The 72,089-nt window shown below is 34.7% G+C and overlaps 4 protein-coding genes across 15 annotated transcripts in view; 2 read left to right on the top strand and 2 right to left on the bottom strand.

Annotated features, from left to right (window-relative positions):
- Positions 1-8,991, bottom strand: part of LOC133174753 (serine/threonine-protein kinase 26-like) — a 14,881-nt gene extending 5,890 nt beyond the window's left edge. For 2 of the 5 annotated variants that reach the window (XM_061309841.1, XM_061309842.1), the window contains exons 1-3: positions 8,654-8,991; positions 3,222-3,461; positions 115-280 (exon numbers count right to left, since the gene is read on the bottom strand). In XM_061309841.1, coding sequence (XP_061165825.1) covers positions 115-280; positions 3,222-3,461; positions 8,654-8,662 — 415 coding nt within the window. In that variant the 5' untranslated portion in view covers positions 8,663-8,991. Of the gene's footprint in view, positions 1-114; positions 281-2,059; positions 2,093-2,239; positions 2,270-2,596; positions 2,626-3,221; positions 3,462-8,653 lie in introns of those variants that run through there. The other 3 variants (XM_061309846.1, XM_061309845.1, XM_061309844.1) reach the window with 3 other exon arrangements.
- A 1,381-nt stretch (positions 8,992-10,372) lies between these two features.
- Positions 10,373-45,969, bottom strand: LOC133174810 (serine/threonine-protein kinase 25-like). Of its 8 annotated transcripts, none has more exons than XM_061309908.1 (15): positions 45,709-45,969; positions 35,332-35,568; positions 33,302-33,467; positions 28,565-28,722; positions 28,090-28,275; positions 27,465-27,607; positions 26,940-27,036; positions 24,963-25,064; positions 23,397-23,489; positions 22,847-22,984; positions 20,467-20,586; positions 19,632-19,742; positions 17,996-18,100; positions 14,407-14,618; positions 10,373-13,942 (listed from the first exon to the last, which is right to left on the bottom strand). In XM_061309908.1, the coding sequence occupies exons 1-15, from the start codon at positions 45,721-45,723 to the stop codon at positions 13,933-13,935; spliced, it is 1,893 nt and encodes a 630-aa protein (XP_061165892.1). In that variant the 5' UTR covers positions 45,724-45,969; the 3' UTR covers positions 10,373-13,932. The 8 variants fall into 8 exon arrangements, with proteins under 8 accessions (XP_061165892.1, XP_061165891.1, XP_061165893.1 ...); XM_061309907.1 differs by having other exon boundaries at positions 22,847-22,987; XM_061309909.1 differs by lacking the exon at positions 24,963-25,064 and having other exon boundaries at positions 22,847-22,987.
- A 3,203-nt stretch (positions 45,970-49,172) lies between these two features.
- LOC133174811 (thymidylate kinase-like) lies at positions 49,173-56,872 on the top strand. The gene is made up of 5 exons (XM_061309916.1): positions 49,173-49,457; positions 51,636-51,744; positions 52,162-52,252; positions 56,068-56,256; positions 56,458-56,872. Exons 1-5 carry the CDS (start codon positions 49,301-49,303, stop codon positions 56,569-56,571), a joined length of 660 nt encoding a protein of 219 aa, XP_061165900.1. The 5' UTR covers positions 49,173-49,300; the 3' UTR covers positions 56,572-56,872.
- An 8,701-nt stretch (positions 56,873-65,573) lies between these two features.
- The window catches only part of LOC133174759 (phosphatidylinositol 3,4,5-trisphosphate 3-phosphatase TPTE2-like), a 10,682-nt gene continuing 4,166 nt past the window's right edge, over positions 65,574-72,089 (top strand). Inside the window, exons 1-8 of the mRNA XM_061309855.1 lie at positions 65,574-65,889; positions 66,933-67,139; positions 67,615-67,707; positions 68,806-68,972; positions 69,259-69,323; positions 69,445-69,505; positions 69,832-69,913; positions 70,067-70,217. Coding sequence (XP_061165839.1) covers positions 65,591-65,889; positions 66,933-67,139; positions 67,615-67,707; positions 68,806-68,972; positions 69,259-69,323; positions 69,445-69,505; positions 69,832-69,913; positions 70,067-70,217 — 1,125 coding nt within the window. The 5' untranslated portion in view covers positions 65,574-65,590. The remainder of the gene's footprint in view (positions 65,890-66,932; positions 67,140-67,614; positions 67,708-68,805; positions 68,973-69,258; positions 69,324-69,444; positions 69,506-69,831; positions 69,914-70,066; positions 70,218-72,089) is intronic.

Consider the following 72,089-nt stretch of genomic DNA (forward strand, 5'->3'; position numbering starts at 1 on the left):
ATGTATATTCTCTCAGGTACACTATTTTCAATGTGTGTTAAAATTAATGAATTGTAACAGAAAGAAAACTCGTGGGTTTCGACGACGCTCTGTTCTCTATGTTCTGCGATTTACCTTTTATGTCTCGATGAACTTTTCGCTCGCTGTGAAGATAATCCATTCCCTTTAATATTTCTCTCAGTATTACTGCAATGTCCCGCTCAGAAAACGGTGCCATTTTAATAATATCCTGGGCAGAACCTCCCCCTAAATATTCCATGATGATCCACAACTTAAATCCCTGAAAAAAAAATTGGTACATGTACATGTTGTTACTTTGATGAGAAAAACTACACTTCAAGCCATATTTGCAATTCATAACTATAGAAGAAAAAGAAAAGAATTCACATTTATTCTAAACAATTAGGAAAAAAGCTCCATCGAACACACTTTTCTTGTTTATCGAAACAAAGTCCTCATAGTTCAAAAATAAACGTAAAGTTACTCTACACGCAGTATAGAAGATATCTTTGGATTGCGACAAAAATCTCATTCTTCTGTTAATAATAGGAACATAACCATAGGCCTCTAATTAAGAAACTTTAATGTTCTAAACTTAAAAAAGATAAACACATAATTATGCTTTCAAAAAAATACTAATATCCTGGATCTCATTTCTAATTTTAAAAAATTAACCATTTTAATTTTGAAACATTTTTTTTGTATAAAAGACTGTACAGTTGATGTTGTATTTCTAGAAAGTTTGTATGAAATCAAACAAGGCTGCTTCCTGAAAAACATACCAGCAAGACGGGTGTGACAAACATTTTACCAGTGGATACTTTGTCATAGGGTCCTTAACTTGGTACTTTAGTATAAGACACTTAACACTGAATTATTTATTATTGGTTACTTATACCAACTGGACACCTTACCATTAGTTACTCAACCATTGGATTCCATACCATATATTCACCATTTATACTTCACCATTGGTTACTTCATCATTGGCCTTTGGGCATTCTACTTTTGAAGGCTTTATCAATTGAAACATTACCGTTACACTGCATTAGACACATTAACATTGGATACTTAACTACATGTATTTGACTCTTTTCCTTGAGTACTTTACCATTGGATACTTAATTATTTGATGCTTTATCACTGAGTATTTTACCTCTGGATACTTCACCATTGGACTCTTTACCATCGGGTACTTTACCACCCAACTCTTTACCTTTGGATACTTTACCACCGGACTCTTTACCATTGGATACTTTACCACTGGACTCTTTACCATTGGATACTTCACCATTAGACTCTTTACCATTGGATACTTTACCACTGAACTCTTTACCATTGGATACTTTACCACCGGACTCTTTACCATTTGATACTTTACCACTGCACTCTTTACCATTTGATACTTTACCACCGGACTCTTTACCATTGGATACTTTACCACCGGACTCTTTACCATTGGATACTTTACCACTGCACTCTTTACCATTGGATACTTAACCATTGGACTCTTAACTTTTGGATACTTTGCCACTGAATAATTTACTATGGGACATTTGATCAATGGGCACTTTTCTACTGGACCTTTTAATATTCAAGTTTTACTTTTGAATACTTTGGTAATTTGCTTTATTCTCGGCGTAGTCGAGTTAAAAGGTAAAATTCAGTTTCAGGACAGTAAATTCTAATTAATAAACACACAAACCAGTCTTCAATTTAAGATTAACCTCAGATCTGACTTTTTACATTGTTTTCTTTGATTAAAATATCTCCACAGAATTGAATCGTATGCGACCTCAAATTCCTTTTTTCAGAAACAAAAAAAATCTTACAACTAAAATAGTGGTGCGTTGAACCAGAACAGTTAACCGTCCAAACCAGAAAAGAGGTCTGCTTTAACCAAATGAGATCCGTTTCCATCTAAAGAGATTTGTTTTTACTAGAACAAGTCTAGAGGTCAGTATTTACCTGTACGAATGACCCATAGTATTTTGTGACGAAGGGGGATAAGTCAAACTCTTCCAGGGTTACTAAAACATATCCAGTGGTCAGTTTTTACCTGTACAAATGACCCATAGTATTTGTTGACGTAGGGGGATAAGTCAAACTATTCCAGGATACTAAAACATATCTAGAGGTCAGTTTTTACCCGTACATATGACCCATATAGTATTTGGTGACGTAGGGGGAGTCACATTGCCCCCGGGATACTAAAACATATCCAGAGGTCAGTTTTTACCTGTACGAATGACCCATAGTATTTGGTGACGTAGGGGGATAAGTCGCACTATTCCAGGATACTAAAACATATCTAGAGGTCAGTTTTTACCTGTACGAATGTCCCATGATATTTGGTGACGTAGGGGAGTAACACTGCCCCCGGGATACTAGAACATACTTAGAGGTCAATTTTTACCTGTACAAATGACCCATAATATTTAGTGACGTAGGGGGGTAACACTGCCCACGGGATACTAGAACATACTTAGAGGTAAGTTTTTACCTTACAAATGACCCATAATATTTGGTGACGTAGGGGGAGTCACACTGCCCCCCCCCCCCCCGATACTAGAACATATCTAGAGGTCAGTTTTACCTGTACAAATGACCCATAATATTTGGTGACGTAGGGGGATAAGTCAAACTATTCCAGGATACTAAAACATATCAAGAGGTCAGTTTTTACCTGTACAAATGACCCATAGTATTTGTTGACGTAGGGGGATAAGTCAAACTATTCCAGGATACTAAAACATATCTAGAGGTCAGTTTTTACCCGTACATATGACCCATATAGTATTTGGTGACGTAGGGGGAGTCACATTGTCCCCGGGATACTAAAACATATCCAGAGGTCAGTTTTTACCTGTACGAATGACCCATAGTATTTGGTGACGTAGGGGGATAAGTCGCACTATTCCAGGATACTAAAACATATCTAGAGGTCAGTTTTTACCTGTACGAATGTCCCATAATATTTGGTGACGTAGGGGAGTAACACTGCCCCCAGGATACTAGAACATACTTAGAGGTCAATTTTTACCTGTACAAATGACCCATAATATTTAGTGACGTAGGGGGGTAACACTGCCCCCGGGATACTAGAACATACTTAGAGGTAAGTTTTTACCTTACAAATGACCCATAATATTTGGTGACGTAGGGGGAGTCACACTGCCCCCCCCCCCGGATACTAGAACATATCTAGAGGTCAGTTTTACCTGTACAAATGACCCATAATATTTGGTGACGTAGGGGGAGTCACACTGCCCCAGAATCCTCATCTCCTGCTGGATGTCGTCGATTTCGTCCTCCGCCTCCTCTAAGTCGATGATTTTTATTGCTACAATCTCCTGGGTGTCCAGATCCAAGCCTTTATAGACGCGCCCAAAAGATCCCTTCCCGATCTGGTCATCCATCTTCTGGAACCGCCGCTTAAGTTCCGAGTCGCCATTGCCGATCTGTAAAAATTAAACAAAGGTATCTACTTATACACATGTATATACTTATACCTCCCCGTGGAACAGGTGCGTGTGTGTCTAAGTTTCCACGGTTGAAATCTCGACAGGCGCGTAGCCAGAATAGAATTGATGTGTACGCAGAGAACGGCAGGGGGTTGGGGGTCTTGAGCCCCCCCCCCCCCCCCCCCAGTGTTTTAGGGCTCTGGTCAGACACGTAATATAGTTTTTGCCAGCCAGGAAAAAATTACAACTTTAACAATTTTGTCAAGCAAGGACGAAAAAGGAAGATTGTCAAAATTCGAAGTCCTATTTCTTGTGTGTGTTTGTTGGGGGGGGTGGGGGGGTGTCCATCTTTCATAAACCAAATTTTTATTAATACATTACCAAATTACCATGATTTAACAATGGTGCAACAAACAGTGGGGGTCCACCCTTTCAATGTACATTTTCAATAGTAAAAGGTTAGGTTTTGGGAATAAGTAGGGGGAGGCTCCCCTGACACTACGTGCCTGCTGGTGAGGGCCAAGAAGCTCCGGAGTTTTACCAAATATTTCATTCATTTTCTTTCAATATGAAAATTATGCCATTTAGTTTTTGTTTAGGAAATAAAAGACAGAGTAATATTTATTGTTTTAACGAAAATCAATATTCCATGGAAACTTATTGTACATATAATTGAGACTAAAAATTTAACCGATATATTAATTGGTATCATATAATCATTCTTAATGTATAAAAACACGTATACAAAATTTTAATTATGAACAAAAAAAATATCGTATTGTAAATCATACTAGTAGATCATAGCATTCAACGATGTGGCTGAAATTTAATTTTTCAAAGATCTTAAAAAAAAATATCAATGTATGATAGAACAATGACAAAATAATGAATGATTTATTTGGATTTGGCAGTTATTAAATAAAAGATTTCAAATTTTATCATACAGCCACGATAATTGAAAATTTAAATGGACACAGTATGACACAGAATAAATTGAAACACGAATATTTGTTGGATGGTACTGAAATTTTTTTCTCCGAATAATTCTCTCTTCTTTTTTTTTTTCCTTATCTTCCCCCCCCCCTTTTTTGGAAAATGATGTGTACGCACTTGCGTATTTGCGTATAGGCAGCTACGCGCCTGCTCGACAACTACTGATATCATGAAAAGGCAGTTCTCTAAGAACCAGGTATGGGAATGTATCCCCAATAATTTTGCCAATATGAAAAGTACAATAGAAAAATTTCAAATTTACGACCGTGTCCTCTCAGAAATATCTTTTTTTAAAGATTTGTTTGTCAAGAAATTTCTGTTTAGTAGTGACCCCCCCCCCCCCCTTACTCCCACACCAAAACTGCTTTCGCTTCCAAGGGACCTGGAAGAATATCAATGCATGCGGACGAATTTTCAGTCAATTATAAACATAGGTAATCAAAGATTACGAAGCTCACCTCGACGAATGTTATCTACATGTAAGGCAAATTTCACATCATATTTTTTTTCTAGTTAGGGTACATCCCAAGATCAATATCCATGCAAGTTTGATTTAATTATAGATCTGCTCAAAAAACTTTTGACCTGTTTAATAATCAAGAAAATTTTGGTCAGTTCCAACATCCAAAGCAAATCTGGAAGTTTTCATCCTAAGATGCACCATCTATGCAAGTTTAATCATAACAGGCCATAATATTATATAGCTACTCCAAAAAATTACCCTGGTCACTCATCTGGAAAATGTACGTCAGATTCAGAATCCAAGGCAAGTCTGGAAGTATCCATCCCTAGATACATCATCCATGCTAATTTGGTTAAAATATGGCTAAAATTCACTCATGTGGAAAATCTAGGTCAGATCCAGCATTCGAAGCAGGTTGGTTAGTGTACATCCCTAGATGCATCATCCATGAAAGTTTGGTCCAGGTAGGGCTTATAGTTACTTTGGAATGGACCTGCTCCTAAAACTTTAACCTGGTCACTCATCCGGAAAATCTAGGTCAGATCCAGCATCCGAAGCAAGTGTGATAGTGTCCATCCCTAGATGCATCATCCACGCAAGTTTGGTCCGGGTAGGGCTTATAGTTACTTGGGAATGGACCTGCTCCTAAAACCTTAACCTGGTACACATCTAAAAATCTACATCAGATCCAGCATCCGAAGTAAGTGTGGCCATGTCCATCCCTAGTTGCATCATCCATGCAAGTTTGGTCCAGGTAGGGCTTATAGTTACTTTGGAATGGACCTGCTCCTAAAACTTTAACCTGGTCACTCATCCGGAAAATCTAGGTCAGATCCAGCATCCGAAGCAAGTGTGGTAGTGTCCATCCCTAGATGCATCATCCACGCAAGTTTGGTCCGGGTAGGGCTTATAATTACTTGGGAATGGACCTGCTCCTAAAACCTTAACCTGGTACACATCTAAAAATCTACATCAGATCCAGCATCCGAAGTAAGTGTGGCCATGTCCATCCCTAGATGCATCATCCATGCAAGTTTGGTCAAGGTAGGGCTTATAGTTACTTGGGAATGGACCTGCTCCTAAAACTTTAACTTGGTCACTCATCCGGAAAATCTAGGTCAGATCCAGCATCCGAAGCAAGTGTGGTAGTGTCCATCCCTAGATGCATCATCCATGCAAGTTTGGTCCGGGTAGGGCTTATAGTTACTTGGGAATGGACCTGCTCCTAAAACTTTAACCTGGTACACATCTAAAAATCTACATCAGATCCAGCATCCGAAGTAAGTGTGGCCATGTCCATCCCTAGATGCATCATCCATGCAAGTTTGGTCCAGGTAGGACTTATAGTTACTTTGGAATGGACCTGCTCCTAAAACTTTAACCTGGTCACTCATCCGGAAAATCTAGGTCAGATCCAGCATCCGAAGCAAGTGTGGTAGTGTCCATCCCTAGATGCATCATCCACGCAAGTTTGGTCCGGGTAGGGCTTATAGTTACTTGGGAATGGACCTGCTCCTAAAACCTTAACCTGGTACACATCTAAAAATCTACATCAGATCCAGCATCCGAAGTAAGTGTGGCCATGTCCATCCCTAGATGCATCATCCATGAAAGTTTGGTCCAGGTAGGGCTTATAGTTACTTGGGAATGGACCTGCTTCTAAAAGTTTAACCTGATCACTCATCTGGAAAATCTACATCAGATCCAGTATCCGAAGCAAGTGTGGTAGTGTCCATCCCTAGATGCATCATCCATGCAAGTTTGGTCCAGGTAGGGCTTATAGTTACTTGGGAATGGACCTGCTCCTAAAACTTTATCCTGGTCACTCATCTGGAAAATCTAGGTCAGATCCAGCATCCGAAGCAAGTGTGGTAGTGTCCATCCCTAGATGCATCATCCATGAAAGTTTGGTCCAGGTAGGGCTTATAGTTTCTTGGGAATGGACCTGCTCCTAAAACTTTAACCTGGTCACTCATCTGGAAAATCTAGGTCAGATCCAGCATCCGAAGCAAGTGTGGTAGTGTCCATCCCTAGATGCATCATCCATGCAAGTTTGGTCCAGGTAGGGCTTATAGTTACTTGGGAATGGACCTGCTCCTAAAACTTTAACCTGGTCACTCATCTGGAAAATCTAGGTCAGATCCAGCATCCGAAGCAAGTGTGGTAGTGTCCATCCCTAGATGCATCATCCATGCAAGTTTGGTCCAGGTAGGGCTTATAGTTACTTGGGAATGGGACTTGCTCCTAAAACTTTAACCTGGGACGCCGACGCTAACGCCGACGCCGACACCGACGCCGACGCCGACACCGGGGGTATAGCATAAGCTCATCTCGACTTCGTCGAGGTGAGCTAAAAATGAAATAAATCGAGAAAATACGTGTTTGTTACAAGTGACAATTCTGTTTTTGTTTGTTTGTTTGTTTTTACTGATTTTATCTATTTACAAGAACGCAGAAAGGAGTGGGGGGAAGGGGGGTCGGACCTCAGGCAAAATTACAAGTTGATTATCAATTAAAATTTTAAATCACAAAAAAAAAAAAAATTTACAAAGTAAATGCTGTCTATTTGTAATTTCACACAAGGACATAAGACGCAGTCTATCACTGGATCCGCCACCGTATTTCACTCGCTCCGAAGATGTCTATCGTTGGATCCGCCCCCGGAATTCAAATAACAAAAGTGTTACAGTTCATTACGTAGAGAGGAAATCCTTTTTGTGGAAAGTAAAGTACAACTGCGGATATTTTATAAAGAGTGAATTATACACTCCGTGACTAACAACAAGACCGGATTTTCTGTAATTTGTCTTTCGTCTAAAAATTAAAACTACTGACGTTGGAAATCTATAATTAAACGAAGGAGTGCATTTACTCCAATCCTTCTGTCATTTCCACATTTCTAAGCGTCTCATTACTACCACACTGCCGTAAACAGGGTATTCCCGTGAAATAGATACACAGTGATACCTGAGGCAGCTTGTGAGTGCAGTCCTACAGAATTATCAAATTAAACAATCATATCCAGGTAATAAATACTTAATTAGTTGTCATTTAGTCTCTCATAGCTTATGATCGATATGATGAATATTTGAGTTATGTGTTGTGTTGTGTTGGAGGGGGGGGGGGGTCTAATTCATCCTCCTCTTCTGTTTTTATATTTTGTTTTAATGAAAAAAAAATAGTTTATTCTTTCCTCTTCTTTTGTGAGCAACAAATACTTTATTGCCCTAGCAGATTTAATTACCACAGCAAAATAAATGAAAATATATATGAAATACATGAACTACAAGCTAGACTTATTGAAGAAATCTTACTTTGACCATATATTGACCATAATAAATCTATAGTAATACCTAATCAACTGCAATCTTAAGATGAAAGGACGCTCTCTCTCTCTCTCTTGCACCAGTGTACTAAAATACCCTTCATTGGAAAACTTTCGTTTTATAGCAATCTCATACATATTAAATGGAACGTCACTCGATCCTATTTATGTATTTGCGTCAGCTAGGATTCGTAAATATTCTTTACAACATCACATTACAAGAAATTGTCCATTCACAGAACGGCATAATACATGTGTATTGATATCTCTTGAGTGCAAAACCTGTTGGATCCACCTAGACTTCGCTATCAGTGTCTGTATGTACGTAAACAAGTATTTACCTACACAGGTAATATAAATCTATATTCAGACTGAGCTAGGCTACGGGAGAAAATTATTATTACCTACCTTTGACATCGTTTCTAAGCATAAATCTTCGTGACGTAAGCTGGTCCAAATTCTCCTTGACCCCAGAGACTGACCCTAGGTCCTTGTCAGGTCCCAGGAAGGAAATTTATGCCGTCCGGAACAATCTGACAGCGTTGAATAATTGCCAACTTGCTCTGTATGTATCGATCCGGTCAATTAAGGGCGACGTACCCGCCACCTAGAGGACTTCCTTGTTGGTCAGGAATTCCCGGGAGAGAAGGCTACCCCAGAAAACGGTTCACGGCTCGTCGTAAATGGGATATAAATACTTCAAGCCGCACAACGTCTTAAAGTGACAATCACTACACAAAAAGAAAACATGATGACTCATGCATGCTATGAATTTTAAAATTTCTGTGTTGAATCGTGATATGCAGTTCTGCGAAAGTTCAAGCACTCTTTGGGTAACCCCGTCACAGTTAGCGATCAATGGACGGGACCAACCTCGCAAAAGAGGGGGTGGGGTGGGGGAAGGGCTCCACACGAACTAGTTGTTTATAAAAAAAAAATAATAATAATAAAACTCTTTATGTTCTCAGAATTTAAGACATATTGAACCCCCACCCCGCCTGTGTGCTACCGAAACACCATGCATCTGTATACATGTAGATTAAAATCTTAATAACATTTGCACTTTCTACTATGGAGAAGTCTTATTCGGTAAATCTCCCGTTGTCCATTTTTCAGTGTACTATCTGTCGTAAAGATTTACCTGAACAAGTGTTCAGAAGAGTCTCAACATGGATCGATTATATAGAGCAAAATTCGTCAGAAAACGCCCAAAATTTAAACCTCACGGCACTTTATCTATTGGAGACACTCCAAATCGACTTAGAAATTCAAACATTCAAGTTCCAGTTTTATTGATATACGGAAAATGGTTTGAATGTTCTTAAAAATACATCCGTGTTCAACACTGACCTCTTGCAACAACACTATAGATTTTTTTTATGTGAAAAATGATGCGTAACATTTCTTTTAAAAAAATCTTTTGAGTTAATTAAACTAGCTAGGATAACTTTGAGAAATATGACCAGGCTTTACTCTCTATATTTGCACCCACCGTTATATTCTTTCTATATGAGAGAGAGAGGATGTTTTTACAATAAACAATATTGTACGCAGATATAGACAGGGTCATCAGGAGGATCCATCCCCCCCCCCCCCCGTGATTTTCAGTTATCAAATCTAAAGGTAAAAAATACCACTCGTCCCCCCAAAACACAGACCTGGAAGAGACAAGTGTATAAAGGTTAGACGGCTTTGCCCAATAATAACTGCCCAACCCCCTCCCCCAAGAAATAGGTTTTTCGCGTTCGTTCAAGTTTGCGGATCGAGTTTCTTTTCCTTCTCAAAAAAAAATCTGAGTCAGTTGAGTGGATATGAAGCCCTCCCAGGAATGAAATTCTGGATCCATGTCATAAGATGTTATTCATGCATTTGCTTACAGCGAACCAGGTAATATCAAATATACTTAATGCACTCAAGCAAATTTAGAATTTTTTTTTCAAATCTAAAATTGTGCATGACAACTGCGAACACTAGCATATTCTACCTGACAAAGTTCTTAATGTAAAAACCAATTTATAAGATAACCACATTCGTTTGTTGTCTACCGTGGCCATCCTCTCGACTGATGACGTCAATGAAAAAGAAGTCAATCAACTAGAAGCGATAGTAACTAAAAATAACAACAGCTAACATTATTCTGGAATTTATTTGTGTATAATCATTAGTACATGAAAATTAGAAAGCACGTATTCTTATGAACAGACGAGTATATGTTTATAGAGTCTCTCTTTTCATGTGTACATTGAACTTGTATAACTTTTTTTTCCACACATTTCTAGTTAAGTTTATAAACATCACAAATGTTCTCTATAATTTCCCCATTTTTGTCTTCATTTTTCTTAACTTACAACTAATTCACAAAAGAACCCAGTGTAACAATGTTGTTAATATGTCTCTCACGAGTTGTCGTTCTTTCAAGAGTAAAGAACGACAACTCTATAAAGTGTAACATCAGCAACAGAGAGAATCAAGGCATTTTACACAAATTCCGTCAGATATGGTTAACGTCAACAAAATATAAACTGGTAAGACATTAATTTTGATTTTCAAAGCTTTGAGAAAAAAAAATATCAATCCTACCAATATTTAACATCCAACATAAAATTAAGGGGTTTCACAAGGAATATCTTAAATTATTCTCCGGGCTATCAACATCACAAGAATTATAAACAACGTTGCCTTTTTTCCCATTTTAGTTACTTCACTCATTCCTATAAATAACAATATAGTAACATCAATGATCTCATATATATCTACATTTCAAAGTTTGGAATGTTATTTTTTTATCAATTCGAAAAAAAATCTTTAAAAAAAAAAGACTTTGTAAGAGGTATAAAATAAGAGTAAACTATTGAAATCTATTGGGGATTTTTCTGTAAGTTCTAATCTCAGTTTGAAAAAAATACACAAGAAACTCTTGACTTCCTGAAAAGTCAATTCTGGGAAAAATTCAAAATGGATGTTCTATTGATAACACCATCCCTCTGAGAAATCAACAAAGGGTGTGAAAAAGTGTTAAAACTAATCTATTTACATGTGTTATAGATTATAAATATATATATATATACTTTGTCATCTTCTGCTACATGATTTTAATACACGTCACTCTAGATATACATCAAACCTATACTGAAATACAACCATTCAATCGCTGCCAATCATTCAAGCCAACAATAACAGAAACAAATTAACTAATAAAGTAAGACTGTAATGGAAAAAAAAGGAAACACAGATTGAGTAAGGTAGCATCACCATTGTTTCAAGAGATGTAGGAAGATACAAGAAAATGTAAACTATATAACTGAAATCTTAGTCAGCATCCACTGCAGCTCTGCATTTAACATGGCCGATAGTGAGGGGTTATTGTTTCTGTTTACAAATGACTGTCCAGCAGTTATACATCACTGTAAACCATTTATCCGAATAGCACAACTAGAGGCTTACACAACTAGAGGCTTACACATGATGGATTTTTGTAAAACACCCCTCCTCAGATAGAACATTATATCACATTGAAAAATATGGAGTCATATTCAAAGAGATTTTTTTTTTAACTAACAGCATAAATTTTCAAAGAATTAAATTATGTTTGGCGAAATAACATGAAATATAATTCTGATTTCTTAAAACTTTTCTGCTAAATTAAACAAAAAATGTAAAATTTTGTGTGGCAGATACAAGTTATGGTTCACAGCCTAGATTATTTGTTATACACTGATCAAAATAGATAAGGACAATGTAGTACGTATATTTCTATTACCAACCCCATTTACACAATAGTACCGATATAATATAGGGTAATTAAAATGATATTATACAGAATACAAGTGAAATCAGGGACTACATAAAAAAAAAGTCTCACAGTGGTCACTGAAGCACCATCCATTATCAAAATCCAGAGAGAAAAAAAAATCAACTTATTGGTACTAAATATTCTTCAAGAAGAGACTGCCAAGATAGATAACTCATGACAGAAAGAGACTGCCAAGAGAGATAACTTATGACAGGAAAGATAGCTAACAGGAAGGGAGGTAACCTATGACAGGGAGTTTATCTAGTCTGAGTGACATTTGTTTTGCAGCTTTCATAAAACATATATTTGTTGCTTTTTTTCAAACACTTGAATGGACTTCTGAATTTTTTGGCTTACAAATATTTGTGACAATTTGAAATCTTTAAAAAAAATCCTCCATGATTTAGACACTGCAATTCTTTCTTGACAAAAACAAACCCATCCTCTTGTGTAACAATTCCCATTCACACATTCACATGAAATACATTAATATAATATGTACCTTCAATAAACATGAAAATAAACAAACTATCATAAAATAACAATAACTCCAGCTCGACATCTCTCACAAGTCTATCGTTAAAATACTCACAACACGTTCACACTATCATTAGATATGGTCATAACTCTCCACAAAGAAAAACAAAATATTGATAACGACTTTTTTTTTGCTTGACAATATGTCAGAAGGAACACTGACATATAATAAAGTATTGTGGATAAACCTGACAGAGGCCTAATGCAGACAAATTACAGAGTATCAGAATCTCTACTGGTTATATCTGTACATTCCACTTATCACTTACTAAGGATCATGAGTTATCTAACATGACTGAGGATCTATACAACTTAATAATTGGACTTTGTAACATCACTTCACCATGAAAATGTCTTTAGCATGTTAAAATTGTAGATTTTATTTTGAACTGATCAGATGAACAGAGTGGTCTTAAAACACTTTAATTCATGTTTCAAAAGTCTCGCCATACCCAGCAAATTTATTTCTTAATTGTAGTCAAACTGGTCTTACATTTATAAAGGAAATTGCACTCCTGCTCAGAACCTAGTACTATCATAAAGACCTAGGTATATCTCAGAGTGCAAAAAGCAAATATACAAAAAAATATGGTTTCAACAAAATAGCACCAAACAACTTTCTTAACATTAGTGTAAGGAGTAGTTACTCATTTCATGACTCGAGGACTGATATGAGAATGATGACTAATGACGACAAATCGGCAGTTGATTTGATCAACTTGTCAACATTAGGCCTCTGATCAAATAAAGAAAGCAGTCAGTCTAAAATAAGAAATAAATACTTGAAGACAGTCCCTGAAAAAAGTGAAACTTTGGTTACAGTTTTAACTGAGGCAGAACCATTGATGACATGTAAAATCTCTCCTGTCCTTAACAGTTTCATTTAAACTCCTCATGAAGAAATTCTACCGTGGTGACCCAGACCAGTTCCTGGTCACCATGGTAACAGGAAGCCACAATCCGACCAGCTTTAGAGCATTCCTCCATATGGACAGAAAAATTTCTGATCCTCTTGATCTAGAGATCAAGTCCTGATTCATTCACACAGCCGAGGTATACACACTGTAACACAGCAATATCTGGAAACAGAGTTCTAACCATTTTTTGTTTTTAATGCTGCCCTCAAGGGATATAGCCATCATCAAACACCTGACAACGTCACAGGGGAAGAGTATACATCTTGTATAGGAATTCATAGCAGCTGCTAATGCAGTCCATAAAGATATAATATATATATGTATATAAATCACACAGAAGGAATGTGTCCTCACTGAGGAGCCCTAAGACCTCAGTTTTCCTCACTTCTCTGTCCTCCTTACTTCTCTAGCACTTAACACTGGTCCTCCAAATCCCACTGCTAGGAAGGTCTGAAAAAACAGTCAGCAAGGAGTGATTCTATTGAATTTACTAACATTTAACTTACTGTAAATCACTTTTTATTCAGGAGAACTTCATTTTCCCATAATTATTCAACACTGTAATGAATAGATTTCATCCTCACATATATTAAAGATGATACAGAGCAAGCAATGACTGAAATAAGTGAAAATTTTGTTACTTTTAAATACCAAATAATGATCTTGCGAAAATAAGGTGTCACAAAATTATGTGATCTACAGTAGTTTAGCCTACAGATTAACAGTAAAACATAACCTACAATAAATCAGAAATCCAGAATCTGTCAAAATCAATAGATTTTAATTATAATTTATTTGAATAAGTCACACCATGATACCTCTATACTCTATTGCTAGTCTGATCTCTACTCACTTGACATCACAGTGTGTGTGTAACAGTAACTAACATGAAGACACGTAACATAACACGATACCTTTTGACTCTGTCTATCGCTCGTCTGATCTCCGTCTCTGGTACTGCTGCTGTGTTTGACAAACGACTAATGACCCCAGTTAAAAAGTCATCTGTGATTCCAGCACATGATCGTTCAGCAAGCTCGAAAGCGTTCCTCAGCTCGTCTACAGCTTCTGTCCTCTGGACGGGGTGTCCTCGACGTCTATAGTCTTCTCGATATTCCTCCTTCAACTGTCAACAAAACAACAGAAAGTTAATTCATTGTTCCAACATTCTCTGATATATACCAATTTATCATATTATATATTGATGTCTTAAACACAAACTATTTTTTTCCTTTTAGATAGACCAGTTCTATCATAAAGACATGTGAGGTAAAAAGGCCTCAAATACAAGTATCTAGTTTTTTTTCTGTAACAAGGCAGGTCTGTCTTAAATGTGCTTTTTTAACTGTTCTGTGAGACAAATCAGTCAAATGTATCAATTACTGTCCTGTAAGACTGGTGTATAAATGTATCAATTACTGTCCTGTAAGACTGGTGTACAAATGTATCAATTACTGTCCTGTAAGACTGGTGTACAAATGTATCAATTACTGTCCTGTAAGACTGGTGTAGAAATGTATCTATTACTGTCCTGTAAGACTGGTGTATAAATGTATCAATTACTGTCCTGTAAGACTGGTGTACAAATGTATCAGAATCTGTATTGTGAGACAAACAAGTCAATAATAAGTTTCTGTCATAATTATCTACTGTGGAATTGTCATTGTTCATGGGGGTCAATGTTCTTGGGTAACCAAAATTCGACTGGTTCATGGGAATGTAATTTCGTGCGTATATTGTATGTTTTATCACAGGAGTTCGCGTACCTATCAGTTTTACTGAAATTTTCAGTAAATATAAAAAATATGTACCTATTAATAGGTATTACATAATTTTTTAATTTACTAAATAATTCGGTAAAATTGATAGGTATGGGAACTCCTGTGGTTTTATTAAGATATATAACTCTACTGTGCTCAATGCATTTGTGTTTCAATGTAAGTGGGGATATAAATTCATGGGTAAGGATTTCCCATGAAAATCCACGAACAGTGATCCCCCACGAACAATGATGATTCCACAGAATTTCTTTTCTTGTTCTTATTTTAAGACACTTTTCTTTTTCTAGCCAGAATTATTTATTGCCTGCAAGGTATATCTCTCTAGAAAATGTTTTACATATTGCCCTGTGATACAGATCTGTTTATATAGTGTATTATGTAATGCCCTGTGAGACCAGTGTAGTATATATTGCCCTGTGAGACCTGTGTAGTATATATTGCCCTGTGATACCTGTGTAGTATATATTGCCCTGTGAGACCAGTGTAGTATATATTGCCCTGTGTAGTATATATTGCCCTGTGAGACCTGTGTAGTATATATTGCCCTGTGAGACCTGTGTAGTATACATTGCCCTGTGAGACCTGTGTAGCATATATTGCCCTGTGAGACCAGTGTAGAATATATTGCCCAATGAGATAGGTCTGTTTATATGTTGTAAAGTTGCCTAATGAGACTGGTCTGTTTATATGGTCTATTACTGCCCTGAGAGACAGATCTGTTTACCGTAATTTATGGAATATAGGTAGATACTTTTTTTCTCAGAACCGCTGGGATCGCCCAATATACAGAATTCGACCTGTTTAAGGCTCGAGTTTACAAAAAATGCCCCAAAATCAGTAAAATTTACGTCAATTTCAATGCAAATTTTTGCCACTTTCGTAACTTTTTTGATTATTTTACGCAAAAAAATTAAATGCTCCGGTAAACAATAAAATATTTATTCTATAGCTTTCTTGCAAAATAAATTCCATTAAATATCCGTTGATGACAAAGGAAAAAAACATTGCTTCATCTAGTAAATAATTCCTCAACGTATTATCCATTAACATCATGCGGTAGCCATCTTGTGAAGTTAGGAAGTCGCGATCGTGTACTAAAAGTAAAACCACAACCGTGTCAAAATTTAAAATACGGAAAATTTTTCACAATCACAACTGAAGTGTTTTTACCATTTATTAGTAGCAATAAATTGAAATAGTATATTAAATACTTTTTAATTGTGACAGTCTTAAATTTATTTAAATGTAAAATGAGTGAAATAAATTGTTGCCAGTCAGTGGTCACTTGCATGTTTTAGCAAATCCCTGGAGAAGAAAATTAAAAATGGCGGACATCGAAGTAATTGTCGTCCACCCGTAAATAATGTCTGAATAAAATATATAAGGAATGTGTCCAAGTTGTTTTGAAATCGGAATTATTATTCTTTGATCTCGGGTATTTCCCGAATTATAGCTGTAAAATAATAACGTATTTACGTGTTATTTATGCCCCCGGTTTAACAACAGTGTGAAACTACGGAATCATTGAACAGGCAAGTTGGAGAAAAATAAGTAGAAAAACAATTCAAAGAAGTTTTAACTACATTTACATAAAACTTTATTTAAATGCTGTACTCATTAAAATACAAGTTCACAGAATTACCCCGGTAATTTTAGAGGTTTACCTGTTCTGCTACCTTGTATCTGCGTAAGAATCTTTAGAAAATAGAGAAACAAAGCCTCGTCCTATATAGTAAGTTCGTCCTATCTAAGGATTTTTCAAAAATTAAGGCTAAAAATGAGCCTTTCGACCTATATACCTCATCGACCTGTAATCCAAAAATTACGGTATAAGGTCTATTATTGCCCTGTGAGACAGATCTGTTTATATGGTCTATTATTGCCCTGTAAGACAGGTGTAAATTTGCCCCATGAGATCTGTTTATAATATATATTATTGCCCTGTAAGACAGGTCTCATAAGATGTACAGTTGAACTTCGATATCTCAAACACTGATATCTCAAATACCATGGATATGTTGAAGTGATTTGGAAGTCCAAACCGCTTATTCCTTAAGTATTTTACCTTGGATATTTCAAATCCTCAGATATCTCGAAGTATTTTCTTGGTCCCACTGAGTTCGAGATAATGAGGTTTGACTGTATTATTGCCCTGTAAGACAGGTATGTTTATTGGGTGTATTATTGCCCCGTGAGACAGATCTGTTTAGGTGATGTATAATTGCACTGCGAGACAGATCTGTTAATGTGGTGTACTATTGCCCCGTGAGACAGATCTGTTTATTTGGTGTACTATTGCCCTGTGAGACAGATCTGTTTATTTGGTGTACTATTGCCCTGTGAGACAGATCTGTTTACGTGGTGTATAATTGTCCTGATAGACAGATCTTCTTTAGTGTTTATTGCCCTGTGGGAAAGGTCTGTTCATATATGGTCTATTATTGTCCCACAAGACAGATCTGTTTAAGTGGTGTGTTATTGCCCTGTGAGGCAGATCTGTTTATGTGGTCTATTATTGCCCTGTGAAACAGATCTGTCTCTACGTGGTGTATTATTGCCCATGAGACAGGTCTGTTAAAATATTAGTCTATTATTGCCCAGTGAGACAGATCTGTTTATGTAGAGTATTATTGACCTGTTAAACAGATCTTGCTTATATGGTGTAATACTTGTAATTACTGATGCAGGCCTGTTTTATGGTGTATTAATTATTGAATCATACCTGTAGTAATAGAGGTCCCACCGTGGAGGTTAGGGAGGGGGACTGTCGTGGAATGTCGTATTGTGACACAGGTCTCTGTGGGGGCTGGGGCGCAGGCTGGCGCTGCTGAAATATAAAATATATATCATACACAAACTCATAAATAATATAAAACACATCACTTCAATCATATGCAAACTCTAATAAATATCCATGTAAAACAGAAATATGTTTTATTTTAAATGACAGAGAATGATATTAAATAAATAATACATGCATACACTTAATTAATTATTGTGTTTTATATACACACAGTCCTTTATTATGCTACAGAAATTGTCCAATACAGGTCAATTACATTGGTTTGTACTGAGAAGTATTTCAGGGATATCATTTTTCTTGTGCACTGGAGAACAGATCTTTTATCCATAGATATAAAAATCTTATATGCGTATACTTTCAAAATACCCAGCCAAGCATTCAATAGTTCGGAATCAAATTAATGCAGTCGTGTACAATCCAACATAACTATGTGTAATACTATATAGAATATATAAATAGGATTAAAATATTCACTGCATGCAACCAAAATGTACTGAAAGACTAAAGATGTAAACTACTACAATATCTTAATCTTGAAAGTTAGAGGAATTATACGAATGAAACAAATAAACAACTCAGAGTAAATATATATACATGTATAATTATATATTTATATCATGTATATATATGTTATACAAAATATAGAAAAGGCCAAATTATAAAAACTGTTGTTCAACCTTCACATGAAAAAGATATATATACAAGTCAGGAAATTTATGTAATATTCTAAGGATTCAGTTTATATTGCATGTTCTTTCCCATTCTTACACGTTCTTTATTGTCGAGCCCTCTGGGGCCAACATTAGCTGTGACCCTTTTTACCTTTTCAAAATATCAGACCAACTATAAACTCTAATACACCATTACAGAAGTTCTTATATACTGCTACATGATAAAAATAGCCATATACCAATGAACAATGTTAGTAAAAACATTTAAACTAAATTCGTTAGTGTACATAAACAGTAACATAAAAATAACAATATCCCATTCCATATGATAAACTGAACCAATCGCCATAACATAGTGGGCACTGGGCATTATGGGTATTAAAAAACTGTACATAAACAGGTCATGCAAACATGCATGTTAGTGTAAGGTTCTGCACCATTCCCATCAAAGGGAAAGAAAATGGAAACGGAATATTGAAGAATTGTTGTATTTATCGGAGTATTAAATATTGTAAAGCCTTGATGAAATACCATATTGATAAACTTTATTCGTGTGAAAGAAATATCCTGAGTTTCAAGGCCCTCACTTACTCACAAATATTTCTATCCACAAATTATTTATTCAGTTGTGTATTTATGTAGAATGTTTCTTTTGTCACCAAAAATTGATATCTGAGGATGGATTTCAAACTGACAATATAATCTCCAGTTGGTTTACAATAGTCACATTTAATAACACAACTAGAATATAATCAGAAGAAATGCTCTCTCTTATATATATATATACAATATATATGAACTGATTCGTTGATGGGAATGGTGCAATGTGGTAAAATATCAATATAATTAATAGAATCCACTGTCTCGGTGTCGTGGTGACTCACGTAATTCCTGTAGGGTGCGGCCTCCAGGATGTGATGGGGTGGCCCCACATAGGCTGGGGCGTGGCTAGAGTTTGGCATATCATACTGGGATTTAGGGCGTGATAATGGAGGCTGTTATACAGAGGTAGAGAAGAAATCAGTGATCAGAAAAACACGCTACAAATTATCTACAGTCAAACACAGATACAACAAGTTCTGATATAGCACGATACCTGACTATCACAGATATTATTAATGTATCAGCTATGGAGAAATTTTTCACAGAATTCATAAGGAAGAAGTACATAAAGAAGTGGTCCCCTAAAATTTTGAATGAAATAAAAAAGTCATAATAAAGTCTGGCTATATCTGTATTTTACTGTATATATACACACTTCTACTGTGAATGGATATGACAGTCTTACTGATCGTGCCTTAGACATTTAGATACATTGTATTTTTTTTTCAAGTTATAGAAAGGAATATAAATTTAATTTTACATTATATAAAGAATATCATTCCAAATTATCATTTTTCAAATAATAGTTGGATATGTATTAGTTTTTTTTTCCCCTTAAATTTTCTAATGGCTATTATATTCTTAGCTTAGCCCCAACCTAAACTATGTTTGAATAAATTCCAAAATGAAACAAAATTAAAAATTCTTTTGTAATATTTTTATACATGTACAACAATTTTAGCCATCACCCCACCCCCAGAAAGCTTTTTCTATAGAAGTCTTTTTTCAATGAAATTGATGATCTACTTCCAGATCCCACTTCCTAAAAATTCTAGCAGGCCCATCCCTTTAAGGTAATTTTGTGAATGATCTAAGGGAGATAACTCTGTGACTTACTCTATTATTAATGACGGAAAGATGATGAGGCTGTCCAAACAAGCTAATATTGGATTTATAAGGAGAGACAACAACAGGGGCGGTCGTGTCAGATTTACTACGAAGGTGAACAGGGGAACCCTGAAAAGTTAAAAATCACTCAGGATTAAATACATGCTGCACACAAAGCTACAGGTTTCACACAGTTAAATACAGCACACAAGTAGAGTTTTATTTAAGGGAGCTGGGTGGTCAAAGCCATTTTTTAGACTTTTTAAACCTCCTAGAAAAGAGAACTCTGTATAAAAATATAGGAAATTGCATTAAATATTAAAAATAGAACATAAGCTTTTTTTTCTATAATAGATTGTGGTTAGGAAAATCATATTTCCTATTACTATGTGGATGTTAGATGATTTGTTGAGCACCCAACAACCTTAATAACACACACTAAGTCAAGTCTTATTCATCAGAAAGTGGTAACAACTTTTCAATGATTATTATTTACTCAGAAAGCTCTGCACTCATTTTCATACTTGTCCTGTTTCTTCTATATTCTGAATGAATTTTGGTCTCATTTTAATTCAACAAAGTACAATTAACTTAAAAGTTGCTATTTCAAAGTGATAGGTCAATTCCAGTCTGCAAGAAGGTGAGAGGAAAAAATTTGCCAGTATACAGTTTAATGATTTCACACACCGATGACCTCATAGTGATGAAAATTCTTACTTTACAGGTACAGAAATTGATATAAAAGAATGAACAAGTAATTTTTTTAAGTTAACATGGTTAATGTATATAAACATGAATCACACAGTAACTAAAATTCATAACAAATACACAGGTTTACAGCATTACAGGCTAGTCTGATACTGGTCCTCTCTCCATTTACAGCAATGTTACATTACAAATACACAGGTTTACAGCATTACAGGCTTGTCCAATACTCCTCTATTAGTTTACAGCAATGTTACAAAATCAGGATTTGATTCCAAACTCAATGATTAATAGAAAACCACATTTGGTTAGAGAAAACCACACAGGATTAAATAATTCATCAAAACATGATTCAATAAAGACGACATAGTGACAGAGGACCACATATGGTGAATTAAGAATGTATCACATATGATTTATCATTACTAACGCTTATAGTCACGAATTGTACTCAATGTTGCTAACAAATATAAAGGTGGTGGCCAAAAAAAAAAAAACCCACACACACATTCACAGTGCTAATAGTAATCAAAATTCCACACTGTTGATTATCCACATTACTAATGGCAGGATGAAGAATGAAATTAACTGACCTGACAAATTCCTAATTTATGTAGTCTAACATAAACATGATAAATTGTTGAATATTTTCTGTGTGAGAAAAAAAACTCACCTGATGAGCAGAGGGATTATAATTATGTCACAAACATCATCAGAATATTGCTTAAACTATTGAAACATTATACTGTATAAGCAGAAATTTTAGCGAGGATTTAATATTGGCATTATTAGTGAGGGTTCTGAGATTGCTAAAATTAAATATCGCTAACAATTAATTCTGTATCGGTTGTAATTAAGCTATCTCTCTTGACATTATAAAATCGCTAAAATATTACTTCTCGCTAAAAAAATATACCAAATTTTGGGAATAAATTGCTAAATTTGCATCTCGCTAAAATTTCCACTTATACGGTATGTTAATACAAGAGCATTTATCAATTTTCACTACGTAGTTTAAATGATAATTGTGTCTCATATGGTAAATGAAGATATCATATAAGGAAGTTATAAAATATTTTAAATAAAAACTAAAATACCAGAAGCAAGATACAGGTCTCAATGAAGTATTTTTTGTGTCAGATACAGGTTGTATGAAGGACTTCAAATATCAGGCTGCTATGAAGAATAATTTGAAGTACACATCATTATAAAGACTTGTAAGTACTAAGATACTCTGAACTACTAAGATACTTTGAAGTGAATACTGAGGTATATATTTGTTAAAACAAACTTCTATCTTGAAAAGGTAACTGTGCATATTACTTTTTATGTAGAATATACACTGACAGAAATAAAACATACAGTGCAACAAGTACTGTAGCAGGTGATAATTTGTGCTTTAAGGCAATAAAGATGATATTCTTTAATGAGCAAAACTCTAAATACACACACAGAAATAATGAAATAAAATGTAAAAATAAAGTCATAAGTAAATGGATCTACTAAAAGTCAAGCAACACTGGAGAAAAAAACAAAAAGTATATGAAGCTCTCCAAAATTCTGACATACAGAGAAAGCTATCAAAGCTGGAACTCGAGGAAGAAAAGTCCCGAGGCCTAAAGTCCCTACCGTGGTGAGAGAGAAATGTGAGCACGCCCACCAAGCCTGCGTGATAATGACTTACTGAATCTTTGTAATCACTGAGCACTGGTGCAGACTCAGTTCTGCTGTGTATAACCGGGGCCATGTTTATATTAGGTGTCGATTCAGACTGGCCCGACTTCAGCCCAGTTTCATACGAAGGCCCCAAGTTTCTAGAGTTCTGCTAAAGATTTTGGAGGGGGAAATCAATACAGTTACTGATCTAGAATCTGAACACTGGATTTATCAAAACAAATAAGTCTTCAACTGTTTTCTGAGGTCACCTGTAATTTATCTTTATTATAGCGCATATTAATATTACTACCATAATTGTAGATATGAATAAAAAAATGATCCACCTCATAATTAGATTACCAGTATCTTTTATTTTCTCATTTTCCAAGAAAATTTATAGAAATCTCTTCATACTGATTATTTAAGTATCTTCCAAAGAGACAAACTCAAAAACAAAATTAAGGTTAACAAAAAACTTGACTCCAACCTTGTTGGCAGAAACAGGTATCATATGATGAGACTATATTAATTAGGTCAAACTAGCGAGAGATAAGTAAAACTACAGGTAGGTTTCTTACTGGTTGTATTGCCATGGAAATGGGTCGCCCAGGGTCACGATCAGGGATGTTATTACGTCGGATGTCTAGACGATTCATTCCTTCATTAATATTCTGCAAGACAGATAGAAAAAAAGAACATGCAGCGTGCGTGCAACATCTATAACTGGGGATTACAGACATTTAAAACTACACATCCATTGGAATACGAAGCAAATAATACAAAGATATACATCTATCTGATAGCTCAGTAGGGAGATCAATATTAAGGTGGATTTTCCCTCACCAAAGTTCTACAACTCTTTGTATCTGACAGAGTAAAAGATTTCTATAGTGAAAACAGGGATATAAAATATACATGCTTATGGAAGATCTAAACACTGTTCACTGAGGAGTTCCATTTCCATGGTAATTTTGTGCAGTTAGAGTGATCTGCTCTTTGATGGAAATTACAGAGAATGGCACAACTTGAAATAGATTAAAGTATTCCTAAGATAACATTAAACCAAGATACAGTAATTGAAAACATTATTTGCAAAGAATTCCCAAATGTGACTAAACAACGATTTTTGTTCACTAATACTTTATCGTCTTTGAATATTTTTCCAGGAGAAATATGAAAGGTACCCTATGTTGAAAATGAATAAGATAAACTCAGTATCTACACCTTTATACACTTTTCTCAAAGTTGAAAAAAAAGTTTTTCATTAGTGTTTAGAGCTTCCTTAAATCATATTATCAACCCAGAACCATAACTGATTAAAGAGTACCGGTATATTAAGTATATATGCTGCAAAAAGAACATAATGAAACTAATTGGCCTTCACTATTAATTCAATATAAACATGTTTTTACATATTTTAATGGGATTTATTTTTGATAAGAAACTATTGAAGTAGTTTTTTAAATATATATAATGAACAATATTCTCTGTTTCAAATCACTTCAGAATCTATATCTTGATTAATGGGAAATTAATTACAGTAAAGTCATCTGAAATCATGAAGTCTAGATATTAGCATCGTCTACAGTGCTGTTCTTTGCTACCAGAAACATTTTTTTTAAGTATGAAACAGTTATTTCTAGACCCCCCCAAAAAATCAGTTTTAAATTCGTTAATTGTGTATTTTTAATATTATGTTTTTCTCTGAGAAAAAAAAGATTGAAAGTAATTTTATATGTGTATAAAAGAATGATTCTGAATATTTAGAAAATGATATTTAAAAAAAAAATCCTTTCAACTTGAAATTGATTTTAATAACCAAGAGATTGTATTCATTTTCATTTACTTGGGAACAGTTATATTGATTTATGTTCTGTATGACTACTTACATTGTTCTGACAGGGTTGTGGTTAAAAGGGGGGGGGGGGCTTACACTGTTCTCACTGGTGCCCCGGTGGGGGGGGGGGGGGGGGGGAGGGGGGAGGATTTACACTGTTCTCACTGGAGTTAACATGTGGTTGCCCCAGGGGGGTACAATGTTCTGACTGGGGTTGTGCTTGCCCTGGGGAGGGACTTACACTGTTTTAGCAGGGGTTGTAGTTGCCCTGAAGGATGGGGATGGAGGGAAATGGTCATTTACTTACATTGTTCTGGCTGGGGTTGTGGTTGCCCTGGGGGACGGGCACAGACGGTGCTGGTCGTTTACTGGGTATCTGAGACAACACCTGGTTACTGATAGGATGGTTCTACATAGACAAGGAACATGCAATTGATTCCAACACCTTTTTACATCATAATTATCTTCATAAATATCCACTCAACATTGCCCACCCTTCCCCCTTTAGCATTAGTCTGTTGCAAGAGTTCCCTCCAAATATCTATAGCAGTCCCTCCCTACCAATGTATTAAATAACTGTTTTTAGAGCTCTGTTGCAACGCTAAAGATATACACGCTATATAAACGCGATATTTTATGTAAAACAAAATGACTAAATGATTTGAGAAACATGATGTGTAATAAAAAATAATTACTTTCCACAAAGTTTTACTAAATAAGGCATGTAATTACAAAACAATTAAGCAAGATCTGCAATTAAGAATTCAGCCTATTCATGAATATTGATGAAGGAAGTGTGTAAACAGTATACAGACACGCATGTCTGCGGGAAATCACAGACAACGAGGTACGTTGCATTTTGACTACTATTTTTAATAAAAGTTAATATCTGTCATTACTGAGTAGAAGGTTAATAATGGTTGTTTTAAAAGATAAGTATCTATAAACATAAAATGTATGCCATCCATGTCAAAAGCTATTTTGTATACCAAACAGCCCACCTCGTTTTCTTGACGCCATTTTTGTTTATTAATCTAAAAGTAGCGACGGTGTCACATGATGCATGAATTTAAATATAGCATTACTTTCCTAGTAGGATAATAATTAATTATAATTTGAGATCTTTATAATGCGTTCATTTCCAATTGTGTAATTTACAATATTTTCGTAACTTTATTTGGTAAACAAAATAAATAAATTTCCAACTTTATTTTTAACTGAGGCAAGTTATAGCATGTATATCTTTAATCTAAAAGAAAAATCATTACGGGTTACTTCTTCACATTACTGACTACCAGCTTCACTATATATAGAAGCAGAGTCTAAATTCTACATTCAAATTCTATTCTATTTCCCTAGGCATCACAAAGAAAGAAGGAGCAATGTTGAGTGGATATACATGTATATAAAACTAATAACTCATGCAATATTCTAATGAGAGATTATTACACTACAACGCATACAACAATCAATCTACAGGGTCTTCATGCAAAGCAGTAGTGAATTATAGAAGATACAAATTACAGCATGCATCAGGTCTGACCAGTTGATTTTAATGAGTTTGTATATTTGATATATAACTTGGGCACCTCAACATAATATCAATGTATAAGTATTCTTGTACATCCATCAGATTGCATTCTTTTTTGTTTTGCAAGAAAATGAATATTTTTTCATAATATTGAAAAAGCTATACATGTATTAATTTTAATCCTAACTCTAGTTAAAACATCCTTCTAGAGTCCTAGTGGAACTCTGAAACCGATCTTTTGCTCTTATTTTTATATATTAAGCTCTATATTAACATCTAAGACCTTGAATCATTCTAACATCTGTTAAAATTGCTGCTGAAAACTATGATCAATTTCTGTAAAATACATACTTCAATCTATCTGCATATTCACAAGTTTATTCATTCTATCAAAATAAAATTGTATGTCTAGCAAACAACTACAGATTTCCTCTCAGATTTCACTTTAACAAGGGTGGTGGCTCTAATCTCCAGTAACTGTGTAACTTACTCGATGTCTCACCTCTAGAGTCTCACTTCTTCACTTCATTTGTTGAATGTGACAGACAAATCCAGTGTTATCACACTTAATGGCTCAAATTATCTCACCTGCAAGTCCTCATTATCTCACTTAAATAAACCTCCCTCTCTCTATATAATGCTCTCAACATTTCACCTGAACATTCTCAATATCTCACATAAGGGCCCTCCATTTAAGTCAATATCTCACCTGGATGTTGTCAATATCTCACATAATGGCCCTCAATATCTCACCTGATCATTGCCATTCATCAGTCGTTCCTTTAACTCTTTGTCAGCTTCTTTAATTGTCATGATCCAGTCTCCCTGCATCTCATCCTCCTGAACATCTCTTTAAAAACAAACAACAGGTCAAAGGTCAAGGTCAATCAAATATGTCACAGGGTCACTATACGTATACAATCTTTTCTTCCTACTTAAAGGTCATCCCTCAGTTCACTCATACAATTTTTTGCCTAAACATTGATGATTTTCAAAAACAAATCTTATTTGTTACTAAAATGCTAGGAATTCCAGCATACCTTGCAGGACAAAATGTGGCAGAAATGAGCTTTTTATCTAGACAATTTTATAAAGGATCAATAGACATGTTTTCCTTTTAGAGTTATCTCTCTTATCAGAAGGTCAATGAACTTTAAACTTAGTAACAAGTCAGAAGGATAAACAGATAAGTCATTACCAATACAGATGCTCTTGATCTTTTAAAAAGGAAAATAAATATAACCCATTCTTCCCCTGGATACCAACACAGTAACTTACTCATCACTCTCGGAGTCCGAGTCCGAGTCGTTCCCCTTCTCCTGTTTCCACCTCTGATATCTGTCTATTAATTCTTGTAGATATGTTGTTTTTCTGGCCCTCCTGATGAATGGGTGTCTTAACAGTTCCTTTGCTGAGGGCCTCTGATAATACAACATATATATTCATTTCAATATGTCAAACTAGCAGGTAAAGACATCAGTATATTAACAAAGAACTACAGCTTGTTTCTTTACTGTGAAAAAAAAAGGACCGAAACAGCAGTCATTTTTTTTTTTTTTTTCAAAATAATTCTTCTGTAAATGCTTTGTAAAAATACTTGTTTTATTTTTTTATGCTTAAAAAGCCATACGTCAAACTTAAACATCAAAGCCTGTAGAGCATCAGCTTTAAAATCTATATCATGATCTTGAATGCTCTGACTTTACATATCAATAAAATTAACAAGTGAGATCTTAACATTGGTAGTTCGGTGAATAATCCTCGAGAGCACAAGACCTCACTACATGTATGTGGGAATGATAAAAACTTGCTACATGTACTCCCTCACAATACAGATCTATATGTAACTCATTTCATGAGGAAATGTGGAAATGACAAGACCTTAGTATACGTATGTACTCACATTGTTAGGGTCCTTATTAAGGCACAACTCCACAAACTCCTTGAACAGTTTGGAGAAGTTCCCCGTCAGCTGTGGAGGGTTATTTTTGGGGATCAGGAACAGGACTCTCATTGGATGGAGGTCAGAGTTGGGGGGTTCCCCCTTGGCCAGCTCTATAGCAGTGATACCCAAACTCCATATGTCAGCCTGAAATTAGATCTCATTTATATCCAAAACTTCCAGTATTTATGTTTAGAAATAAAATCTCTTCCCTTAGTTCTATAAAAATTATAACTTTACTGTTAGATTCATTGTCAATCAGTGACTAGATATTAATAAAACTGATTAATTTATTTTTACCCAACTTTCCATGTGTTACACATTTATTTGCAATTTACTACTGTAACAAACATTAATTGAAATCAATTTAGCAGAACATCAACAAAAAAAAATTAAATGCATATTAAACACAATAGATGAAGAAGCAGATATTTACCTTGGTGTCGTACGCTGACTGTTTGATAACCTCGGGGGCCATCCAGAACGGGGTCCCAACAAATGTGTTCCGTTTGTTAGTCGTGTTAGTCAGCTGACCAGCAACTCCAAAGTCAGCCAGTTTAACATCCCCCATTTCTGACAGCAAGACATTGGCAGCTGTAGGTAGGAAAAGAGAAGTAGATCTGTCAAGTATACCTTAGACAATTACGGTAAACGATTGCTAAGTAATAACATAATTAGACTAGTTTGGTGATCTGAGTATTCATATTATAGGACAAATGTAGCTCTATTTAATAAAATCATACACTTCTGTTGTTAACCTGTGCATGTTATTACATCAATTAAAATTTATACGTATGTACTTATAACTAATTATAATTTAGTACACTGTAAATAGTTGTACCATATTTGCCACACTCTTCAATATAAGCAGACACCTCTCTAATACTACATGAATTTCATACTAAGATCACATCTATTTGGAAAACAGGAAATTCAAAAGCCAAGGGTATACACAAGGGTCTCCCAAGGCCTTGAAATGGTCACTTAAATACAAACAGACAAAAAATCACAGTTTATATACTACATGTTCGGAGCTCCAAGACGCACAAACTGACAGATGGGTTTTTTTAATCAGAATATCCCTTAGCACCAATAGCTTATTTTTATAATCCTTAAATGATTTCCCTGTGTTTAACCACTAATAAGAGCTCTTGGTTCAAGGTTACTTTGAAAATTTAATGAATATTGGCTGAGTGGTTCTTGATACGTGGTCCATATTCTATAATTTAATGTTCACAGCAATAATTACTACAGGATAAGTTCAACTTCAGTTCAGGTGAGCTAAATAGGCATCTAACATTGAATTTTCACTAACAGGAAGATTGGTAAAAGTACCAACAGGCCACAGTTTCAGTTTCAATTTTAGTGCATTTTTTTTCATATAAATATATCCATAAATTATAAACAACATAATCAACAAACAGGAAGCTGTCCTGAGTGATACATCACATCAGATAAAAGCCTTACTTACAACTATCAACTATAGCTTCTGTGAAAAGTGTAATAAAATAATGGCAAGGGTCATATTAATTACATACAGTAAAATCACAGATTTTCAAGGAGTTTAATTGTTTTTTTATGGTATAGACACTCAAATTCATGTCCTCTATAAACTGTTAAAATTTTCAAACAACAGTATTACGTTTTTTCTTCACCCATGAAAATCAAATCCCCATGAATCAATACACTGGAATCTTTATTGTTCGTGGGGGGGGGGGGGGGGGGGGGGGGGGGGGGGGGGGACTAATGTTCTTGGATTTTGTGGGTCACCCTAACTCATGAATTTACATCCCCACAAATGATTATTTTGTCAATGTATTGATCCATTGATATTTCTGTATAAAAGAGTTACCCATGAAATTACCAAACATTGACCACCCAGCAAATTAAAATGATTTCACGGTATCCTCCTCAAACCACAAAAATCTGACCTCACAAAAATAAGTGATTTTACAGTAATAACGACTTAATAATCAAGTAAGTCCCCAATGCTACATAGCTATTTTCCAAGGAACTTATTCACCCAAGTGACAATACAGTAGAATTCAGTTTGTTTTCTCGAACTCGATGGGACCAAGAAAAAACTTTAAGACATTGAAGTATTCCAGATATCCAGGGTAAAATACTTAAAGAATAAGTGGTTGGGACTTCCAAATCACTTCGACATATCCATGGAATTAGAGATATCAGTATTCGAGATACCAAAGTTCAACTGTATTTGATGTCTGACTGGAAAGGCTCAAGTGTTACTGTCCAAGTGCTTCCACAAGGTTCCTCCTATTTTGGTTAAAGTACTGCCTGTTTCTTATCTTTTTTGAAAGCCCTGAAGCTTCACACAATACTAACAATCTTTGGTACATCTTTCTTACCTTTGATATCTCTGTGTAACTTCAGACAATACTGACTGAACATTTGATATATCTTTCTAACCTCTGATATCTCTGTGTAACTTCAGACAATACTGACTGAACATTTGATATATCTTTCTAACCTCTGATATCTCTGTGTAACTTCAGACAATACTGACTGAACATTTGATATATCTTTCTAACCTCTGATATCTCTGTGTAACTTCAGACAATACTGACTGAACATTTGATATATCTTTCTAACCTCTGATATCTCTGTGTAACTTCAGACAATACTGACTGAACATTTGATATATCTTTCTAACCTCTGATATCTCTGTGTAACTTCAGACAATACTGACTGAACATTTGATATATCTTTCTAACCTCTGATATCTCTGTGTAACTTCAGACAATACTGACTGAACATTTGATATATCTTTCTAACCTCTGATATCTCTGTGTAACTTCAGACAATACTGACTGAACATTTGATATATCTTTCTAACCTCTGATATCTCTGTGTAACTTCAGACAATACTGACTGAACATTTGATATATCTTTCTAACCTCTGATATCTCTGTGTAACTTCAGACAATACTGACTGAACATTTGATATATCTTTCTAACCTCTGATATCTCTGTGTAACTTCAGACAATACTGACTGAACATTTGATATATCTTTCTAACCTCTGATATCTCTGTGTAACTTCAGACAATACTGACTGAACATTTGATATATCTTTCTAACCTCTGATATCTCTGTGTAACTTCAGACAATACTGACTGAACATTTGATATATCTTTCTAACCTCTGATATCTCTGTGTAACTTCAGACAATACTGACTGAACATTTGATATATCTTTCTAACCTCTGATATCTCTGTGTAACTTCAGACAATACTGACTGAACATTTGATATATCTTTCTAACCTCTGATATCTCTGTGTAACTTCAGACAATACTGACTGAACATTTGATATATCTTTCTAACCTCTGATATCTCTGTGTAACTTCAGACAATACTGACTGAACATTTGATATATCTTTCTAACCTCTGATATCTCTGTGTAACTTCAGACAATACTGACTGAACATTTGATATATCTTTCTAACCTCTGATATCTCTGTGTAACTTCAGACAATACTGACTGAACATTTGATATATCTTTCTAACCTCTGATATCTCTGTGTAACTTCAGACAATACTGACTGAACATTTGATATATCTTTCTAACCTCTGATATCTCTGTGTAACTTCAGACAATACTGACTGAACATTTGATATATCTTTCTAACCTCTGATATCTCTGTGTAACTTCAGACAATACTGACTGAACATTTGATATATCTTTCTAACCTCTGATATCTCTGTGTAACTTCAGACAATACTGACTGAACATTTGATATATCTTTCTAACCTCTGATATCTCTGTGTAACTTCAGACAATACTGACTGAACATTTGATATATCTTTCTAACCTCTGATATCTCTGTGTAACTTCAGACAATACTGACTGAACATTTGATATATCTTTCTAACCTCTGATATCTCTGTGTAACTTCAGACAATACTGACTGAATATTTGATATATCTTTCTAACCTCTGATATCTCTGTGTAACTTCAGACAATACTGACTGAACATTTGATATATCTTTCTAACCTCTGATATCTCTGTGTAACTTCAGACAATACTGACTGAACATTTGATATATCTTTCTAACCTCTGATATCTCTGTGTAACTTCAGACAATACTGACTGAACATTTGATATATCTTTCTAACCTCTGATATCTCTGTGTAACTTCAGACAATACTGACTGAATATTTGATATATCTTTCTAACCTCTGATATCTCTGTGTAACTTCAGACAATACTGACTGAACATTTGATATATCTTTCTAACCTCTGATATCTCTGTGTAACTTCAGACAATACTGACTGAATATTTGATATATCTTTCTAACCTCTGATATCTCTGTGTAACTTCAGACAATACTGACTGAACATTTGATATATCTTTCTAACCTCTGATATCTCTGTGTAACTTCAGACAATACTGACTGAACATTTGATATATCTTTCTAACCTCTGATATCTCTGTGTAACTTCAGACAATACTGACTGAACATTTGATATATCTTTCTAACCTCTGATATCTCTGTGTAACTTCAGACAATACTGACTGAATATTTGATATATCTTTCTAACCTCTGATATCTCTGTGTAACTTCAGACAATACTGACTGAACATTTGATATATCTTTCTAACCTCTGATATCTCTGTGTAACTTCAGACAATACTGACTGAATATTTGATATATCTTTCTAACCTCTGATATCTCTGTGTAACTTCAGACAATACTGACTGAATATTTGATATATCTTTCTAACCTCTGATATCTCTGTGTAACTTCAGACAATACTGACTGAACATTTGATATATCTTTCTAACCTCTGATATCTCTGTGTAACTTCAGACAATACTGACTGAACATTTGATATATCTTTCTAACCTCTGATATCTCTGTGTAACTTCAGACAATACTGACTGAACATTTGATATATCTTTCTAACCTCTGATATCTCTGTGTAACTTCAGACAATACTGACTGAATATTTGATATATCTTTCTAACCTCTGATATCTCTGTGTAACTTCAGACAATACTGACTGAATATTTGATATATCTTTCTAACCTCTGATATCTCTGTGTAACTTCAGACAATACTAACTGAACATTTGATATATCTTTCTAACCTCTGATATCTCTATGTAACTTCAGACAATACTGACAACCTTTGATATATTTTTTTTACCTTTGATATCTCTATGTAGCTTCCTCTCAGAATGTAGGTAGTCCAGTCCTTTGAGGATTTCTCGTAAGATGATGGCAATGTCATTCTCAGAGAAAGGTCCTGCTTTCATCAGATCTAAAGCCGAACCTCCCCCCAAGTACTCCATGATGATCCATAACTTGGAACCCTGGATATAAACAAATCCCTATAAAAACATCCATGTCTATACATGTAATTTGTGCTTCATAACTTTATAGAAGACACTGTGTTACTCTGAATTTTATTAAGGTTTAATCACAAACTTGACTTACCGTTCACGGTAGCTCAGTCGGTAGAGCGCTCGCTCCGTGATCGGGAGGTCGTGAGTTCGAATCTCGGCCGCGACTGACCTAAGTCGATAAAAAATGGGTAGCAACTGTTCCTTCGCCATGCGCTCGGCACTTTGAAGTGAAAGTTGCGGGTCCTTCGGATGAGACCTTAAAAACCGAGGCCCCGTGTCACGGCAGGCGTTGGCACGATAAAGATCCCTCACTGCTCAATGGCCCTGAGTGCCGAGTAAAGGTCAAAAATTTGAAGCCCTTCACCGGTATATGGTGACGTCTCTATATGAGTGAAAAATTCTCGAATGGGACGTTAAACAACATGCAATCAATCAATCAAACTTGACTTAAATTTCGAGTCAATTTAAGTGATCAAAACAAACTTGATCATTTTTAATCTTTAATTAGTATCTGAGTATGACCTGAAACAACAATGATCTTGAAAGTACTTGGTGATGTAAGGACTGTCTGACCTTGTCCTGGTTTGATACTGACCTTGAGGTAGGAATATTTACTGCTGTTGGGAATGACTGACCTTGACCTGGTTTTATACTGACCTTGAGGTAGAAGCCTTGGTACTTGGTGACATAGGGACTGTCTGACCTAGTTTTAAACTGACCTTGAGGTAGGAGCCTTAGTACTTGGTGACTTAGGAACTGTCTGACCTAGTTTTAAACTGACCATGAAGTAGGAACCATAGTACTTTGTGACGCAGGGACTGTCTGACCTAGTTTTATACTGACCTTGAGGTAGGAACCATAGTACTTGGTGACGTAGGGAATTGTCTGACCTTGACCTAGTTTTATACTGACCTTGAGGTAGGAGTCGTAGTATTGGTGATGTAGAGACTGTCTGACCTGTTTTTATACTGACTTTGAGGTATGAGCATTTGTACTTCTTGACGTAGGGACTGTCTGACTTTGACCTAGTTTTATACTGACCTTGAGGTAGAAACCGTAGTACTTGGTGACGTAGGGACTGTTTGACTTTGACCTGGTTTTATATTGACCTTAAGGTAGGAGCCGTTGTACTTGGTGACATAGGGACTGTCTGACCTAGTTTTATACTGACCTTGAGGTAGGAGCAGTAGTACTTGGTGACGTAGGGACTGTCTGACCTTGACCTAGTTTTACACTTACCTTGAGGTAGGAACCGTAGTACTTGGTGACGTAGGGACTGTTTGACTTTGACCTGGTTTTATACTGACCTTAAGGTAGGAGCCGTTGTACTTGGTGACATAGGGACTGTCTGACCTAGTTTTATACTGACCTTGAGGTAGGAGCAGTAGTACTTGGTGACGTAGGGACTGTCTGACCTTGACCTAGTTTTACACTTACCTTGAGGTAGGAACCGTAGTACTTGGTGACATAGGGACTGTTTGACTTTGACCTGGTTTTATACTGACCTTAAGGTAGGAGCCGTTGTACTTGGTGACATAGGGACTGTCTGACCTAGTTTTATACTGACCTTGAGGTAGGAGCAGTAGTACTTGTGACGTAGGGACTGTCTGACCTTGACCTAGTTTTACACTTACCTTGAGGTAGGAACCGTAGTACTTGGTGACGTATGGACTGTCTGACCTAGTTTTACACTTACCTTGAGGTAGGAGCCGTAGTACTTGGTGACTTAGGGACTGTCTGACCTTGACCTGATTTTATACTGACCTTGAGGTAGGAGCCGTAGGACTTGGTGACGTAGGGACTGTCTGACCTTGACCTAGTTTATACTGACCTTGAGGTAGGAGCCGTAGTACTTGGTGACGTAGGGACTGTCACACTGGGACAGAACCATGATCTCCTGCTGAATATCCTCGATTTCATCCTCTGCCTCCTCCAGATCGATGATTTTGATGGCCACAACTTTCTTCGTCTCGTTGTCTAGACCTTTGTAAACTTCCCCAAAAGACCCCTTCCCAATCTTGTCCATCTTGGTGAAGCATATCTCTGGGTCAATCTGCATCCCCCGCCGCTGAAAAATACTCATAACATTAATCAACAATCATGTTAAAGGAAACTGCATTAATAACTGACAAAAGCCAAAAAACCGTGTATCAAGAAAAATAACATCACTGAACATCCATTTAAGAAATGATCAGTGTATTTTATCATGCATACACAATATGGCCTCTTCTTTCCTGTTCATGGATTAATATCTGGTTAAATTGCCAAGTATTAAAAAAGAGGCACATGAAAGACTTAAAATTCAATGAATAAAAACTCTTTTTTTTTTTTAATTATTCCTCATATGCATCTAAGAAGTTCCAGAAGTTCCAGTGTGATTTTACATAATAATATGGAACATGAAGTTCGGGGGGGGGGGGGGGGGGGGGGGGGGGGGGTCTTATATAAGGCCATAACTCTTTGTTTAGTGGCCATATTAGGATAAAACATAATGTACAGAAGACTCTAAGCATGTTAAACATGTTAAAAGCAGAAAAGACAGAATATTTTTCGAAGTATTTTTTGAGGTTTACCCTGGTATACTATAAGCTATATTAAAAGCTAACTAAAAAAAAAAAATAACTGAAAAAAATTTTCATTCAACAAGAGGCCCATGGGCCACATTGCTCTCCTGAGCACAATGTCTAGGAAAAAGCAGAAATCAGTTTTGTTTTGAAAAGATTAAAACATCTATAAGTGATCGCATCCCCCCCCCCCACTTGAATTTACACTGAGGATGCTTCCATATTTCTTTGACTAATCATGGTTTTAGAAGATTTTTTTCTATATGATAGATCTTCTATTGTGGCCTTCCCTACCTCCAGGAACATAATTTGAACACTACCTGAGGATGCTGCTGAATTAATATGACTAATCATAGATTTGCTATTCTTGGAAAGAATATTTTTAATGATTTATCTTAATAAATTTTTATCTTTAGTGTGTATTCCTATGAAAAACTTTGATCACCAATTGTGGCCCCTCCCTACCCATGGGGGTCATGATTTGAACAAACTTGAATGTAAACTTCCCAATGATGCTTCCATATAAATATGTCTAATCATGTCTTTGCTGTTCTTGAGTTGAAGATTTTTCAAGATTTTTCTTATGTATACCTATGTAAAACGTTGATTGCCCATTGTGGCTAGGGCTGTGTATTGAGCAAAATATTTCGATACGATACGATACAATATTTTACAAGAGGCCCAAGGACCTTGAATCGCTCTTCTGATAAACTGTACAACCTATCACTTCTATTTGAAGCCTCTAAGTATCCTTTATATTTAGATAAACCCTTGAAATTCCAGTTCACATTCTGAGAACCCAAGATGATTCTAAGCCAATTAGTACCTGAGAGTTGGTCATGGTGACCTGCTTTTATCACTTGTCATTCTCTGAGGACCCATTAACTAAGTTTAATGATTCTAAGCCAATTAATACCTAAAATTTTTTTTTAAATTATAACCATAAAATTTTATAAGTATGTCAAAGTGACCTACTTTTCAGTTGTTGTACTCCAAGGACCCAAGATGCATTAACTGACAAAGTTTGATGATTCTAAGCCAATTAGTACCTGAAATATTTAATTAAAGCCATAAATTTTCAAAAGTAGGTCACAGTGACCTACTTTTCAGTTGTTGCACTCTGAAGACCCAAGATACATCGACTGACAAAGTTTGATGATTCTAAGCCAATTAGTACCCAAAATATTTGACTGAAGTCATAAATTTTCAACAGTAGGTCACGGTGACCTACTTTTCAGTCAACCTACTCCGAGGACCCAAGATGCATCAACTGACAAATTTTGATGATTCTAAGCCAAATAGTACCCGTAAAAAATATTAAATACAGCCATAAAATTTCAAAACTAGGTCACCGTGACCTACTTTTCAGTTGTCGTACTCCAAGGACCCAAGATGCATCAACTGACAAAGTTTGATGATTCTAAGCCAATAAGTACCTGAAATATTTAATTAAAGCCATAAATTTTCAAAAGTAGGTCACTGTGACCTACTTTACAGTTGTCATACTCAGAGAACCCAAGATGCATCAAATGACAAAGTTTGATGATTCTAAGCCAATAAGTACCTGAAATATTTAATTAAAGCCATAAATTTTCAAAAGTAGGTCACGGTGACCTACTTTTCAGTCGACCTACTCCGAACACCCAAGATGCATCAACTGACAAAGTTTGATGATTCTAAGTCAATTAGTACCTGAAATATTTAATTATAGTCATATAAATTGAAAAGTAGGTCACGGTGACCTACTTTTCAGTTGATGTTTTTTGAGGACCCAAGATGCATCAACTTACAAAGTTTTATGATCATAGGCCTCAAAATGTCCAAATTATGCCTCTAAAATGCTTTGAAATCGAATGCCTGCAAAGTTCAAAAAGTAGGTCACTGTGACCTACTTTTTAATAAATACGTTTTATGGCCCCAAGATGCATCATCTTACAAGTTTTAATGATTCTAAACCTTTTGGTATTGGAATTAATGGCCTTAATTGTTTTGATAAAGATTAGCCATAAAATTCAAAAAGTAGGTCAAGGTGACCTATTTTTTAGTTGACGTACTTCAAGGACCCAAGATACATCAACTGACAAGGTTTGATGATCATAGGCCTTAAATTGTTCAAAATATGCCTCTAAATCATTTTGAAAAAGAATGGCCCCAAAATTTAAAAAGTAGGTCACCGTGACCTACTTTTGAGTCAACATGATATGAGGTCCTTAGATGCATCAACTGACAAGATTTGATGATCCTAGTCCTTATAGTAAGCAAAATATCAACATTTTAATAAAATGTAATTTTTGGTCAACTTTGAAGTGACCTTGAGACAACGCCCTTTGCCCCAGGGTAAATCCCCATGCAAATTTTAATCTACAACATATCCTCATCCTTTTGTGTACGTTTGGTGATAATCTGCCCAGTGGTTCTTGAGAAGAAGTTTTTTTTAGCAACCAGTACTTTTGTTTCTATTTTCCTAATTATCTCCCCTTGTTAAAGGGTCACAACCCTAGTTTTAGAATAAAAGGGAGCCCTTGGGCCAAGGATACCCTGTGACAAATTTGACAATAATTGGCCAAGGGGTTCTTGAGTTATGGCCCATATTCTAAAAAGTTTACGCACACCGCACGCCGCACACCGCACAAATGGCCATATTAGCATTAGCTCTTTGAGCCTTTGGCTCAGAAGAGCTAATAAAGCGATATGCGATATATTGGATTCTTTAACAAGTCTATCAAAAAAGTCTTGTATATCATTTAATCCATAGATTTGATAAAAACTGGGTGTTTTATTACCGAATTGGAAGTTCATGTCTCACTTCTTTACAAAGTACACTTCAAATTCAAACTTTTAATGATTGTAAAACTAACATGTTAAAATATAGTTGTCTATGTATTTTGTAAAAGTTAGGCCAAAAAAAATAATAGTCTTGTTTCCTGCTACCGGCCTGAAAAAAATAGGGTAGGTAGGTAGGAAAATTATTTTATTTTATATTTTTATTTTATTTTTTTCCGACAGCATTTTTTTGGATATGAACTAATACAAGATCAAATTAAACATGTCACAGGTCAACGTTGTCTTTTAAAATTAAATTTGATCTCTTTTTATGCACAACTCAAGTGGTATTTTATGAAAGTCCATATTTAAAACAAGAATTTCATGAAATGCTTTTTTTGTGTTAACACGGAAACCGATTACGGTGACAGAACAATGAAATTCCAGAAATTCCCGATTTTTTTTCTTCCAAAACTTAAAAAAAACTTTAGGGTCGGGGGCTAAAAAATAGGGTAGGTCGGGTAGCAGGAAACAAGACTATTATTTTTTTTGGCCTTATTTAGGATGTGCTATCTCCTTAATGTTTATTTCACTATTGATCATTTTGAATTCAAAACAGTTAAAAATAACCTTTGGTGACTGAAATTCCAAACTTTTTAACAGAATTATAAGAAAAACTGCCTGCCCGATACGTATTGGAAGTTATTTTTCGATACGATACATTCCTGAATATTCGATACGTATTGATTAATCAATATATTGACACAGCCCTAATTGTGGCCACTCCCTACTCCCACGGGTCACGATTTGAACAAACTTGAATTTACACCACCTGACGATGCTTCCATATTAGGGATGTGCGACTTTATTGGTATACCAGTATATCATGATTTTTTATTGCGTGATACATTTCGTGATTCGAAGACTGAAATACCAGTATTTAGTTTGTAATTTTTAATTTCAGGATTAATTAATTTTTTTTGTTCAAACTCTTGAAGCATATGTGAAGTACAGTTATAGGAATCATGAAAAATGTTGTAAAACGTACAGTAAAACAACAGGATCCTAGCATCCAAACATGCTTAATTAATATATAAAAAAAAATTTCAAAAGTGAAGTTATATTTTTACACTATATTTGTTAGAAACATTATGAAAATTCAATTAAAATAATAGAAAAATTATTTGTAAAAATATCTGTGTCATATGATATTATCATGATATTTTTTAGAAAGATTGTGATATATCGCGATACAATTTTTTTGGCAATACCCATCCCTATTCCATATAAATATCACCAATCATGGCTTTACTGTTCTTGAGAAAAAGATTTTTAAAGATTTTTCCTATATTTTCCATGTAAAACTTTGATCACCCATTGTGGACCCAATCTACCCCAAGGGGTCATGATTTGAACAAATTTGAATCTATATTCTGTCAGGAAGCTTCCAGATTAGTTTCATCTTTTCTGGCCCACTGGTTCTTGATCATCATCAGATTTTCAAATGACCCCATCCAATTTTCCCTTGGGAGAGGGTGTGGCCCTGCATGTGAATAAACTTGAATCCCCTTTACCCAAGGATACTCTGTGCCAAGTTTGGTTGAAATTGGTCCAGTGGTCTTGGAGAAGATGAAATTGTGAAAAGTATACAACAACAATGATGGCAGACAACGGGCAAATTTTGATTAGAATGCTCACTTGAGCCTTTGGCTCAGGTGAGCTACAAATATTTCATTCAGATTCACCCTGATATGAAATTTTTGTACGATGTATGATAATAAGTGTACTCTTTTTTTCCCCCTTTCCACCAGGAAGGAAGTAGATGAATCGTTCAGACAGAAGTTATGTTATCCTCTGTAACCCTCTCGCTATGACGACAATTATTGAGCATGCCGAGACCCAACATAAGACTGTGGTTAATATCATTCAAACTTTGTCACGATTTCAAACTATCCTGCTAAGATTATTTTTCTAAGAACCAAACTACAGTAACAGCGTTGTGATTAATTCTTTTTTATCAATAACACAGCCCTGTGCTTGATGGGTAGCAGATTTTTTTTTATTTATTGAATGCATGCTTGCCAACAAAGCAACAGTCAACAGCTGGGGATTTTACAAGTAAATTTTATTAAGGCATTGTCCAAACATTTGATTATACTTCCCCGAGTTACAAATTTAAATTGGTCATAAATTTTAGATGCACTGTTGCCCTAGTAACTTTTAAAAACAACTCAGAATTTTATTTTCTGAATTTTAATCCTGCTACTGAACTGAAATATAAGCTAATTCATTTCCATTATGCCTCCTTCAGTCTCCTTGGAGTCTATATATTGCACACAAGCATCAATGTCAAATCGGAAAAAACTTTCAGGAAATATTTCAGCATTGGTGGCAATGCATGCAGTGATTGCTTTCTCAATTTTTTTTTTATTTTGATGGAAGTCAAATTCAAGAATTAACTGTATATATAGAGGATATTCAATGTTTTGTTGTTGGATATGGAATTTATTTCACGAGTGGGACAGGATTTTTTGATATTTTCACGAGTGCGAAGCACGAGTGAAAATATCAAAAAATCCTGTCTCACGAGTGAAATAAATTTCATATCCAACAACAAAACATTGAATTTTCTGTTTATTACATTTTCTTTGATTTTTCTTTGCCTCTGTCTTTTCTTAACACAGTGTTGTAGGCTGTGACGTCATAGTTGAGCGGCTGAGACGTCATAGCTTAGGAATTGTGAGATTGAAAACATTGTAAAATTGTTTTTAGCAATACATTTGAGAGAAAATTTACAGTTTTAGTCTCTATTAAGATGGTTTAGTTACTATTTCTATCTTATGACAGACCAGAAATCATTTCTACTTTCTTTGATATCCTTTCACACAGTGAGAGAATATCACTTTGGTATCCTTTCACACTGTGAGAGAATATCACTTTTATTCAATGAATAAATCACAGTATTTCACTGTTGAAAATGTAATAAATAATATTAACAAATAGATAGGCAGTCATGGAAGACTATGTGGGCTAACAATGAATCACTTACGTATTTAGATTAGAATACCAGGGTTTACTGTATTTCTTACAACTGCAGCAGATGCCCACTTGGTTTAGTGGGTTAAGCTCAAAAATTAAAGTTTTGAGGTTCAAACCATACAAATATAATAAAACAGTGTACACGTTTATTCCTGAGAACGTTACAAAGACGAATTCACGAGCTGCTTTAAAGTTACAGCCATGACCACGATTTCTTCTACACCATGGATAGCCTTCTCCAGTTTACCTCTCTGACTTTACCACAGTTACCTGTGATGTTAAATTTGACATTATACTAGTATGATTCAGTAATATGACTTCAATCCTATATTTATAATGCAGTACATGTACCTGAGTTCACTTCCTCGTTGTTAAAATGACTCCAATATTAGTCAGTGATTTACAATGTCACTGGGACAATCTACATGCTCTAGGTTTCCTAACTTTAAAATTTATTATCAGTTTACAATGCTGTTTCGATATCTGATATCAAAGAAGATAGATTTAGCATATCATATCTAGAATAACTTCCCACTAAAGAAATATGAGTGCCATGGTATATGTCAAATAACTGTATTTGTGAGATAATCATACAGCTATATTGCTAGATACTTGTGCAAATTATGTTTTATACCCCCACCATTTCTCTAGCTTGGGGAAGGGGATTTATTTAGGACCAAATTCATTACGTTCAAATGCATTAGAAAAATAGGAGGCTTATTGCATACAATCTGGATCTTTACAGAATATATATTAAGTATAAACAAATGTTTAGTGTACATAAAACCTTGACTTAAAACAATCTTGCAAAGTTCACAAGAGAATGACGTTACAGAAGTGTGTAAGAATTGAATTTATAGCTTCATTATTGTGACAAAATCTTACAATGAGATACTGTAAATATGGTAAAGGTACCTTCTTCCACAGGGGGTCATAATTAGGTCGAATCAACGTCCACAAGTGGAAAGTTCAATCCACGAGTATAAAATTAAGTGGATTTCGTGGATTGACATTGTAATAACATCTTAAATAAAACATAACTACGCTGAGACAAATTTCTGCGATAAATCTGACCATGTACATTGCATAAATTAATCCCACGTGGGAAAAGGGTACATCTACAATTATATTGCCAAAATATCAGAAGAAAAACTTTAGTTTCAAGACATGATTGTAAATCGCTATTTCATTCAACATTGTTCAAGCTCCCTTCCCATCCTATTTATCTCTTAAATAAATTTGTAAAATAAAACCCCACCTCCAACTTGGGCTATCACGAGTACCCGAAATAACCGAGAACCATGGTCCAAGTTGTTCAGTTCGGTTCCGGTTCCATTTTTCCAGATTTCGGTTCGGGTCTGGTTTATATATTAGAGTCTGTTCAATACAAAAAATGGCGTCGAAATCAAAGGAATGATGACTATAACAGTGATAAATAAACATCACAACTGAAATCTACTTCATTCCATGACAAAACACTTGTCATGGAAGTATTAGATAATTATCAAAACGAGCAGGAATGGTCAGGTTGTGGCTAATAGTAGGCCAAGTCACTGATGTCTAGACGTTCGCATGGTTAAGACTTGTTTTCAATGTAAATTTAATGTAACAAATAAAGATTTTTCAAGTTAAATTCATAAAATTAAGGTTTAAAATAGATATAAATAACCGACCCGAAAAACCCGAAACCGAACCGAAAATTTACAGAACCGACCCGACCCAAAAAATTTTGGAACTGTGACAGCCCTACCTCCAACCCCAATTCACGTCCACCCATGGGTTATCAGATGAATTGGTACAAATATTAAATTTAAAGATGAAGTAATTCATGTTATCATAAAAGTACTTCAAAAAAATATTGATAATCTTGAAACATGACAGACAAGATACACATGACACAGATAACAGTATTGACAATAGAAAACGGAGGGTGACAAAAAGGACTTGGTCAATATCCTCAAACAAGATTAACAGAGGGTTCAAATAAATCATCATATTTGTTCAGATCTGACAATAAATCTGATACAATACACAACATAGCATTAACCAGGGAGGAACAACACATGAAAATGAGACCAATGGTTTGTGGAAACTCTGAGTACAGACCGAATCATCAAATAAAAATGTTTTAAATGACATAATGAATAATTTTAATTAAAGCAGGGACCTAATTAAGCATTGAATTACTATATTTTTGAAAGATGTAGACTGTAGTCTCGTAACTGCAACGTGTGTGCAATCAAATTGAGAAATGGGTGTTAGCGAATTATGAAAATTTGCTTGCACACACCGTTGCAGTTCTGAGCCTACACCTTTCAAAAAATAAAAATTCAATGCTTATAAATATTTACATTTTTTAGCTCTCTGCCTTGTCTGCAAATGTGATTTTTATGCATGTATATAAATAATGTGTATGTATATGTATGGAGGTCAGGACATCAAAAAAATCGTACCTTCTCTGTACATATGCCCTTTTTGTCAGAGAGCTAGGGTACAGATTATGGTGTGTTGGATGTATTACATATATTATGCAGATGGAACTTTTTGACTTTTAAATGGTAACATAAACGCAGAAAAATATGTATGCAAAAAAATATGTTACAAATAAAGAAATCTCTTTATGGCTGGGCATTTTGTAACATTTTAGCCAAAAAAATTGAACAGTTTTTCAAGATGGCAATCTCCACATACATGGAGGTTATCAAAATTACTTGGGATTACAAATTGGAAAAAGGTATAATTGTGTTTACCTTGACATTAAATTGATTAATGTCATTAAAAAAATGTGACTTTAAATTAAACAAACTCTACACAACAGACAATAAAAAAATTTGGACTTGAAGAGCTCTTCAGCATTATTTCAGACATCTCAACTTCATTTCAACTCAGAACTACTCAAAAACTGTTTATGATTCCAAACCATTCCTTTTATCTATAGCTGTCATTAAGTGTAAGAAGCATAGCACCAATTAAGTTTAAAATAAAATTGATATGATACTTATTGTTTGTTCACATGAAGTCCATCACCGTTTTCAACCACCATTTCGAAAAAAAAAAAAAAAATATAAAAGCACACTTATATCATAGCGCTGTTCATTGAATGCAAAAACTTTTGGAAAGCAACTTTTTCTATTTACACAGGATCTATGGTTGAGATATTGATCCGTAAGAAGATTTGAATCTTCCTTGGGATCAATGAACTAAACAGTAGGGATACAGAAAAATACTTGTTTACCACAAGTTGTTGCGATGAGGATTTAGGCCTACAATATTTCAAACTCTATATTTTTTTTATTCATATTTTGCACTAAAACTTTTTTGTACATTTTGTAAATTTTTTGTACTTTCTGTAAATTATATTTCATCTGGTATATTATAACCATTACATATAATTCTGTATCCCATTTGGGCAAGTGGTCCCATCTTGTTATCGACAGACAGCAATATTTACCATCTAGGCCTATAGGTAGCATGTACCCCAAAAACTAACACCACAGCCAAGTAACTGATGCAAACATCAAAACATTGGAAACTTTTTTGAAATTCTGCAATTTCATGCCATTACATCTACGTAGTGTGTGTACAACATCAATGAAACAAGTATCCAGAAGAAAGGAGAAAGTTACATGTCATTCTGACTGGTGACAACACGGATATTTCCGAGGTATTCCAAAGATTTAGTTCAAAGAACGGACACCTGTTCCGAATGACAATGATTAGTCGATTGATATGAGAACTGACGTTGGAATTTGAAAGTGATTATGTAAATATCACAATCAAAAACTTAAATAGCTAGGGATGGCGTGGGCAGGGGGTCAGATCCGCGCACCTTGCATTCTTACCTGTGGTTGAGCCATGGTGTTTGACACTTGAGAAGATCACGACAAGTGTCGCCCCAAAAGTTACAAACTTTTTCCGTCACTTTTCTTTACTTGCTGTCTATTTCGTTTGAGTTTAACATTCCAGTGTCTTATGATAAATTTTATGCAAGAGTTCCCTGGTTTTTAAGTTCCAGTACATTGCTAGCAATGTGTTTCTCTCAACTACTTTTCAGGTCGAGTTCACCAAAATACTCCGCCATCTTGTTTCAAGGGTGTGTCCGGTTTTCTCAATAATGTTGGGCACAAAATATAGTACAAAGTAATAATTGAAGGACAATTTGAAGATGTAATATTAAGCCTTTAAATGAAATCTATAAAGATTGCAAGAAATCTTCGTTATTATTCACAATTGACACAAAATGTTTATGATAAATATTTCCCATTTTTTTCTTCTCGTATTGCGTAGGAATATCTGGTATTTAACCTTTGACCCTCAGGTAAAAAAATCTCGTACTACATGAATTGTACGGAGACCCCCGGGTGTAAATTACACAGATTAAGGTAATATGTATGGTGTCTCGAACGTGACAACATTCTACCGATAGCAAAACGGCTCAGTTAGTCTGTGAAAGCCTGAAATTTTTAAAGACTCTATAAAATAAAATAAAAATTACCGAATTGAGCTAGACCTAAATTATTTGCAAAGGTACATTTGTAAAAACCAACCAAAATCTGAGAGTATTGCATTAGCAATACTAGTCCCCTACCAGCAAGTTTAATCTGGTTCCCGTTGAAAAATTGAAAATGCCATAATTCTGTCAAAAATTATCGAATCGGAACAAAATGCAAACTTGATCTATAAGTCATCAAGGTAAACTCATATATCAATCAGAAGTCTCTGATGAGACTGTAGCTCTACTGGTCTTTACGTAAAACAATTAAAGGAAAACTTTGCAACATGCAACAATAGATAGAATTAATAATATCTTAATGTAGTCTACTTTTGTGTCAAGTTATATTGAAATCAAACGAAAACTGTAGGAGGACGAGCGTTTTGACAGTATTTCACAGAAATTTCTATTTTTAGTAATCATGACAACACTTCACTGAAATCAAAAACCGAAATATTATTTATCGTAGTGTATTCTAATTGTGTGCCAAATTAGATTGAAATCAGACCAAAACTGTAGGAGGAGTAGCGTTTTAAATGAATTTCACAGAAATTTCTATATTTAATAACCATGGCAACACCGTGCATCGAAACCAAAAACCGATGCATTAAATTATGTAACTTAGCATAGTCTTCTTGTATGCCAAATTATATTAAAAGCAGACTAAAACTGTAGGAGGAGTAGCGTTTTAAAGTAATTTCACAATAATTTATATTTTTAGTAACCGTGGCAACACCGTTCATCTAAATCAAAAACCGATGCACTATATTATGTATCTTAGTAAAGTCTACTTGTGTGTCAAGTTATGTTAAAATCAGACCAAAACTGTAGGAGTAGCGCTTTAAAGGAATTTCACACAAAGATTTAGATTCTAGACTCTAGATTTTCATTCGTCGATCTCTTTAGTATTTTTTTATGACGTAACATATACATTTTTGTATCAATCGAATCTAGTAGACATTGACAGTTTTTAATGATACTTGCAAACTGTACATGTACTACATGTATGCATCGGCAAATTTCTAATCCAGTCTCAGTTCTAAGTTTTCGTATACGATGCCCAGCTGCTTTATTTTTCGGGAATTAATTTGCATTTTTTTACACCTCATACATGTATGACATTTAAAATATGAACGTATATTCAGCCCCCTCCCCTTCAAAGTACCAAAACATGAAAATGGTATATAATACCCTATACCCAGGATTGATTGATTCGTTGTTTAACGTCCCATTCAAGAATTTTTAACTCATATTGAAGGGCTTAAAATTAAGAACTATACTCTGAACTAATGCCATTGATCGAGTCACTCTCTACCATGCATTGGCGCATGTGTATGAGAGAGGAACGAACGACAACTCTGCAAGGGAGATAGCCATTGAACAGTGAGGGTTTTTATCGTGCCAACGCCTACCGTGACACATGGCCTCGGTTTTTAAGGTCTCATCCAAGAGACCCGTGACTTTCACTTCTAATGTCGGGCGCTTGGCAAAGGATCAGTCACTACCCACGTATAGGCGCAGCAAACGAGAATCGAACCCAGGCCCTCCGGTCATGAAGTAAACACCCTATTTCCAGGAAATAAAAATAAAATGATAATTATTGGTAATATTTAATGCAGAGCACTTTATTTTAAAATTTAAATTTAAAAACTTTCAGTTTTGAATTTAATATATTAGGACACACCCCGCATCAAAGCATGAATTGCCGTGCAACAAAAATTACAGTGCTTCTTAGTTTCCGGAAGATATCTAGAGAGAAAAAATCCTTTAGCTTTAGCAATGAAATTTAAATAATAACTCCACACTTAAAAACGACCACTATTGATTTTGAGATTAAAAGGCCAAAGGTCTAGATCAGAAATTTATAAACATGTACATGTACATGTACATGCATTACAAAAATTTGTTTTTAGGTGATATCCCTTTGAGCGTTTGCAATGAATATTAAGGTGATGAATCTCTCTATAACTGAAGAAGGACTCGACTCATATTGGTTTCAAGACCAAAAGGTGATATGTCAGTAGGTGCTTGAGGATAGGACCCCCCCCCCCTCCAAGTGGCAACCCCCACCCCCATATAGACCCCGGGGTCGTTTTGACTTTTTCCCTCATAAATTATCTTTTAATGTCATATTTGTGATATAATCCATACCATCGATTCGAAAAATCACCTAAAACAAACATTTTATAAAAATTTCTACCCACTCGATCTACATAATTATATAGAGTGGCCAGAATTTTTTATGAAATGTTTTTAGGTAATTTTTCGAATTGATGGTGTGGATCACCACAAATATCATAAATTTGACAATGAAAAATAATTTATGGAAAAAAAAGTCGAAACGACCCGGGGTTTATATCGAAGGGGGGGGGTCTGTTCTTAAGCACCTGTGGAAATATCAAGTTTAATCGTTCTTTTCTTACTCCATTTACATTTTGAGGTCTTCGATTCATCCTCTTATTTTTTCCTAACTCGAAGGACCTTATTTATTTATTTATTTTATTTTATTTTAATTTATTTTATTTTATTTTATTTATGCTTAATATTGGAATATAACTTTAGAATAACATGGCGTATAATTTGAGTTTAAATTTAGTCTGAGATTCAGTATTTGCATACCACAGTGACTGGTTTATAGGATATTTTATAATATTTTTAAATTAATTCATGGCCAAGATTTAATCTGAAATTTAAAAAAAAATCATATTTTTTCCCAAATTTGAAAAGAAATCTCTTGTTCCAAACTTGCTTAGAGACGAACTCCCTGGTTACCGTGCAGGGCAAATCTTGATCCCGATGTAAATTATTTTTTCAACTCGAGTCTTACTCTTAAAGTCTTTACCATGTTTACATTGTGTTATCTTTGTGTAAAGGGGGTAGTCAAACCACATGGAAAGTAAGATAACAGTTTGATATTCTCTTTATTGCCCTCACGACATTTTATGTTTGCGCGCTATTTCGGGTCACATAGAATGGCGAGTAGAGGGGCACTGGTCGTGTTAGAGGGATGTGACCACAGTGGAAAAACAACGCAATGTAAACGACTGGTGGAATGTTTACGGCAAAAGAATATACCCGTCCAGCCATTTCGATTTCCAGGTGTGTATTAAAGTTGTTCGTCGCTGCTTAGAGGGCTCTTCCTTATTCTATATTTTTTAGCTCACCTGAGCCAAATGCTTTTAATAGTTCAATCAAGGCGTTGAGTGTTATACTCGGCTCGAGTGAGCTGTACCGGACAGATTAAATATTGTCTCGATTCCGCCTGCCTTTCTGTCGTTCTTTGTTTGTTATCATATAGTTCCTTTTGGTTCCTGGTGGAACATAAGGCCTCAGCAACAGTCCTCCAGCGCAATCTGTTTTGAGCAGCCTTTTTCAGTTGTTCCCAGCTCTGTCCACACTGTCTGATTTCCTCTTCGCATGACCTTCGAAAAAGTTGTCCTGGGATGCCCAACCCAACATTTGCCTTGGGGGTTCCACTCGAGAGTGTGGTGTGTAATGTCTCCCGTTGGTTTTCTGAGGGTATGCCCAATTCACCGCCACTTTCTACGGGCTATTTGCTGAGTGATCGGGTCTTGAATTGTTGCTTTCCACAGGCTCTTATTGCTTATCTTTTCTTGCCACCTGATGTTTAGTATGTCACTATGTGGTGCAAACATCTGTTTGTGAAGGTTTGTAGTTTGTTGGAGGTGGTGTTGGTGACTCTCCATGTTTCGGTACCATAGAGGAGCACAGACTTAACATTACTGTTATATATACGGAGTTTTTAATGCGTGTTGACAGTGCTGTTGATCTCCACACAGGCTTGAGGGTGATAAAGGCGTGTCTCGCTTTATTAATCCTAGTTAGACATGTTAGAATAATCCAACTGTGTCTCGGGACAGCCCCTCACCACAGTTAGAATGCCTCCCATATACCCGTAATGTAGCAGAAAATTGCAGAATTGCTCCAAAACAATTTTGGAGAAAATTAATGAAGTTGCATTGAAAATAACAGTTAAATTAACCATAACAAACCTTTCTGAGACTGTAAGTACCTTACATCTAAATATTTAATCCGTATAATGGAAGAATTCAACACTTTTTCACCAACGTTTTTTACTCGTTTCAAATTTACACACCATGTTGACATTCGGAACTCTCAGTTTTTTCATAGTGTATGCACTGAGTTAGAGTTATCTCCAGTATTTTCTTTGCTACATTGGCAATACACGGACCGCATTCTATCATTAAACCGGGTTCGTAGGACATTTATCATTTTAACGATAGAACATTCTATCTATATTAATCCTTGCTTGTATGTCTTCATCTGTTCCATCAGTGGCTGAGACAATGCTGCCTAAGTATGTAAAGGTGTCTATGTCTTTCAGGTTATGCTCCCCAAGCATAATTGGTGTTTGCTGTTTGTTGTGGAGTCGCATTACCTCTGTCTTGTCAATGTTGACACGAAGACCTGTCTTTGCTGCTTTTTTGGCAAGCCTATCTGTCTTGAGTTGCATATGCTCATACTTTTGGGACATAAGGCATAGGTCATCAGCAAAGTCGAGGTCTTCCAAACACTGACTGAAAGTCCACTGGACTCCCGTCTGTAGACTTTTTAAATTTTTCAAATTTTTCTTCAGAAATACTCATGCAAAGGACAAGGTATAGCAATGGCTGAATTTGAGCAATGGCTGTATTTGTTATAAAAATCAAAAACATCAAGACACAGTTAAAATGTTGATAGTTTGCAATTGAGAACTTTAAATAACAGTTGTTTTAAAACAAGCAATAATTTTGATTAAAAATAATATTATAGGTTAAGTTCTTGAGAGGGTGACTTGTAGAACATTTTACCAAATTTCCTCATTTTTGATGGAATTTCATCAAATTTGAGACTTTTTACTTTGGCTGACATTGAGCACAAGTTTGCCTATAGATCTGAGATTTTAAAGAGATATATCTGATACTGTGTATAAATTTGTGTTCTGTCTCAGTGTTTTCTGAAACAAAATGTGCAGCTTTAATTTTAAACTAGATGAAAATTTGAATAAAAATGAGAAAATTCAGAATTGAATAAATTGTGTGTCTTTCCTCTGACCTCTGTGAATATTATAACTTAGAAGCAATGGTTTCTTTGCCAGTGGATGTCAATATGTTGAATGGTGGTTTTCATTTTATTATATATGATATAACATGCATGTATGAGCACACATTTAACGAAACTCTTGCTTATGTTTGAAATAATATAATCATAACTGAATATAAAAATGTATTTCAACTGTTCTTCTATTAATTGCAGACAGAACTACTGCTATTGGTCAAATGATTAATGGTTACCTTGGAAACAAACAGGAAATTGAGGACCATGCTGTTCATTTGCTGTTTTCAGCCAATCGATGGGAGCTAGTGTATGTAGCTCTATTTATCTTTAGTGACCAGTAATAAAATTTGATGACTTTTTCGGTCTGTCAATACATTCCTCCACTCAATATTATGTTCCAACCTGGATTTCAGTAACAGTGACAGATCTTTGATTCTTTAAAAGGGTAAATGGGGGGGGGTGTCTCAGGGGTGCCTTAAGGCCCTTAGTTTTGGGGGGCCCAGGGGGGCAAAACAATTAATAATTACTCATTTTCATAGTTTTACTAAATTGTTGGTCACAAAATGGGAGTCCCAAGCCCCCTCTAAAAGTATAAATCTGCCACTGAGTATCATGTTCAAATTGTTATGCTGTTTAAAGTCACCATCATAATTACGAGTCTATCACAAACTCTGATTGTGACAAAATGTTACTACCTGACTGTATGATAATTGTTATTTTTCAGTCCCAAGATGAAGAAGCTCCTGGAGTCTGGCACCACTCTGATTGTAGACAGATACGCTTTCTCAGGTGTCGCATTTACTGCTGCCAAACAGGTAGAGCCTTAGGATGGGCAACTACGCCCTTTTTCATGTTTAAACAATTTGTATTTGGTGATCCTCAACTTAGGTGTGTTATCATACAGGATCATTATATAAATTATTTATTGACTTACATTGTAATTCTGAGATAGAATATATTTTTTGAACCTTCAAACCAAACTGTTGCCTTTTGCTTACCAGCATAGACTAAGGCTCAACAAAAAAGGTATCCCAGAACTAAGTCAATAAATGTATATTATTACATATTTTGATATATTTCTCAATAAATTATATAAACATCCTGGGCTCTTACCATGCTTACAGAGCCATATCAGTCCACACGTGCACCGTAATGCCTGGGGACTACTTATGCAGTTGTGACATCACAGTATATTTATCAATCTCTCCATTCTCAATGATGTCACAGACATATATTTGAAGCCACAAGTGCCCATTATTAATGTTGTATGGATGTTTTTACAAGAAATACAAGTGCCCATTATTAATGTTGTATGGATGTTTTTACCAGAAATACAGAGAATCTATTCATATGAGTAGGGAAAAATATATTTGGATTTAAATATTTAATAATATACAGTTATAGCTGTTTTTTAGGTCAATACGATGATTTAGACACCTGAGGAGTACAATATTCACCGAGCCTGAAGGGCGAGGTGAATATTGTACTTCGAAGGTGTCTAAATCATCGTATTGACCTCAAAAAACAGCAATAACTGTTTTATTATATGATTATCTATTTTTGGTCCAATGTAGAATAAATAATTCCTTATATTGACCTGGAAATAATTCCTTACATTGACCTGGAAGGTCACGTGCAGGTCAATATAACGTAGTATTTTTCTAACATTGTTGGATCTCAGCCAATCAGAGAGATGGGAATTATTCAATGGGTTGAGGTAAATGACTAAATACTGTACAGTAGTGGGAGTTCACAAGCTCAGTCCACTTTACCACACAAAGACCTTGGATTGGCATATTTCCTGATATTCAGTCAATAACCTATAAATATCATTATGGATTTCTTCTTGTCTTCCTCTGGTTTTTGATATTTCAGGCACGACATGCAGGCAGGATAGAAATTATTAGCATATGATTTCAGTATGAAATGTTAAACATCTATAATTCAAACTTCATGATCTTTTACATTCTTTGACATACACTGTATTTACTACAGTAGTAAAAGACAGCATTAGCGAAAAAGGGAAAAAAAAGAAGATAAAACTGACCTTTTTAGCTCTTCTGAACCAAAGGCTCAAAGAGCTAATGCTATGGCCATTTGTGCGGTGTGCGTAAACTTTTTAGAATATGGGCCATAACTCAAGAACCCCTTGGCCAATTATTGTCAAATTTGTCACAGGGTATCCTTGGCCCAAGGGCTCCCTTTTATACTAAAACTAGGGTTGTGACCCTTAAACAAGGGGAGATAATTAGGAAAATAGAAACAAAAGTACTGGTTGCTAAAAAATCTTCTTCTCAAGAACCACTAGGCAGATTATCACCAAACTTACACAAAAAGATGAGGATATGTTGTAGATTAAAAATTGTTCAAGGCATCACCCTGGGGCAAAGGACGTGGTCTCAAGGTCACTTCAAAGTTGACCAAAAATTATATTTTATTAAAATGTTGATATTTTGCTTACTATGAGGACTAGGATCGTCAAATCTTGTCAGTTGATGCATCTAAGGACATCATATTGTAGGTCACAGTGACATACTTTTTAAATTTTGCGGCCATTCTTTTTCAAAATGATTTAGAGGCATATTTTGAACAATTTAAGACCTATGATCATCAAACTTTGTCAGTTGATGTATCTTGGGTCCTCTAAGTACATCAGCTAAAAGTAGGCCACCTTGACCTATTTTTTGAACTTTATGGCTAATCTTTTTCAAAACAGTTAAGGTCATTAATTTGAATACCGAGAGGTTTAGAATCATTAAATCTTGTAAGATGATGCATCTTAGGGCCATAAAACATATTTATTATAAAGTAGGTTACAGTGACCTACTTTTTGAACTTTGCATGCATTCGATTTCAAAGCGTTTTAGAGGCATAATTTGGACATTTTAAGGCCTATGATCATAAAACTTTGTAAGTTGATGCATCTTGGGTCCTCAAAAAAGGTCAACTGAAAAGTAGGTCACCTTGACCTACTTTTCAATTTATATGACTATAATTAAATATTTCAGGTACTAATTGGCTTAGAATCATCAAACTTTGTCAGTTGATGCATCTTGGGTCTTCGGAGTAGGTCGACTAAAAATAGGTCACCATGACCTACTTTTGAAAATTTATGGCTTTAATTAAATATTTCAGGTGCTAATTGGCTTAGAATCATCAAACTTTGTCAGTTGATGCATCTTGGGTCTTCGTAGTAGGTCGACTAAAAAGTAGGTCACAGTGACTTACTTTTGAAAATTTATGACTTTAATTAAATATTTTGGGTACTAATTGGCTTAGAATCATCAAACTTTGTCAGTTGATGCATCTTGGGTCCTCGGAGTACAACAGCTAAAAAGTAGGTCACGGTGACCTATTTATGAAAATTTATGGCTTTAATTAAATATTTCGGATACTAATTGGCTTAGAATCATCAAACTTTGTCAGTTGATGCATCTTGGGTCCTGGGAGTAGGTTGACTGAAAACTAGGTCACCATGACCTACTTTTGAAAATTTATGGCTTTAATTAAATATTTTGGGTACTAATTGGCTTAGAATAATCAAACTTTGTCAGTCAATGTATCTTGGGTCCTCGGAGTACAACAACTGAAAAGTAGGTCACCGTGACCTACTTTTGAAAATTTATGACTTTAATTAAATATTTTGGGTACTAATTGGCTTAGAATCATCAAACTTTGTCAGTTGATGCATTTTGGGTCCTTGGAGTACATTAACTGAAAAGTAGGTCACTTTGACCTACTTATAAAATTTTATGTTTATAATTTTAAAAAATATTTTAGGTATTAATTGGCTTCAAGGCTCGACATTAACTTTTTTCCCTACTTGTCCATTCGGACAAATGACCAAGACATTTACTTGTCCGAACATCAACTTCACTTTTCCGAAAATTTTTCAATAAAGATCTAAAACTGTCAACTTGAAAAGTGAAAACTAAAATAAAGTCCATTACACATGACGTGCTTGATTTATTCGTGATGTTATTGATAAATACAACAAACACATAAAACGAAATTTTATCTGACAACAACAAGTGAACCTGTCAACATCAAACAGAATCCAAACTTTGTGAAGTTCGTAAGTTTCATGCCTTTTCAGTAGTATGCAATTAGTGAACTTCGATTCCGATCGAATGTGAACTGAAGTCAGGTTTTTATGTACAGCTTCCGTCTTGAAACTATCAACAGTCGTTCTTTTTATTATTTAGAGACTCCTTTACATTATATTCACTTGTCCGTAATTTTTTTTTTTTCACTGGTACCGGACATGCGGACAAGCGTTAATGTAGAGCCCTGGGCTTAGAATCATCAAACTTAGTTGATGGGTCCTCAGAGAATGACAAGTGATAAGAAGGTCACCATGACCAACTCTCAGGTACTAGTTGGCTTAGAATCATCTTGGGTTCTCAGAGTGTGAATTGGAATTTCAAGGGTTTATCTAAATATACAGGATACTTAGAGGCTTCAAATAGAAGTGATAGGTTGTACAGTTTATCAGAAGAGTGATTCAAGGCCCTTGGGCCTCTTGTTTTTTTATAGGAGAGGTACCAGTGTTCAGTAACAATTAAGTTGTCAACTTTTCTAGGGTTTTCTATTTATTGGTGTCAATGTAATGGTGAGTTTCGGTTTTCAGGGTTTTACGATTGACTGGTGTAAACAACCGGACCTTGGGTTGCCTCGTCCTGATCTGGTTTTGTATCTTAACCTGAGTCCCGAGGCCGCAGCCAAGCGGGGAACGTTCGGCAGTGAGAGATACGAACAGACAGACTTCCAGGTCAAAGTGGCGAACAACTTCCAACAACTGAAGGAACCCTACTGGCAGGTACATGAATCATCAACTTCTTATTAAATACTGATAGAAAAAATCTTACAAATGAATGCAAAAAAATTATGGCCAAGGAAGCTCTTACAGTCAATGATATGTTGTGGTGGCCGGATCTAAAAAAAAGTGTGATGGAGGAAAATTTATTTCGTTTGCAACAACGATGATTAATTTTATTAATTTTTTTTTTTTTTTGGACAGGAAATTGATGCTGACAAAACAGAAGATGATTTATCAGCTGAGCTGACAGACATTGTTTTAAACCTCATATCCTGTATGGGGGAGGCGCCTTTAAAGAAACTGTGGTGTGACTAAGACTCTAAAAGGACCATAAGTCTGGAAAATAAAAGACAGAATAAGATTTACCTCATTTTATAACCCACTATGAGTTCAAATGATTTTTTTTTGTTCCAGTATGCATGATTTGTTGTAGACTTCAGTTATTATGTTCCAAGAAAATCAAGCATTTAATTTAATTAATATTTAATTGTAAAATTGATGGGATTGCAAAGCAGGCTAATACCCTGTAAAAATTCCCCATACTATTTGAATCCAAGATCTCAAAAAGTTGATATTTGTATCACAAATCTATACAATATTAAAAATATATATACAATATTAACTACACAATCATGTCTGTAAGGGACATTAAATTTCATGATCTTTCTATTAGATTTCTGCAAAATTGTCCTCACGATGATGCAAGTTTTAAAAATTGTAAATCACTGCCTAATATCTACAAAGGGATATATATATATATATATATATATATATATATATATATATATAAGCATTGAATTATTATTTTTTGAAAGATGTGGTCTGATAATTGCAACGGTGTGTACAAACAAATTGAGTAATGCGCATCAGCGCATTATGAAAATTGGTTTGCACACACTGTTGCAGTTACAAGACTACGTCTTTCATAAAAAATAATTCAGTGCTCATATTTACATTTTTTAAGTCACTGCCTTATCTGCAAATGTTATTTATATTCCAAAATCCCTGTATTATTCTTCGGGTAAGTTAGAATTAATAGAAGAACCATTCCAATAGCAACTACCGTTAACGTTTAATTGTTCTGTGTGAGCATTGATTTTTGCTTGTGACATACATTGCACTTGCATAGCGTTCAGCGTTTGTGACGTAATTCAAAATAAAATTCCCAACTTAACGTTTTGACCTCCCCTTGTCTTTGTTATGGTGTACTGAATGGCGAAGCTTTCCACATATTTTATAAGCAAATTACATGTCGAATGTAAAATATATATAATTCTCCTTATGCACAGACCATAATAATTTGAATCCAAGATCTCAAAAAGTTGATATTTGTATCACAAATCTATACAATATTAAAAATATATATACAATTTTAAAAAATTTATATACAATATTAAAAATATATATACAATATTAAAATTTTATGTACAATATTAAGAATAAATTGTTCCATTCTTATAGTATATTTATATGTACATCAGGGATGGCTCAGTGAATTAAAGTGGTTTTACAGTCTGAAGATAACTGGGACTATATAAGCGTTTGGTTTACAAAGCACACATTGCGAGGAATTGCCACATTGGTCAATATAAATGTTGACTGTTTCTGTGAGAAAACAATTTTGAGTTTGTAGAGAGTATATGTTGAAAAAAAAAAGCAATTAAGACCGATTACATGCATTGATAAGGGGAGGCAAATCTATGAAGGATATGTTTATCATCTAAAAACAGAGTGAATTGTACTTGCATTAGAAAGAATAGATTGATAATTGAAAAAAAAAGCTTTAAGATGCAAAATTGTATTGAAAAGCATAAATGAAGTTTATAAAATATTTAACACCTGTGGATTAACAATACATTTACAGGTAATGGAAAGGGGGGGGGGGGTATAAAGGTTTTGAATCGTAACATCATACTTATTTACTAGATAGAACAAGATGTGTTTGCGAAACACTGATGCCCCCGTATGGCAGCTCAAGGCTAAGGTTAAAGTTTTTCAGATGTAGGTCAAACGTCAGGGTCAAGAGTCCAAAAATGATGGTACCAAAACAAAGATCTTGTCAGAAGGAATACACATGTGAAATAAGAAAGTCGTAGCAGCAACCGTTCAAAAGTTATGGCCAATGTAAAAATTTTATTCCAAGGTGAAAAGATCAAAAAAGTACCCAAAGGAAGGTTTAGTCACATAGAATACACATCTGAAAGATAAAAGCTCTAGCATCAATCATTCAAAAGTTATGGCCAAGGTTAAAGTTTAGCAAAATTTTGCAAAAGTATGTCAAACTCTAAGGTCAAAGTCAAGAGGTCAAATATGTTGAAACCCAAAGAAAGGTCTTGTCACAAGGAATACACATGTGAAATATGAAAGCCATATCACCAACCATTCAAAAGTTTTGGACATGGTTCAAATTTTTGCGGACAAACAGATTAACGGAAAGACCAAAAAAAATATATCTTCGATTACGGAGGCAAAAAAAAGAAAGTGAATCAAGGATCTTGAAGAGACCATACTTTAAAACAAGATTATGTACCAAGTCTTTCTGAAATTGTATCAAAACTATGGGAGGAGTAGCATTTTGAAAGAATTTCACAGAGATTCATTTTTTTGTAACCACGGCAACATACTATAGTAGTTTGTCGAAATTAAAAACCGATTTGCAGCATTAAGTATTTTGATGTTATGTATACTTGTGTACAAATTCTTGTTGAAATTGGACCAAAATTGTAGGAGGAGTAGGACAGTGGGACGGACAACTTCGGAATGGACATTTTTCCGAACTTGCGCACCTATTATTTCCTTTTAAGCTATCATCTTGGGATTTTTTTTTTTTTTTTTTTTTTTTTTTTTTTTTTACATTTTCTGGTAGTTTTTGAGATATTAAGTGACAAAGATAAAACTCCATATGGGAAACATGTACTTAAAACTACCCCATGAAAAAAAAACCCACAAAAACCCTATGGGTTTAAAATTTTACCATGGGGAAATTAAACCTATATAAACTTTCGTGGGGTTTTTTAAACCCATATATGACTAAACATTACATGTGGGTTTTTCTCCCACGTTTTTGTTGCATAGGGTAAAAAAAACCCATATAATCCTCATTATATATCTTTAATTTCATGAAAATTGGAATGACGGAGACATTTTAAAATTATTGTCTTGTCTTGTTTTCAAACTTGTTTCCAAAGATATACTAATTTCAGACAAGGCGACTGAGCTAGGTTTTTAATGGAGTAAAATAAAATAACAGCAGTAAGGAAAGTAAAAAAAGTAATTATATAATTTATTCAAGTAAATGACGAAAAGCAAAAAAATACACATCGATCATTACGGTAAAAGACATCTCCCCCCCCCCCCCTTTCCGTGCTTCTGTTTGTTTGAAAATGATACCATAACAAATAGATACAAGTAACACTCTCTAAAATTATTTATGCTAAAATAATTTTAAAAAATTAGAAATAAAAAAAAAAACGCTCCTAAAAAGGGCAAATCATGACAAGGCTAATGATCTTATACATGTATCTACATATCTACACAATTTTTCTGACGGTAAAAGGCACCCCCTCCTCCCCCCTCCTTTTCCGTGCTTCTGTTTCTTTGAATTTCATTGCCAATGCATCAAATTCTTTTGAAATAATATATTTCTTTTTCTTCTATTTCACTTTTTTAACCGCACATGATTTGCTTGGGAACCCTTCCCCCCCCCCCCCAATCTCAAAAAAGGGGGGAAAAAGTGCAAAGGCTTCTAAATAATAAATATTCTAGCTTTAATTTAAAACCAGTAAAACTTAAGATCCTTTCCTCAAAACTGCTGACATTAATTGCCTCACACACATCTCCCTGGGGAAAAATCACAGATTAACGCTATAATTCCGCTTTTATTGAGTTCGCCCTAAAACTAGAATGCGTACTTTTTCTTGGCATGGTAAAAGACATCTTCTCCTCCCCCCCCCCTTTCCGTGCTTCTGTTTGTTTGAATTTCATTGCCAATGCATCAAATTCTTTTGAAATAATATATTTAGACAGAAAATGACTTAATGTTGATTTACTGGGTCGGGCGAAATGCATGAAACCTGCAGAACATCATAACAAATAGATAAAAGTAACACTAAAATTATTTATGCACAAATAATTTAAGAATTTAGAAATAAAAAAAAACGCTCCTAAAAAGAGCAAATCATGACAAGGCCAATGATCTTATACGTGTATCTACACAATTTTTCTGACCGTGAGGTCAAAAACTTCTATGTAGAACATATAAAATCTTTGGCATCATATTATGCAAACTGACCTCTGCATCCCCTACTGTTGAATTAATATAAGATCTCCCATGATTTGTAGTTGGATATGATTTTTATCCGACGAGTTGTGTGTTTTTTATCCCCGAGCCTTGGCGAGGGGATAAAAACACACAACGAGCTGGATAAAAGTCATATCCAACTACAAATCATGGGAGATTCTTTTTATCCCATGTTTAATACTTCACAACCAATGTTTTACACTGTTTTATACAGGACTCCACTTTATTTTACTTCATCACTCTAACGCAAAAACTATTGTGACGTCGCAACTGTGGAATATGAAAAAATTATCCAATGAGTCATATCCACGGGATAAAGGGGTAAACATGGAATACAGTTGTGCTTACTTTAAGTATGTACGTAATGAAGTTGTTAGTATCATCGATTTAGCCCGGTGGTGGTGGGGAAGGGCGGTCGGGGTGAGGAGTTCAAAATTTATTCAATGACGTATAATGAATTATTCTGAAAATGACGTCAAAACATGCGCGGATCTAGAGGGGGTCGGGGGGTCCGCCCCCCCCCCCCCCCACTAGAATTTGCAGAGTTATTTAAAGTATATACTGGAGCAAATAAAAAATGACTTTAATTTGGACCCCCCCCCCAAAAAAAAAAAACGTGGATCCCACTACCACCGCGAAATAGGTGTTTTTCACGTTTGGGAAATGGATTATACTTCTTCTTTTTTTTTTTTTTTGCTTGTCAAGAATTTTTTGGTTTAATTTTTTTTGTTTTTGACTTGGATGGACCCCCCCCCCCCGGAAAAAATTCCTGGATCCGCGACTGCGAAACTCTGTTGAATATATATCGTGAAATAAGGAATGGGTTGATAAGATATATATTTGTCATCTAGCAGGCACAAAATTGTCTCATCGATCAGCTGTTATTCATGGCTAATTGGCTGAAAAAATTCTTGATATCCAACCTGCATTGAAGCTTAATATTATTGTACCATGCAGAATTAATATACGTTATGATACAGATAAATCTCTCTCTCTCTCTCTGAATTTTAGTTTTTCGGCTTATACTTGAAAATCCACCTCTATTTCAGGTGACTTATTTTACTTCTGATAAGACCCTTTGGGGAGCCCCAGTTCCGGTCGTTGACCAATGGTCAAACTTTAGACACACCGCATTATGGATATCTAAGCACCAAGGCAGCGAGAGAACAAATATATTTGAGTTAATAATGGCAAATCGGCGGTGCTCTGTGATATGGGTACAGGTGCGCTAATTAATTAGAATTTATGTATTCTGCACGTGTGATACAACTTAGCATTGTATTAATATAATTCGCACGCGTATTTAGTAGTGGCGATTGTACAGACGGGTTTATTTACAACGTGCTTCTCTGAACTGTAACACAACTTAGTATGGTAAGTGTTTATAAATAATTCTCTCTCTCTCTCTCTCAGTACATAACCCTTTCGATGTGCCCCCGTCTTTTTCTACTGGTGTGAAGATAACATCATTTATTGAAAACTCGCTTTCTGCAAATGTAAGGAATTGTCGAGCGCCTTTGTAAGTGTGTAATGTTGTAGCTTTCACAATATATTTGTTCAATGATTGAAAAAATGCAATGATATTATAATTAATGTATAATACTTATATAATATTATGTGTAATCCACAGAATAAAACATGTAAAACGAATAACATTTAACACTTCAAAACTATGCCTTTCCACTTTTCTATTTTAAATTGGTGGTGGTACTAGTATATTGAACTGGAATAAAACTTTCTCTCTCTCTCTCTCTCTCTCTCATTAATATTCCCCCTCTCGATGTACCTCAATCTCTGTCGGCGTGAAAAAAGCTTTAGGTACCATGGTAACATTTATTCTTGATTGGAAATCCGCATGAAGCTTTCTGTAAATATAGTAAATGTAAGGAAATGTCGAGATACATTATAAATGTGTAATATGGTAGCTTTCATAATATTTGTTAAATGATTAAAAAATTGTAATTATATTATGATTAACTATATATTTATGCATATTATATAATTTTATGTAATCCGCATATTAAAAATAATTACGCTTAAAATCTCCACATTTTTCCTCATTTCTAGTACATGTTTATGCGTACACTGATTGTGGCCGATGTCTTGATACTGTATTTGATTAATGACATAACAGAATTTATAGATTCTCCTGTTAACCGATAAAGAAAGCACAATGGCCACTCTGACCCGCTAATTTAAGCTGACACAAGAGGCAAATAGTGTTGACCTAGGTGTTTCATAATCCATACCACGTATAGGGGGTACCTGTAAAGTGCGAAACGAAATAGAAACGAAACGAAGCGAAACGGAATGAAACGAAATGAAATCTGCCGAAACGAAACGAAACCTACCGAAACGAAACGGGAACCTGTAAAATGCGAAACGAAATAGAAACGAAACCTACCGAAACGAAACAAAACGAAACGAACTCAAAATGAAACCTACCGAAACGAAACGAAACAGAATGTTTTTCAAATCAAGGTATATCATTATATATAATGTGTAACTGTATAAGGACTATTTTTACTTCATATAAAATTTATATAGTTCAAGCACTTGTTAATATAATATTTAAACACCGATAAATGCTCCCTTCTCTAGTGATGTATTTACTTATACATGCTTATATATACTGTACATCAACTGGCAGCTACAAATATGCACGAGCATACTATATAATTTCAAAATACTCATTTCAAAATAAGCGTAGTATTCTCTAATTTTTATGTCTTACTTTTATTTTTAGCCTTTAACCATCGAAATACAATAAATTTCTCATAATTGATGTGCTACATGTAAAAGCTTTTCTATTTACGTATCGAAATAAAGTTACTGTACTGTTGTATTGCGAATGTCTTTAAACATAACTACATTGAGTTAAATGAAAAAAAGTGCATTACTGTTATTTATACATATGTGATCAATTATACAAAGCCTAATTATTATTATACTTTTGATTATTGTCGAGTCCAGCTTTTTTTTTTATTTGAAAGATAATTCCGAGAAGGACCCCCCCCCCCCTCCCTCCTCTGGTGGTTTCAAGGCTTGTTCAAATGATTTGATAAAAATTTTATTTTAATTTCGATAAATGTATGCTTTGAATTTAATTTAAATTTGATGTTGCAATTTTACCGTATTATTATTATTATTATTATTATTTTTTAAAAAATGCTTATCCTCCGCTTTTGAATTACTGTTTATAAAAGTGTGTGATCTGATATAGTTTGGTGTTGGACAAAAGCAGACCAGGAATCGCCAGGTCTTAAAATCTTATTTTGAGTATACAAGTATACATACAAATGGATTGTATTAACAAGAACCCGAAAGTGATAACTTGGGTTATATGTATAGGCTTAGTCTAATGTGTTTGTTTTGCACTAAAATGAGCAATATCTATTTAAAAGTGTAATCCATACTTACAAATGTTCAGGTTTAGAAACGCACAAAATCTATTTTATCTTTCACTGCGTATCAAAAGAGACTCGTTACTTATAAAATATACACTATATTTCATTTTTGCTCGATTATATTTCGTTTTTTGTTTAGTTTTCGTTTCGTTTCGGTAGGTTTCGTTTTGATTTCGTTTCGTTTTTGTTTCGTTTCGGTAAGTTTCGTTTTGATTTGTTTCGTTTTGTTTCGTTTCGGTAGGTTTCATTTCTTTTCGTAAGATTTCGTTTCGTTTCGGTAGATTTCGTTTCGTTTCATTTCGTTCCGTTCCGTTTCGTTTCTATTTCGTTTCGCATTTTACAGGTACCCACGTATAGGCGGCGTTGTACAATATTTTAACTTGAAAAAAAAAATGTATATATATCCTCCAAATTATGGGAAATTTCTACACAGGTTTCTGTTAAAAGCGACAGAAAAAAATTGAAGGTTGAAGTGACCATTTACACTTATCTAGAGTATGCATTTATATTGAATGATTTTCTATTTATATATTAGCCATGTTAGCCGTTCGCATTCAAAATAAGCAATTATATTCACAGCTTGTCAGAAAATAAGAAGGTTGAAGTAAAAGACAAGGAAAGTCAAATGTTACTCTGAATTAAAGTATGTGTTACTGTAGCAATTTTATTGAAAAAAAAATCCATAGAGACCGGACTATCTTTAAAAAAAAAGTTTGCTTGCCCTATCCCGACTCTGAAAAAAAAATCGAAAATTTCCAACAAAATTGCTTAATGTTAAAAATTTATTGAAATTGAAGGCAATAATTTAATTGAAATAGTTGTTGACGGGTTTAAAAAAACAAAACAAACTGGAATGAATAAAAAATGCACGACTTCCTAGAGTTTAAAAAATCTACAGTCGGGCCAATTTTTTAAAATCAATCGCCAACAGACAATTTATATATATATATTTATTATACCTCTGTGAATTTTTTCTATATAAAAATATTACGAATAAACATGCTATTTTTTCCAAACAGCCCCTACCGTGGAATAGTTTTTGTGCTATTTGCCCATGGTGAAATAGTCATTAAACTATTCACCGGCAGCATTCTGTTTCCCTCGCTTTTCATCTCGGAACTCTTCTGGTTTTATACAGATTGTGACGTAACACAAGTAAAGACTGCTTCGGTATAATAAAACACTTATTTACTGACTATTCGGACAATAGCAAGTTTATCGTTCCCCTCGACAGCAACTATTTCCCTCGGCTGCGCCTCGGGAAATAGTTGCTGTCTTGGGGAACGATAAACTTGCTATTGTCCTCATAGCCAGTAAATAGGTGTATAATATATATATATATATATATATATATATATATATATATATATATATATATATATATATATATATATATATATATATATATATATATATATATATATATATTATCAAAGTTTGCCTCGACATGGTCAACACTTTATTCCAGGGCGGTCAGCAATAAGCAATAATCTAGACCTTTCAATAGCCATAACACGAGAGATTTTGAATGGAAATTCAATACGGCGCATCTCACGACTTGTAGTATGCATATAATAATTGGCACAATCAATATTATTACAATACAGGTCTGTAAGCTTGATTAATTATGGACGAGGAAGTGAGGATTACATTGGTGAACTCGGACACCGAGATCAACGCGGCAGACGAGTCCCAGGACGACACTGGACAGCAGACGACCAGAGCAATGGCTGGAAGCGAGACTCAAAAAATAGAATCAGACGTCTTCATTCTGATGGGCAAGGACGTGAGAGATGATTTGGTCGATAACGATGAGAGGAGCGACGACGATGAAGATGACGAAAGTGACGATGAAGCGCTTCGAGATAAATTTATATTGGAGGAAAGCCAGGACCCCGCCTCTAATTTCCCAAACACAACATCCGGGTAATCACATCTTTCCCCGATATTTTCTTTCGTGTTCAGAAAAAAAAAATAGACACGCACTTCTATTGTACATATTTTCAGACTTATCACTCATAAGGCAAAAAAAGGCCAATATGCATTGTAGAATGCATGAGATATAAAATCGACTGATACACAAGTTACATCTAAATCAGTATAAGATTATCTATTTTTTTTCATTTACTGCCTATGAATTTAATATGTGAACGCATTTACACCCATCATACATAATATAAGAAATGTTTGCAAAAAAAAAAAAAAAAAAAAAAAAAAAAAAAATCAGCAATGGATAGTGATGGTAACCCCTAATGAGTTTAATACGATATCGTCCACTAATGATTAAGAATACATCAGTCATGGATACACAGTGATGCTACTCTATCAAGTGGATTAAATCCTGGCCGTAGGAATCAATGATTTAGATATAATGTACTATAGAAAACATAGCTACTTTATGCCCCCTCAATAATAGCTTCTGATGTCAGACCCCTTTTTTCCTTTGCTTGTCAAGGAATTTTTGCTTGGTAGTGTTCCCAAACTAACATTGCTTCCTACGGGCCCATAAATAGTACAAGTTGGTGAATACAACACATGTTCATGTATATGTTTGTTTGTTTTTATTGTTTAACGTCCCTCTCGAGAATTTTTCACTCACATGGAGACGCTGCCACTTGCCGATGGAGAGCTGCAAATTTTGACCTATACTCGGCACTCAGTGCTATTGAGCCGTGAGGGATCTTTTTCGTGCCAGCACCTACTGCGACACAGGACCTCGGTTTATACGGTCTCATCCGAAGGACCGGTCTCCAAGTCCCACAGTGGGATTCGAACCTGCGACGTAAGGATCAACTCCTTAATCCATGACTCTAGAGCGAACGCTCTAACCACTGCGCCACACGGGCGACTGTTCATGTATATGAATGTAAACGTTTCATAAACATGACTCCCCTTGAATATTTGAAAAAGGGGGATAAATCAATTTTTAAAAACCTACCTTCATTTGATAGCTTTATGTCTTTCTATAGGAGAGTTCGTTATATGGTGGGTAGAGTTATGGAGCACATCGCCTTCCATCTGTTGACGATTCTGTTGATTCTCCTAGATATTTCTATTGTGATTACGGATCTAGCGGCGGGGGATTCAGCTCACCATCACGAACAGCTGGAACTCTGCAGTAGGATTATCATCATTTACTTCACTTTGGAAGTCATGCTCAGGATCTTCTATAAAGGGTCGCTCAGCTATTCTTAAATTTATTTTAAAAGAAATGGATCTATAATCTCCTTCCTCTTAACATCGCATGTTTTGTTTCTCATAGTTTTAATGAAAATTTTTAAGATTCAGGACACTTACTACTAACAAAACAAAAAATTGAATGCATTAATTGGTAAACTAGTATATTTTTGAAATTATTTTGGTTGCAGATGAATCAATAAAATTATTGTAAAATTCCAAAAATATTAAGAAATTGTAATTTCAAAACTTGTCATCCCTGTTATAAATCTGTCCTTTTTCACTTTATAGGACATATTTTAGAAATCTTTAAAAAAAGATATGGCTAAATTTTTTCATATTATTACTTGTTAAAGCATGGATTTTGTATCTATTTTCATGATTTAAAAAAAATGTCAGTAGTAATTGAGCTTTATATCTTTTTTTTCAGGATTTTGAGGATTATCCCGTAACTTTTTTTTTTTTTTATTTCAGGGATGACTTTTTCCGTCATTGGGCTGATATTTTGGATATGATTGTTGTGTTTGGAACCTTCATCATAGATTTCACTCTAAGTGGCTACGCACGGTTTGTATTTTATTGAATGCATTAAAAGAAATATATAATACCAAAAATTTAGTATCATATACTCAATTCGTATTGAAAAATCCAGTCTATGTCATTATTGACAAAAAAAAATTCATTTCGACTCCATTGAGTTCTTAAAACAGATATTATTTCAGTCTCTTTCTTTTCGTTTTTTTTTTTTTTTTTTGAAAATACTGGTATATTATCTTTTTTAATTGTAAATTGGTGTGTAGGATTAAGTGACAACGTGACGCACAAACGGGAAAATTGACAAAAATAGAATTTTGGCATGAACGTTGCAAATTTTGTTCCATTCCTGAAAGTATTAGGTTTCAGAAAATACAGGTTTTGGAACTTAAAAAAATCTATTTTTAATGGAGAAAAAAATTGTCTGGCCCAAGACGTAAATATAATTGCTTTACTTCTTCCTCCTTATTGTATGCATGCAAAGAAAAGATGAAGTTACCATGGTCTCAAGTACCAAAAATTGAATTTTGGTAGACCAAGAATTTTGATACAAGACAAAGAATTTTGATACAATCTTTAAAAAAGATAATTACAGCGTATTTCTCACCTTTGTATGCTCCAAGTCAATGTTGTTCACAAGTTTATGCTAAAAAAAAGTTCCGTGACCTTGATATGCTTGATAACAACCAAACGGTAGATACAACCTTTGTGTATCCGGTACTTATATTTTGCAGCCTTTTCTTGCTTTACAGTACAGTTGAGTTTGTCGTATCTTCACTATACTCATATTTTTATTAAATCATTCGCATTATGATACAGTTATCTTAAAAGAAACACATGATTTTGACTCATTATGTAACTTCAATATTTCATTGTTTTAAAGCAAATATTATGAATTAAAAAAAGGTTAATACTTTTTTTAAAAAAGATAAATTAATAGGTGTTGGATAAGTTAATATATTTTTGGTCCAGTTGTTAAAAGTGCTGAATTTTAAAAAAGAGGGATAACTCTTGAAAGAATAATTCACTTCAAATAATTGTGAAAAAAAAAAAAAATCTTTTTTTAAATAATACTTTGATTATTTCCTTCTCTTGTATTTGATAATATCAATGAAAACGATGATGATTTAGATTAGGTATCATTGGACGAATGGTGCGGATTATCCGGGGATTAAGAGGTGTTTACATTATGTACTCGGAGTACCGCCTGTTTAAGAGAGCCACAAGGAGGGTCGTGTCCCAAAACAAAAGGAGGTACAGGAAAGAAGGATTTGATCTAGACCTTTGTTATGTTACAGGCAAGTTATCCCAACCCCACCCTCTAAAAACGAAAGTAATGGCCCTAGGCCTGGAAAACAATAAGAAAGGGGCTTTGAACTAGATCTCTGATACATTACAACAAACTAGTACCCGACACCATTTCCCCAGGCATTTGAATTCATATCGTTTTCTTATAACGAACAAAATCCTACCCCGACCCCCAATGATTTATTCTGTTTTGCTTATAAGGTCAATTTGCTCTATAAGTTTCCAAATGTGATTTAACAAAAATTATATAATTTTGATCATGTATGTCTTTTTCAGAGCGAGTTATTGCCATGTCCTTTCCATCTTCAGGCATGCGCTCTCTATACAGGAACCCTATCAGAGTAAGGCTCCCCCTTTTTGTCTCAATCAATAAAGAATCATCCTCCTTCAAAGGACTTCTATCAATTTTTCACGTTCTTGAGTTTTTGCCATGTATAAAAATGTATGTATCTGCTTTTACAGAAGGTTGGGAAATTTTTGGATAGAAAGCATTCCAACCACTACAAGGTCTATGACTTGTGCAGTAAGGAACGATTTTTCAGTGTTAAATTTAGATTGAAACGAGTAATGCATGTAAATGATGTGGTAAAATGACTAAAACAAGAAAATTTGATTCCTTTAAAATAGACACTGAATTCGCAATTACATGTTTAACTTAGACAGAATGTTTATACAATGTTTTAAATCTTAGCAAATCTTTAATGATATCTTTAAAGATATAATGAATTTTGTAATTTGCATAATTTTTTAAAGAGTGACAAGATATTGTATTAAAATATTGATGTTCTGTCTTTCTCTTGCCCACCTCTCTAGCTTCTTTCTCGGTCATTTATCATACAATATTTCTAGGTGAGCTGACATACAATAGAGATGTTTTCCACAACAGAGTGGAAAAAGTTCGAGTAGATGACCATAATGTTCCCAGACTCAAGTAGGTGGAGAAAAAAAGGCTAATATTTTCTGAAATTATAATAGAGAGACTATCCTACATAGTAAGCATATGAGAGAGAGAGAGAGAGAAAGAGAGAGAGAGAGACATTATCAAGCATTCTTGATGAATCATTTGCATTTTAAAACATTCTAGGGATATGGTCAACTTCTGTGCAGATGTAAAAGACTGGTTAAAAGCTGATGAGAAGAACGTTATTGCTGTTCATTGTAAAGGTGGAAAAGGGCGAACAGGGACCATGATTTGTACCTGGCTAATCCACACTGAACTGTTTGAACAGGCTCAGGTATACACATAGATAATGGGATCCATGATTTACTTGGCTAACCAACAACAAAGTGTTTGAACAAGCTCAGGTATACACATAGATAACAGGGACCGTGATTTGTACCTGACTCATTCACACTGAACTGTTTGATCAAGGGCAAGTACACTGTTTTTTTAACATAGATACAAGAATCCATGATGTGTACATGGCTAATATACACCGAACTGTTTCAGCAAGCTCAGGTATATTTATGTTGTAATATTCCATTATCCCCATTATAGTGTGTTTGTCTCCAACTGATTCGATAAGTAAAAGCATTTCAAAGTATGATTTTTAATTGACAAATTACTGACAAATATGTTGATATTAAGGACTTTAATCAATCTCGTTTAAAGTCAGCAAATTTGAAATACTATAGTATATAAAATAACTTTGTGTGCGAATGGAACATATCGCTCAATTGTTTTTTTGAACGAGAAATTTCCTATCATTTGTTAGGCCAATGTTTTTACACTTATTTTGACTGAAGATTACTCCTTTCTTAATGGATACAGAAAATCTTACAGCGAGTATGACTGCTGGACAGGGAAATGCTCATTCCTTTTTGGCACCTGATTCCATCTTTGATATTTGCCTTGGTCTGTGTTTTTCCCTGTTGGATTTGTATTTTTTGTTTATGATTTATGAAATTGATCTGTATTCATTATTTATACCTTTTTCATTTTGTATACACATAGAAAACATGTTTGTACCTGGTTTAATCACACAAGATAGTTTGAACAAACTCAGGTAGAAAAAACAGGGATTATGATTCATACCTAGCTTATTCACAATAAATTTTTGAAGAAGGTCAGATTTTCTCGTAGAAAACAATACAAAAGTGCTGGCAACTGGCTTATCGACTCAGAGCTGTTTGAATAAGCTTAGGTAGACTCATAGAAAAAAAGGAAGCATGCTTCATACCTGGTCTATCTACATGGAACTATTTTTACAAGGTTTTCTCATAGAAAACGGGGAGCAAAAATTGCACCTGGCTAGTCTACAATGTACGTGGAAGTGTTTGAAAATACAATCTATCATCAAGTCGAAATGCTGGCTGACGTTTTTCATGCAAATTGTTAGGCCACTATTTAAAAACTGAATTGTCTACAGATTTTTCCGTTTACTCAATCATGACAAGGAGCACGTGGCGTGTGTGACCGGTCAACAGGGGATGATTACTCCTCCATGACACTTGATCCCACCTCTGATTTATTTTAGAGGCCTGTGTTTGCTCTGCTCCAAATTCGTATTGTTTCAATGGACTTTTGAGCTTGATTACTGTTCATTATCTCGATATTTCATTGAACAAGCTCAGATATATACACATTAATAAAGGTACCATATTAATTTGTATCAGGCATGTGCATGCGAAACTGTTTTAACGAGCTTTACAGATTATAGGAACCATGGATTGTTCTTGGCTAAGACAGACTTAACTGTTTCAAAAAGGCTAAGTTACAGGCATATAATTTGTACCTGGTTTATAAAAAGGTGAAACCCTACCAACAATTTCTATAATTAACTAAAGATTACTATAGTTAACTATTGTAAACTATAGTAAATACTTTGATTTACTTGGAACTTTACTCTAGAACTTTTTTTGAAGATTTTGAACCCTAATATTCTTAAATCACATACCATTGATGTAAACTTTTTTAAATAATATGAAAATATACAAGTAATATTCCCTTTTAATACAAGAAAATTGCATGTAGGAATTTAAACCATTAAAATATAACGATCTGAAATTCATAGTAAAATACTTTCACTTACTATAGTAAAAACTTTTTATGATGGTTAACTATGGTAAACTATAGTTTACTATAGTACTTTTTGGTAAGAAAGATC

The sequence above is a fragment of the Saccostrea echinata genome, unplaced genomic scaffold (assembly GCF_033153115.1).
Source record: "Saccostrea echinata isolate AGI-Se365-2 ecotype Australia unplaced genomic scaffold, CSIRO_AGI_Sech_v1 ptg000059l, whole genome shotgun sequence".
Classification (NCBI taxonomy): domain Eukaryota; kingdom Metazoa; phylum Mollusca; class Bivalvia; order Ostreida; family Ostreidae; genus Saccostrea; species Saccostrea echinata.

What these genes read in the sequence shown, in the direction of transcription:
- LOC133174810 (XM_061309907.1), bottom strand. An exon ending in TTAATAAGGACCCTAACAAT is followed by an intron (nt 27,608 to 28,089) that starts GTGAGTACATAC and finishes TTGTATTATCAG; the next exon opens with AGGCCCTCAGCAAAGGAACT. An exon ending in TGATGAATGGCAATGATCAG is followed by an intron (nt 25,065 to 26,939) that starts GTGAGATATTGA and finishes TTGTCTATGTAG; the next exon opens with AACCATCCTATCAGTAACCA.
- LOC133174811 (XM_061309916.1), top strand. Translation starts at nt 49,301, where the DNA reads ATGTTTGCGCGCTATTTCGGGTCACATAGAATGGCGAGTAGAGGGGCA. An exon ending in CATTTACTGCTGCCAAACAG is followed by an intron (nt 52,253 to 56,067) that starts GTAGAGCCTTAG and finishes TTCGGTTTTCAG; the next exon opens with GGTTTTACGATTGACTGGTG. An exon ending in TGAAGGAACCCTACTGGCAG is followed by an intron (nt 56,257 to 56,457) that starts GTACATGAATCA and finishes TTTTTTGGACAG; the next exon opens with GAAATTGATGCTGACAAAAC.